A 72,089-nucleotide genomic window follows, 5' to 3' on the forward strand; every position below is an offset into this window, starting at 1 on the left:
AGAACACTTGTGGGCAGGACAAGAAATAATAGATGGGAGAGCATTAAAGAGAGATCCCAGCAAGAACTAAGGAGAAATTTCCTAACAGTGAGAAAATTATTCAGTGGAATGGTGTGCCTCCGGGCGCTCCTTCTCTTTCAAGAAGATATTGGACAGCCATTTGTTTGGAATGGTATAGGGCAGGGGTCGGCAACCTCGGCTCTTTTATGACTCGTGGACTTCAACTCCCAGAATTCCTGAGCCAGCATAGCTGGCTCAGGAATTCTGGGAGTTGAAGTCCACGAGTCATAAAAGAGCCGAGGTTGCCGACCCCTGGTATAGGGTCTCCTGCTGGAGCAAGGAGTTGGACTAGAAGGACCTCCAAGGCCCTTTCCCACCCAGTTGTTCTATGCTCTAACCACCCATTTCTCTTTTTTTACAGGACATGTGCTCAGCATGCCTCATGATGACTCCAAGAGCTGTGAAAGGCTCTTTGGGACATTAGGAAAACATCACATGATGGCTCCATTGTTTATTCATTTAAACAAGACTCTGCCTTGGTCCCCCTGCAGTGCCATGTATATCACAGAATTCCTGGATGGAGGACACGGTACGTATCCTCATTTGTGTAATCATGCTGAGCGATGGCCTGTTTGTCCATGTTTGTGCGATCAGTTTCAATCCTTGCAAACAGGATCAGGTTCATGTTTCAAAGCGCCCTTTTTGGAACCAAATCCTATGCATGGCAAGCTGGACTGTGTTGTTGTTGTTGTTGTTGTTGTTGTAAGTCAGTTTTGTATGAGCAGAGGAGCACAGCACTTTAAGCCACCAATAAATTAAATATTGTTTTTTGGAGAAACGGAGCTTTGATCAAAAATTTAGTCATCTGTTACCTTCATTTTAAAGAACGCTTCACAGATTTCGCTGTATCGAATGCAAATTGATGCCAACTGTCTCTTAATTTTATAGTATTTTCTCTGTTGCAAAGTTTCCTAAAAGTCCGTTTTTAAAACATTCTAAGCTTCGATACAATTTACTTCTCAAAACACGGGTACCGAGGTACAGAACTTTTACAAACTTAATTCATAAACTCTTAAAAATGGGACGGGGGGTTGGATCTTTGTTATGTGTTCTGCTAACTTGATGAAGATATATTACAATAGTTTACATCAGTTTGAAGCTCCTTGAGATAAATGGATGCATGGATGGATGGATGGATGGATGGATGGATGGATGGATGGATCGATGGATGGATCGATGGATGGATTGATGGATGGATCGATGGATGGATGGATGGAGTGGTGGGATTCAGCCAGTTTGCACCAGTTCTGCTGAACTGATAGCTATTTTTTTGTTGCCCAAGCCCAGAATGGACTTCCGGAAGCGGCATCCACACAGAGAACCAGTTGTTCACATATTTGAATCCAACCACTGGATGGATGGATGGATGGATGGATGGATGGATGGATGGATGGATGGATGGATGGAAGGATGGATGGATTTATTCATTGGTTTATTTGTTTGTCTGTTTTATATAGCTAGAGTAGAAGGATCAAGACAATAGCCACGACCAATTTCTGCTTTATGGACTTCTTTAAGGTCCTCATGGAAATTTGGCTGTAGGGTTAATACATGCTTTGAGACAGTCTTTCTGCTCTTTCTCTTTCCCCAGGTAATTGTCTGCTTGATGAACCAGTCCAACCGATTGCCCTCCCGACTGATCTCCCAGGCCAAATATCACTGTACAACTTAGACCAGCAGTGTCAGCAAATATTTGGCAAAGAGTTTCGACACTGCCCAAATGCCACACAGGAAGTCATCTGCTCCCAGCTTTGGTGCAAGTTGGAAACTGGAGAGCAGCTCTGCCACACCAAAAATGGCAGCTTGCCCTGGGCTGATGGGACACCCTGTGGGCCAGGGAAAATGTGTTTGGATAGCCACTGCGTGGCACAGGATGCGGTGATGCCCAAGGTAATCTTACAGTGAGACCACCTGTCTCTGATAAGGTAGAAATAGCACACAAAGAACAGTGATAGTGTTTATTTGGTTGGGACTAAAATCAGATGTGAAGAACCAGCCAAGAGAAGATACCCAAAACTTTCAAAGCTCTGTGCAATAAATGACAGAATATAAAGAGGAGAGGACAGAGGAGAACTATAGCTATTACTCTCTGGCTGATTGGTTAGAATTAGAATGGTCTTTCAGTTGCTACAAAGATCTTTTGCTGTGTTTATTTCCTTTGTTTATATCTGACTTTTATTATTTTTATACTAACTCAAGGAGTACCTAAGACTTCCTCCCCCTCCTATTTTCCCCACAACAGCAACCATGTGAGGTGGGTTGGACTGTCCCAAAGTCACCCAGTTGGCTTTCATGCCTAAGGTGACACTAGAACTCACAGTCTCCTGGTGATTGGCCCAAAATAATCTAATCAGTTTTCATGCCTGGTGAGAACTGAAGTCACCGCCTCCTGGTGATTGGCCCAAAGTCACCTACCCAGCTTTCGTGCCGAAGGACAAGACTAGAACTCACCATCTTTTGGTTTCTAGCCTGACGTCAAACTGGCTCTTCATCCAAAGCAGAGAACAGCATCTCTCGGGGACCTTTTGTCCCCATCAGGTGTGTTCTTCTCTCTCTTTTTCTAACACAACTGCTACAATAGTTGGAGCAAAGCAGAGCATTTTAGTGTTCCTTCAACAGAGGGTAGATGGAATCAGGCTTTAATAGCAACCTGGGAGAGAAGACTAGTCTCTCAGTGACTTCGCAAATAAGCCATAATCCAACAATTTGTGTCTTGCAGCTTGCTGTGGATGGAAACTGGGGTCCCTGGAGCTCATGGGGGCCGTGTTCCAGGACATGTGGTGGAGGGGTGCATTTCTCTTATAGAGACTGCGACAATCCAGTGCCTAAAAATGGGGGAAAATACTGTGAGGGACAAAGAGTCCAATATGAGTCCTGCAACATTGAGGAATGCTCCCCAACCGGTAATTTCCTCTTTTATAGCAACGTTTGCTATCAAGTGTTAGACATTTGTACTGAAATGGCTTGTGCAGAAATGAATCAATAACCCAGTAACTGGATATCTGCTAGAGTTGTCTGAATTTTTACCCCCTTAGTTTGGCACTCAGGGTGAAGATGCCTCCATTAAGGCTGTGTTAACCCAGCAGGTTTTACTGCCATTTAGAAGCATCCCACAGTCATGTGACTGTGTTTTACAATGGCTTTGTGGAAAACAAGAATTTACTACCTATAAATTGCATCCATAGCAAACCATTGATTCGCTTAATGACTGTGATGTTTGCTTAACAACCACGGTGATTCACTGCAAAGAAAGGTTGTAAAATTGGTTCGGTCACAGGACTGACCCACTTCATGACTGCCGTAAGTTACGACCATGAGGGGATGCTACATTACAGTCAAAACATGAGGACTAGCGGCCATATGCCATAGCTGCACTCAGCATAGCCCATGTGGGACTTGAGTTAAGGCACGCTGCATATCTACCCAGTAGAATTATTTGCTTTGGAGATGAAATGTCAAATAGATGTATTCTCAGCTAAATGCAAATTACATTTGGTGGAAGTGAAGTTAGAGTTAGACCCGACAGGAGTTGTAGACTGTTAATCAGGTCCCTGCGTTACTTTCAGATCAGAGAATAGAGATCAAAGGTTTTGCAAATCACTGGCCTGAAAGTGAAATGTTGAAAAGAAGTTTTCATGCTCTCCATGTATCCACCTTCGTGTGGATTCCTTTCCTTCCCATTGTAGACAAGAGCTTTCGAGAGCACCAGTGTGAGAAATATGACAGATACAACTTCACCGACTTGAATGGAAATTTGCTAGAATGGGTCCCCATGTATGCGGGAGTGTCTCCTCGTGATCGTTGCAAGCTGATCTGCCGGGCTAAAAGAGGGAATGAATTCAAAGTCTTTGAGACCAAAGTAAGAATTCTGTTTATGCATCCACCATTTTTACAGATTTCCAAACCTCTTACATGCTAAAAGTTTTCCAAATTTCCCTGTTGTTAGTGTGGGCATGAATACAACTATGTTCTCCTGGCTAGGAAGAAAAACAGTGTTTCCTATAAAATTGGGGGCGTGGGGGGAAATCTATATATTGCTTGAGGCACAGATGAATAACTCCCATCAGAATTATTACATCAGTCTTGGTTGGCCAAACACATCCGTGCCTCCTCTTGTGTAGCTACTTACAAAGTTTATCTAGAGAGGATAATCCCTATTTTGCGAGACAAATACTGTGTTTTCAGTATTAATATTATTAATTATTATAAGGACAAGAGTAAGGGACGCGGTGGCTCAGTGGGTTAGGACACTGAGCTTGTTGATCAGAAGATCGGCAGTTTGGCAGGTCGAATCCTGAGTGCCGCATAGCAGAGTGAGCGCCTGTTACTCGTCCCAGCTTCTGCCAACCTAGCAGTTTGAAAGCACGTAAAAATGCAAGTAGAAAAATAGGGAGCACTCCGGTGGGAAGGTAACAGCGTTCCTAGACGCCTTTGGCGTCTAGTCATGCCGGCCACATGACCACAGAGACGTCCTCGGACAAACGCTGGCTCTTCGGCTTTGAAACGGAGATGAGCACCGGCCCCTAGATTAGGAAATGACTAGCACGCATGTGCGGGGGAACCTTTACCTTTACCTGTAAGGACAAGAAGTAACGGGGGGAGCTCATTAAAGAGAGATCCAGCCTAGAAGTAAGGATAAATTTTCTGATAATGAGAACAATTCATCAATGGAATAGCTTGCCTCCTTAAGTTTTCAAAAATAGACCGGACAACCGTTTGACCAGGATGGTATAAGGTCTTCTGCTTGAGCAAAGGGTTGGACTAGAAGACCTCCAAGGTCCCTTCCAGCCCTACAATTCTATGTTCTATGTCTGCCACATTTGCACACATTTACCAAATGTACAGAAGGATCTGAACATATCCACACATGCCTAAACCCACATGTTTGAGAATTTTGTAGCACAAGATGTACAAAGCTATATACTGTATATAGAGATAGGTCATGCATGCCATGCCTATAATGCAACATTGTTGATGCAATATTAAAACACACTTTCCAAAAGCGTGCAGATGAGGAGCAGTAATAACAAAAGCAATGAATATGTCTGAAATGTAAATGAAAATACCCGTCCATTTACTATTAGTAAAACAAGAATTGACCGCAACAAAAAATCAATAGCTGTGCACATTTGCCTTGTGATATCTGTATGAAATGTATTTAAAGGGATGTCTTTCCAGCCATTCGACATACAGTGAAGAGTGATAGTGGGTAGGTCAACTTCATTTTATTCTTCCTTTCTTTCCCTATCAGGTGATTGACGGGACAACATGTGCCCCTGATACACTCTCTGTCTGTGTGCATGGACAGTGCATCAAGGCCGGTTGTGATCATATTATTGGGTCTTCCAAGAAACTAGACAGATGTGGAGTTTGTGATGGGGACTGCTCAACCTGCAGGAAAATATCCGGCTCACTCAACAAATCCAAGTAAGAGATGTTTTGCAAAGCTTGGTGAAGAATACACAGTGCTCAGTTAGAGCTGAGTACAGAGTTCTGTTTAAGGGACGCGGTGGCTCAGTGGGTTAGGACGCTGAGCTTGTTGATCAGAAGGTCGGCCGTTTGGCGGGTCGAATCCCGAGTGCTGCATAGCAGAGTGAGCGCCTGTTACTCATCCCAGCTTCTGCCAACCTAGCAGTTCGAAAGCACGTAAAAATGCAAGTAGAAAAATAGGGAGCACTCCGGTGGGAAGGTAACAGCGTTCCGTGCGCCTTTGGCGTCTAGTCATGCCGGCCACATGACCACAGAGACGTCCTCGGACAAGCGCTGGCTCTTCGGCTTTGAAACGGAGATGAGCACCGGCCCCTAGAGTCGGAAACGACTAGCACACATGTGTGGGGGAACCTTTACCTTTACCTTACAGAGTTCTGATGAACACACACACACACACACAAATTCAGAAAAATAATCTTTCAGTGACCATTGCAATTAAAATCCAGAAATCCTTTCTAGAGCAGAATGTGACCTTTTCCAAATGGTTTTGCATTTTCAATGCCAATGTGAAAAAGGTGGGAAAAAATAAATAACTAGGATTAATCATCCACAATGGCCTAGAGGTGCAGATGCTTCCCTCACCCTCGGAGGTTGAGAGTTCAATCCTAGGCAGTGACAGATGTTTCTCTATCAGGGCGCTGCAAAATATCTGCTATGAGCTCCACGTAGGGGTCAGGAAGGGTGTCTGGCCAGCAAACGCTCAGTTTCATTCAGTTGCCCTGACTCGTCCCCAATAAAAGGGATTACAGCATCGTAAAAAGAAGAAAAGGAAAAAAAACCCAGAGTATTCATATTTAATTAACTGTATTTTACATGTAATTGACGTCCATTTTGCATTTTGTTTTGGTCCCATTATTTGTATGTCCTGAATATTTCTGAAACTAGTAAGGTAAAGGTAAAGGTTCCCCCGCACGCACATGTGTGCTAGTCGTTTCCGAGTCTAGGGGCCGGTGCTCATCTCCGTTTCAAAGCCGAAGAGCCAGCGCTTGTCCGAGGACGTCTCCGTGGTCATGTGGCCGGCATGACTAGATGCCAAAGGCACACGGAACGCTGTTACCTTCCCACCGTAGTGGTCCCTATTTTTCTACTTGCATTTTTTACATGCTTTTGAACTGCTAGGTTGGCAGGAGCTGGGACGAGTAACAGGCGCTCACTCTGCTACGCGGCACTCGGGATTCGACCCGCCAAACTGCCGACCTTCCGATCGACAAGTTCAGCGTCCTAACCCACTGAGCCACCGCGTCCCTTCCTGAAACTAGTAGCCCCTTTCAAAGGCAAAGAGTCACCCTCAATGCAAAAACAAGCACCTGAATAATGTAGCAGGATATGATGGAAAGGAATGGTTTCATTTTACCCCATTGGGACCCCTGGTATTTAATGGTGTAGTGCAGGCATAGGGCATTTTTGTTAACATTCCTGCACATAATAAGAGTCTTTAGAGATGCCAAGCTCAGTTACAATTTAAAGCATGGGTCCCCAACCCCCGGTCTGTGGACCAGTACCGGTCCGCAGCATGCCAGAAACCAGTCCGCACAAACAAGGAAAGCCCCATCCACAGGATGCAGGCAGCACACAAAACCACGCCCCCTCCGGTCCGCGGGAAAACCTCTCTCCACCAGTCCCTGGTGCCCCAAAGTTTGGGGAACCTCTGATTTAAAGCATTTTAGCCTTTGCAATTGCCAAAAGAAAATAGGGGAGCAGGATGCTTCTGGATATGGAGCGATAGAAGTGGTTCTTCAGCAGACCTTTGTTCACGCTGCTGTTTAGCTGACGTTAACAGCCATTTCTCTCATCTCTGTAGGTTTGGGTACAACGACGTTGTCACTATTCCAGCAGGAGCAACCAACATTGACATCAAGCAGCACAGCCGACGAGGAGTGAGGCATGATGGGAATTACTTAGCTCTGCGGACCCTGGATGGCAAATACCTACTGAATGGAAACTTCACTGTCTCAGCTATGGAACAAGACATTTTTGTGAAGGGGACTGTCCTGAGGTACAGTGGTTCCCTGACCACCCTGGAACGCCTCCAGAGTTACCAGCAGCTCCCCAAATCCATCGTGGTTCAGGTGTTGACCGTTTCCAGTGAGATGTTCCTCCCAAAGACCTTTCCCCCGCCCAAGGTGAAATATAGCTTTTTTATCCCCAAGGACCTCCAATTCAGCAAGCAGAAGATCAAGGAGAAAAGCTTGGCCAACATGATCAAGCCCTTGCTGACCTCACAATGGGTTCTGGGAGATTGGTCGGAGTGCTCCAAATCTTGCAGTTCAGGTTGGCAAAGACGAACCGTAGAATGCCTGGATGTGGAAGGGCAGCCTTCATCCACCTGTGACAAGGCCCTCAAGCCTATGGACATCAAACCGTGCAGTGGTCTTCCTTGCCCAATCTGGCAGATGGGACCCTGGTCCCCCTGTTCCCAAACATGTGGAGAAGGAGTGCGGACACGAAGCGCCTTGTGCATTGACTACGTAGGCAAACCTGTTGCCTTCGAGAAATGCAATTCGTCACAGCCCCCAGCAGCGACTACAGTCTGTCTGCTCCAGGAGTGCTGAAGTGAATGGAGGGCTGACGTGCAATCCAAGAAGCCTCTGTAACCTAGTCTAACTACTAACCTAACTCAAACTAGGCTTGGCATCTCCAAGCAAGGAAGTAGTTTTAAGGCCAATGGGCACTCATTGACTTGAAGAGGCCCTATTTCCTATTACCTGTTTGAAAGATTAGAAGGCATTGATTACCACCACCACTACCCCACCCCCCATTCCTCTCTCTCTCTCTCTTTCTCTTTTGCGCTTTTCCTCCAAATTGACATCTACCTCAGTGGGGGGAAAAATAGAATTTTTGATAAATCATTTGATGTTTTGGAGAAAAAAAAATGTCTGCAGGTCAATACTTGGTAACTAAGGGAAATTCATGCGCTAAGTGGTCCCTGCAGGTGAGGCAAAACTCACCTGCAGTGTCTTTGTGAGTTGGATTTTAGAGACATTATTTAAGATGCTGTTATTCTTGCGATGCAAAGGTAATCCACATGAACACAGTTGTGTGCATCCTTCAGTTAGCAAAACAGCTGCGGTCTTTGGGGAGGGCGGACACACAAGATTCTGTCTTTGATATTGGCAACTGGTAAGTCAGTCCTTGGCTCAGTTGATGCAAATGAAGATCGGGGTTCATACTTTGGACAAATCAGTTCCAGGGAGTTTATTGGGATGATATGCAGGCTTATGCAATGTTTATTCAAATACAGTATAGTCCTTGACAGACGACCACAATTGAGCCCAAAATTTCTGTCGCTACGCGAGACATTTGTTCAATAAGTTTTGTTCCATTTTACAACCTTCCTTGCCACAGTTGTTAAATGAATCACTGCAGTTGTTAATTGTGAATGCGGCCTCCCCATTGACTCTGCTTGTCAGAAAGTCAGAAACTTTTAATTTAATTTAATTTATTAATATTTCTATACCGCCCTTCTCCCGAAGGACTCAGGGCGGTGTACAGGGCAAGAATAAAACAAGAGTTACAAAAATTAAAAGATAATTAAATACATGCCCATGAAAACAGTTGATATATTAATAAAAACCCCAATAAAATGATAATAAAAAACCCCACCGGTGATCACATGACCCAGGGAAACGGTGATCACATGACCCAGGGATACTGCAATCATCATAAATATAAGTCAGTTATATCAAGTGTCTGAATTTTGATTGCGCGATCAAGGGGGATGCTGCAACGGTTGTCGGTGTGAAAAGCAATTCAGTGCCGTTGTAACTTTGAACAGTCACTATGCAAACCGTTGTAAGTTGAGGACTATCTGTATTATTCTAAGAGTTTTGAAACTGCAATGGTCCATCAGCTGGCATTCTCTGCAATTCACCATGAAATCTTTATCAATAGTTATCAATCTTTATTATAGGTCCTCCTGTTAGATGAGATGTTATCCTACAGCAGCACACTCATATTACCATTCATCTTAGCACTGGAGATTCAGAATAACAGATGTAATCCCCGCTTCCCTTTGTGCTCATATATCATTCATCATTTTGGAAGCTTAGGGAGCAATACGGATGCCAGCGCTGGAGGAAAGATAACTAAAAATATATGGGTAGAATATGCCTCCAGATCCATTCTAATATTAGGGTTGAGTGCACAATTAATACTTCTCCTTCCCTCCATTTTTTTGGGGGGAAAGGACACAATCTTAGAATCACTAAAATGCAGTAAAGTAGGGTTTTTATTGTACTTTCCTAAGATTGTTTGGTAACGTCGTTATGAAGTGTCCCTTGTCACTCGCTGGCAAAAATTCACCTTGGAAGCTGCAATTTGTAGATCAAGACATGAGGTCAGCAAACAAATGCTGTGAATACTGACCAAGGCACATTCATCCAAATTACTAGGGCACAGTGATCCACTGCATAATGCAAACAAAGACACTTCAGTGGTCTCTTGACTCTTCGCTTAGGTTAATCTTAGTTTACATTTTCTCAACCAGAGAAACTCTTCATTATTTCTAGTCTTTCATGTGTTTCTTCAGTTTATGCATTTATCCAAAGGGCCATTTCAAAAACAAAACACATATAACCTTTTGATCAGATTCCTTATTATTTGTAAATAGATGTTCCGGTTTTAGTGCAATTCAAATGGATTTGTCAGTATTGACATTTATATCTCCAACCTCCTGGGATTTTTTTTCTTCGGTCTAATTTTTAGACTAAAGTCACTCAAAAGCTCACATACAGTACATGAAATGGGAAACTGGTGCTTAATACATTACCACTATTCTACAATGGGTAGCCAAGTTCTAGCTGCTTTTCAGCACTGTGCTCAAAATGTTAACAAACTTCACACTAACACTGCCGATCTATATACTCTTGAAAGATGATGGTGACCTTATTCTCCTATATTAAGCTAACTTTTGCCATAATGAATTCTGAAAATGCTGAAAAATGAATTTTCTTTTTGTCCTTGCAGAGTTCACTATGTCTCTCCATTTGCTGCACCCTCAATTTTAGTTGTCATTCTGGGATTTTGTTCCCTGCAGGACCTTCTGTGTGACTTATTTAGGAAACAGTGGATTTTCTCTAGACGAACAAGGACTTTTCTGCCTTTTAAAAGCGCGGTTCAAAAAATAGCATCAATAACATAGTTCTATCCACTCTTAAATTATGCTGATCTCATAAGGAATAGTTAAAGGGAAGCCAGATAGTTTGATGTTGAAAGGGAGCAAGTTTCAGTTCTGGAAGAAAAACAAGATCCTGTTCAGAGAACGTGTGTTTACAGTGGGCCTTGTTTCATAACTACAAAGTGGTATATGGTCAGCCCTGGCCTTTAATTTGCATTTGTCCCTTACGGACACAACTGAGTTCTACCTGGTGAAACACAAAGGTACAGAGACTTGCAGCAGGTTTATCTATTTATAAAATTTATTGGCTGCCTGTCTTACGCCATAGGGTAACTCTGGGTGGCTTACAGTAACATATTCAGTTAAAACATAAAAAGTTAAAATCAGACATTAAAACCAAGGCACATGGGGAGGGAAGGGATGGAGTGTGTGTGTGTGGCAGGGGGGAGGTGGGTTCTGTTATTACTGAATCAACCACCTCCGTTGTGCTGTTCCACCACTGGAGCCCCAAGCCGACTGGCAGAGCCAGGTCTTTAGGCCCTTACGAAAGGATAGGTGCGTTGAAGGCAACCTCACATTGGAGGGGGGGGAGATGTTCCAGAGGACAGGAACCACATCAGAGAAGGCCCTCCTCCTGAACCCCGCCAGCTGGAATAATTGGGCTGACCGGAACCCACACCAGGCCTCCTCTGCCAGCAGGACTGGTACAGGCCCATCCCAGTGGGGTGATATGGTCCCTCAAGTAAAGCTCTCCCATTTCTTGCTGCGTGCAAATGGCCAAAATTTTCTTCTCTAAGACCACTGCAGATAGGTAAGATTGTTCATAATTATATATTATTAGAATGTGGGGGTGGGGGGTAGAAAACGTGCAGATTCTGATTCTAATAACTATGTGTAGAGGAAGATGGGTTGGAGACCCACTTAAGATTCTGCTGAAGTTCTGTCTGCATTTGAACTGCAAACTCAGTCTAGGGAGGGACTGTCTGTCTGCCTTTCATTCAGTCCCCGTACATCTCCACTGAGATCATTATCCTGTCATTGTCTTTTATTTGCTATCTGCTGTAGAGCAGGCAGATCTTCTTCCTGGGCTGAACTCCTTCCTTCCCAACTCGGAATCCTGCCAAAATCATGCGGAACTGCCAAGGCATATTTCTGGTCCAGACTGTCTGGCCTTAAAGCAGACACCCAAATCAAGTGAACTTCTCCCTTTTTAAGCAAGCTGTCTTTGATTTGCACTGAGGTCTGAGGCTCCCTGATAGTGTGAAGTATATTCAAAAAAAAAATTCAGAATACTAAGGTTCTCTGCTTTGGGATACAATTGGAGACAGGGGACAATTTATTCAAGAAAGATCTTTCTTCCTTTGCTTTTCTGAGGTTCCTTCACTTTCCATCCAGCATCTGACTGCACTGTGTTTTTGAAACGTAAGATTAATACCATGCATCTTTCTTCCTTTCTTTCTTTCTTTCTTTCTTTCTTTCTTTCTTTCTTTCTTTCTTTCTTTCTTTCTTTCTTTCTTTCTCTTTCTTCCTCCCTCCCTCCCTCCCTCCCTTCCTTCCTTCCTTGAAGATTTTGGAATATATTTGTTCCCATCTCACTGGAAAATTACCATTTGAAGCAGCAGATGTTAGCATTCTCTGCTGAATATATCCACTCTAGGGAAGACGCCCGACTGTCTTTTCAAGCATCGTACTGTGCTTCTGCTGACCTATAATGCCACTTTCCAGTTTTCTGCTTGATCCGTTCAAGATCAAGCAGTAGACACATTGCCTATTAATTGATAGTGGAGGATGGGACTGAAATGGCTTTCATTCAGCTATCTCTAGCAACAGGTTAACCCAGGGTGCTCATCCTTGCCATCAGGTGGATCAGCTGAGGATCTGCTATAATAGGTAGGATGCTCGCTCACAATGCCATCTTTGCTCAGGCAGCATCAGCCATTTTGCAGCAAGAAAAAATATATTGGCTTTTGTGAATTGCAAAGTAGTAAGTGGACCATAAAACAAGCAGTTTGAAGTTTGTTATTTCCTCTATTTAAAAAGATTGCACAGTTAATATCTCCGGATGGCAGAGTGGATTTCACAAAACCTAGCTTTGATGTGCTAGCTTATTACGTACAAAGTTTCTTTACATGGAGGGGAAAGAATATTCAGTTCATCTCAAAGCTGCTTTTCCAAAAGGCAACTGGACTTTCTTCTTGGGTTTTTTTTCCTTGAAAACTTTTTGCTTCTCATCCAAGAAGCTTCTTCAATTCAGAACAGAGGAAGCTTCTTAGATGAGAAGTAAAATGTTTTCAAGGGGGAAAAAACCCCCAAGAAAGTCCAGTTGCTTTTTGGAAAAGCACCTTTGGGACAACCATGATCTGGACCAGGGGTCTTCAAACTTGGCCCTTTTATGACTTGTGGACTTCAACTCCCAGAACTCCTCAGCCAGGGCCAAGTTTGAAGACCCCTCATCTGGATGATTGAGAATGGTGGATCTCAACTGGTAAGACACTGTGACCTTCCTGTAGAAGACATGGGTGACTGTTGGCCAGCCACAGGTTTTTATCAGCTCTAATAGAAAGAAAAGTCTCCTGCCTCTTATCCATATTCATACGCTCATTCATATTTGATCCCACACTGGAGCAGGGGTCTTCAAACCTGGCCCTTTAATGACTTGTGGCACGCTGACTGAGGAATTCTGGGGGTTGAAGTCCACAAGTCATAAAAGGACCAAGTTTGAAGACCCCTGGACTAGGTTATAAATGATATTACAAACTCCTGAGATCCTTCTTCCTACATCTAAAAATCTACCGTGCATCCCTAAAGAATTGTCATATACTACAAAGGACTATCCGTTGTGTTCATTCTCAGGTCACTTGTCATGTGTTGGGATGACCCATCACAAAGCAAGGAGCTTAGAATGTACCCAACACTGTCCTCTTGTGGCTGTGTATCACAATGGAAAGGCAAGAAAGGTAGCCATTTGCAATCTCTCGGCAATGGATTTTTGGAATTCACTCATTTTCATTTGTCAATGAACAGATAAAAGAGAACTTAACAGTAGTAACAGCACTTCACGAAGCCCAGTCTTTTCATGACTAAAGCCTTGATAATCAAAGATATCAATTTCTATATCCCAAATAAGCCTGGGATATTAGATATTAGAAAGCCTAAATAATAGTGGAGTCTGGGTAACGCTGCGTGTACAGTCTCATAAACAGTGATTCTACAGATATCTATCGTTCACCTAAAGGATAGCAACTGGAGAATTTCAGTTAAATTCCCAGTTTAAATGATCAAGGAGCAGTACATGCCTGCATGACTCAATCCCATTTTAAGAACACAAGTAAAGGATTATATCACACAAAGATTGGAATCACACATGACACTAACACGGGGTTCATGACTCGGGTGGCACACAAATACTGTAAAATATGAAAAGTGATTTGCTTTTGAATTAGTGTGTTGTGAGAAACCCCAGCCAATGGGGTCTTATTGCACAAATCATGATTTAATAAAACACGGCTTAGAATAATGTACGCACCAGTTCAGCAGATAGCTTAGTATCAGTCTCCAAATAAATGCAAACATTGCTTTATAAGTTTTGTTGATCCCAATCCATAAGCTTCTAAATGGGAAGATGCAAAAGATGGATCTATACTTCCAACCATTAGCAAGTCAATAAAAGATGTGCTGAGTTTTGGGATTTGGAAAAAGTGCTGGGAATCCTTTAACACAATCTAGTCCTCATAACATTGGGTCTCAAATTCCCAGAGGAAGAGGGGGAAAAAGACTGAGTTGAAGCGAAATCAGAATCTCCTTAGCTGGAAACATCTGGGACTCTTGGATGTGATGACCGTACCACTTTTTTTTTAGGTTTTTCACACACCCCTCCTTCAATAAAGCTATCACATCTGGACTGAAGAACTCCAGTGAACCATGAAAGATACAGAAAAATCTTCGCTCTTAGTCTCCATAATTTTGCAGCGCAGACTGAATATCCCATTCTAAAACCATGTTGTATCTTTCCACAATTCGAATGCTGTACTGACTCCCATCATCCTTCCTGCCTGGGTCTGTATCATACTTACCTTAGCTGCATTTAAAAAAAAAACTTGTCTGACTTAGCTAGTCTTTTCAAAAAGAGATGTAGCATTTATGGTAATGGATGCAAAATAAATTACATATAGGATTGATATGTACATACTTTCCCTTCAGTGAAGGATTCGTAGCACTGTACTGAGCCTCTTTTGAAAGATATTTATTTGTGTACAGTAACTGTTTGGGTAAGTGAGAGTGAAGGGATGGTTATTGCAAAAAAAAAAGGTTTGCCATCTCTCAGGCTTTCCCAGCTGCATTTTGTTTGAGGGGAAAGGAAGATGAAGGAGCCTCACTCCCTTCTCCTAACTGTGTAGTTGTATAACTTATATATCAGCACAATTTGACAAGCAAAACTAAAAACCTCATTTGAGTCAAGCCGACAAAAATAGGTTTCTAATTTTATGTAATCTTTTATAAATAACAAAAGTCCACCTTACTTCCTCTTTCTGTCCTTTCCTTTAATCTTTGGAAACAGATAGCTGGATTGTAATACTAGCCTTCAGCTGTAAATAAAATACTTCCTGGGTTAAAACCTTAGTTTTGTTTCTCTTGCCTTCTTTTTTTTGCAGTTGAGACACGTTCCAAATATCTGTAGCTATAAAAACATTAAACTTACATATACACTTTTTTGATTAAGGTAGAACTTAAGATGATCTGTAGTAGGGTGGCAGCTGGTACATCAAGCTGCAATCAACCTCTCATCTCAAGTAGGACAATCAAGCTATCAAACCTGGCTCCTTGATCCTTCATTTGAGAAGGCAGTAACAAAACACACATGTGACGGAGACTGACATATTCTGCGTCTTTGGTAAGGCTGGCATTTTTCTCGATTTTTTTTCCTTTTTTAAAAACAAAACAAAAAAACAACGTTAGCTTAAGACTAATATTAGGCTTACGTAGCAAGTCGTAAGGCATTTTTGAGAGGTATCCACTCAAAAAACAGGAAAATGCACTTTAAATTTTGGACAATCAAACTATTGAAAAGACTTCAAGAACTTCAAAAAAAGAAAAAGATTTAAGAGCCACTTGCGACCCTGGGATGGAAAACATTGCTCAATATAGCTCCACATCAACGTTGTGCCACTCTCCAATTAGAAGTACGAGAAGTTCATTTCTTTCCTTCCTTTCTAGATTACAGCTAACTATAGCAAGTCCTACCCAGAGACAGAATTTAGGAGGATAAATTTATTTTCAGATTCCAGGAAATATGCCTTATTTTATCACTATGAACATTTCAGTTTATGTAATATGTCTCTGTCTATAAACGATCTTGGAAGCAAATTGGTTTATTTTCAAGATACGACATAATTGCTGATAAAATTCTTCTGTTTATACATAAATCCTGAACAAACTACATTGATTCACCACAATGAATTATCTAGCATTCAACGTGAAGAGGGCAAAAATCTAAGTAAGATATACAATGCAAAAAGAAAAATCATATTTGCTCTTGAAAATTGGCTGTGTGTCTTCTTCAGAGAACTTTTAAATAGCCAAAGAATTGCAACAATTCAAAGGGGAAAAAATCTGTGTAGACACTATTCCAAACCAGAATAAGGCCATCTGAGTACAGGAGATTGATGTGGTGAACTGACTTGCTCATATTTTTTGGACTCCATCTTCCATTGTCTTCAGCTATGTATTCTAACAAAGGATTTGGAATGTATAACCTAAAACAGGGGTCTTTAAACTAGGCAACTTTAAGATTTGTGGACATCAGCTCCCAGAATTCCTCAGCCATCCAGGGCTGGCTGAGGAATTCTGGGAGTTGACACCCACAAGTCTTAAAGTTGCCAAGTTTGAAGACCCCCGACCTAAAACAAAGAAAGACATCAGATGAACCCTTTGTTCTAATTTCTGCTAATAATGAAGTGGTTGATTGCAAAGCCTATGTTCCTATCTCCATAGAGCTACGAAGCAATTGGGGAAGTTGCTTAGTTTAACCTGTCTCACTCTATTGAAAGCAGCACACTGAGGAGCAGAAACATCCCCTCCCTAGAAACTGCTTCCTGAGATATAATTATAATATGTAATATTATAAAAAATACTATAGCACAATTCATGCACACACTGCAAATGGGTAGTCTCCCGTACGATGTAGGTTTTTTTCCCCTCCTCACATCTACAAGGGATTTATTCGCATCTTTAAAATAACCTTGTGCAACATTACAATCTGATAGAACATAGATCTATAATGGCATATCACCCATGAGAAATGAACAATTCATTTCTGCATTTGTCATGATAGAAATACAAACATCAAGCAGGCACAACATTCAGGCCCAAGATGAACCCTCTGAAGAATGATGACAGAGCCTCTTAAGCTTAAATTGCAGAATAATGAAGAGGTATATTTCAACAGAGATCATTAAAAAATGCCATCTTTATATAGCATTCCTGTTAAGGCGGGCTGTTCAGTATAGTAGAGAGGGGCATTAGAAAAAGCTTCATCTGTATATGTAGTAATTATTTTCTTGGCCAAGGATGATGCACAGTTGAAAAGATGCTGAAGCTCTTAGGACAGGTTTTGGCTTTTAAGACTGTTAGATTACAGAAGTAATGCCAAACTTTGAAAGATAATTAAGAAGCATTATCAGAGCAGGCATGGTGCATTCCAATATCACCACATTAGCAATTGTTCCAGAAAGAAGCCATGAATTCCAGGGTCATAGCAGTATATTGCTTTCCCAGCAATGGACTAAGCTCAGAGGATACATGTGTGAATCTATCTTGCAAAGGAACAACAATTTTGTGTAAGACTTTGTTATATAAAGAATTAAAAACATTTATGTTGATGTTTTTGAGCCACTCAGCATTGCAGTCATTTTATTAGATGGCATGTAAAAATAAGCAAATTGTAATTTTCTACAGTTGTTGATCACATCATCACTGTGCGCGATGGGGCTTGGCGGAGGAAAATAAGAGAAGATCCAAATCCCAAGAAACTTAAAATACATTTTTAAAATAAAGTGTATAAATGAAAAAGATTCCTAGATACATAAAAATGTAGAGGTAATTTTGTCCCTTCCCAAGGAGTTGGTATTTATATAAACCATGCACAACAGAATGGGGAAGTTGGAGGAAACAACAATATAAATCAAGGCAAATTAACTTCTCTGTTTCAGTGAAACTGTGACATTCTAGGGATTTTCGTTCTAGTCCTCAAAGCACTTCACATCTGCCACCACAAGCCATGACTACATGTACACCAAATGAAGTTGTAAGAACAGTAGTAAAATACGGTTTCAAACTCCAACTGGAGATTCACACTTTTCACGCCCTCCTATATGTAAGCGCCTCTTATGAAATCAGACCCGGCATGGCATGCAAAAAGTTAGGTGGTCTATATATTTTTGTTCTGAAATATTCATGGAGAGATGTTGCCTAAGGTGTTGTCTAGGTTGTGGGGTTCAATAGAGAATGATCAAAAGTGATATGTCGTATTCATAAGATGAAGTAGTGTGGTCTTTTCCACCTCTGAATTCTTTTGTTTCATCCTTCTGCAGATATTCATGCAAGTCGTCCATATCCATTCTTTCTTGAATCCCATGAATGTTTCTGTTGCTGGTGTTGTCCTTAACTGGCTTAGTCTGCGATGATACGTGTTCGTGTGTGTCTCTCCCACAAACAAAAGAGCAGACAAATGCGCAATCAGAAGGTGCATTCTATGGCATTTTTCAGAAACTTTTGAAACAATAATTTGATATGTGACCTGAAGGACCCTCTGGGTAGAAATGTGGATGTGGAAAGAGTTGTTTTAAGCTGAACTTTTAAGGGGGAAAAAAGGACCCTACACTTTGGAAAATTGGAAGGCCCAACAAAAAGTAAATAGAGGGGGGGGGAAATGCTTTTAGACAAAAGGGATGATTCCTGTTATTGTCCTCCAGAAATCTGCTCTGAAGAAATGAAAGCTCCACATGCCCAAAATAAAAAATACATCCCAGGTTTATAAGCCTTGAGAGCAGGAAGGGCAAAACTTGCCATGAACGGAAACCATGTGGGTGGGGGGAGGACAGAGGAGGATGCCCAGAACCAATCCATCACTGATATAGCTTCTCAGCAGTCATCGTGAAAAAAAATTAGTCATCTCTTTCAGACTACGGTATCAAAAGGCAAGATACATCATGACAGTTTCTGTGGAGCCAAGAGACAGAAATGGGCACCTACCATATGTAGACAGGAAACATGAGCTTTTGCAGCTAAGAATTCCCCAGGCCAGGATGAGTGAGTTACTTTGACAGGAATTGTTTGACTGAATACTCTCTCCCAACACTTTTTTTTTAATTCAAGAGGATATTTCTGGGAGATGTGCTACAAAAAATTTCCTTTGCAGATTGAAGCCCAGATCACTTTCAGGAAGCCATTGCGAAGTGCTACAAGCTGTGAAAAGTGATATAAAAACATTCTGATAAGCCATGGTGGCCTCCAGGCAGTGGTTGCAAAGTGGTTGCCAACAAATGTTCTTGCAAGTCCTTTGAGAGCAACAATTTCTGATAAAGGCTCAGAGAAAGAGAGATAAGAAAGCATTGGCACAGATTCTCCTTAAATAGAGGGAAGTGCAAAATCTGAAAACTACCTGCTGCAGCCACATGGCCAAAGGCAACACTGATATAACTCATCAAATTGAATTAATATATAATGATGCCACAAACATCTGCATATATGAGCATTCACTATGGCCAGGAGCAGCTCAGCATTATACAAGCAGACAGAGGCATTTGACTCAGGCTGGGCATGCTGGTGAAGGAGGCTGTAATTTTCTCAGCTATTTTGATCAAGGGTGACTTGAAGCAATCTCAGCTGCCTGCTTGTCTTACCCTATGTCCTTCCTCCAATATTTCAGAAACACCAAGTCTGAAAGAACACACACAACAATCGGTGCTGACCCACATTCAGCAGACCACTGAATATGTTGCTGAATATTCAACAACTGGGTCCCCTGCCTTAGCATTTGAGGGGCAGCAGGAAGGCACCAAGGAGAATCTTAAGCAAGGAATAGCAAGTGTTTGGTGAAGAGAATATAAGGAATGTGCAACTTGGCCTGCATTGTATCCCGTGAAAATTAATCTACTCCTTCAGGAATATTGAAGATCATTGTCCCATTGCCGGTACTGAAGTAGGGTTTAACTGAAGAGGAAAGTTTGAGGTCCCCAATTTTGGAATCACTGAGGCAGAAAAAAGTTGAGCCTAGGTCTTACCTACCTTCACAACAGGTATAAATGTACTTATAAACATACCCTTACAGATTTTTGCAATAACTAACATTTTATCCCCTATATACACAAATAATCAAGAGAAACATTTCTGGTAACTCTGCACAATGTTCAAGAATCCTCTTCCACTGCTGTGTAGTAACCAGAATGGAACAATTGGGTCTTTGATGAAATGATAAAAAAGATGGCATTGTATCTGAAAAAGCAAGGAATCAAAAACCCAGCTGGCACAGATAGCCGGTGCTCTAAGTCCTGTCAATGGTTATATCAGAGCAGGCCAGCTGCTAGGAAATCTTCATTTGAAGAGTTCAAGGCAATGTTAATTCAAAATGCCACCGTCTGCTGCTGTAGGGAAAAAGACTATGATGCTGTTGTTGTTTTTAAGAGCAAATAAGCAAAGGCTTCCATTGAGAGGCTTTCATAATTAAAAGATCTTGGAGGCAAAGATGATAAGCTTAGCTAAAACATATGTAACACAGCTGCAGTGTTTACTTGCAATGAATAGGCAAAGGTTGCACAACTATTCGTTTCAGCAACTATAGGGTGGTATATAACTCTCTGAGAAAGGAGTGCCACAGGAAATATGACTCTTTAATCATCTACTGTGGGGAGGGGAAAGTGATAGAGTGCAAATCCTGGAATTACATACAAAAAAAAAATTGATAGGTGATTACAGTTTCTCTAAGTATATTTGGATAAGTTATGACTAGGGAGAGATAGGTGAAATTAAAAATGGGCCTAAGGATGAATAAACGTATTTATTCTGCTCTTCAAAAAATGGACTGCTAGTTTGATAAATAAGGAAATGGAGAAAATTAATCAGTCCAGAGATAAAACTAGCAGGCTTTAGTTAGGGCAGGGGTCGGCAACCTCGGCTCTTTTATGACTCGTGGACTTCAACTCCCAGAATTCCTGAGCCAGCATAGCTGGCTCAGGAATTCTGGGAGTTGAAGTCCACGAGTCATAAAAGAGCCGAGGTTGCCGACCCCTGAGTTAGGGTAAAGCTCTGTTCAAGATACCAAAGGTACAAGGATTGGCAATCAACCCAAATGGCCACAATACTGCAGGTAAATGGTAAAAAATAAACAATATGGAGAACCAACACAGGTAAACCTCAACTTACAACAGTTCGTTTAGTGACCATTCAGAGTTACAATGTCACTGAGAAAAGGGACTGACGACTGATTTTCACACTTAAGACCACTGCAACATCCCCAAGATCACATGATCAAAATTCAGAAGCTTGGCAACTGGTTTATATTTATGATGATTGCAGCATCCCGGGGTCATGTGATCCCCTTTTGTGACCTTCTGACAAGCAAAGTCAATGGGGAAAGCCAGATTCACTTAACAGCCGTGTGACTTAACTTAACAACTGCAGGGATTCACTTAACCAATGTGGGCCAAAAGGTCGTAAAATGGGGCAAAGCTCACTTAACAAATGTCTCACTTAGCAACATAAATTTTGGGCTCAAGTTGTGGTTGTAAATCGAGGGCTACCTGTATAAACAACAGTGAGAAAGAAGATAAGAACTTAGTCTGAAGAGTAAGCTATTAGACCAAGATATTATTAGACTTAGAGCAGGGGTCCCCAACCCTAGGTCCGTGGACCAATACCAGTCTGCAGCATGCCAACAAGCGGGCCGCACAAACAAGCAAAGCTCCATCTTTGGGATGCAGGCAGAATTCAAAACCACACCCCCTCTGACCCGCGGAAAAACCTTTCTCCATTTCACTGGTCACGGGTGCCCCAAAGGTTGGGGACTTCTGACTTAGAGGACAGCAATGATTTTGGGGTTAGCTGGCTGAATACTCAGAGAGAAAGAAACAACAAAGGTAGACACACATTTCTTATAAGGGATACATGCAGGAAAAACCCAATACGGTTGCATAAACTCAATCACTGTAAGAAAGGATATGTTAGGTTCTAGTTAAAGTGGCAGCAGTAAGTTTACTCTGTTTTCCACGGTACCCAAGAATTGTTTCACAACAAAGCAGTAAACTTCCTCAAATTTTAACTGCAACATGTTCTCAGACACCATTCTTCTAAATTGGCTCCCACTAAAAGATCATTCAGTACATCTGTCTAAGAGGAAATGGGGCATGTAAATAATTACATAGAACATTCATTGCAGCTACAACTATATCTTTCTCCTGGATCTATATAAAATGGAATCCACACATACTCATTTATTGACTTCACCCTTAAGCAACTGCCAAACTCTGAGGAAATGAAATAGTATTGGATGAGAATACAGAACTAGGAATTCAAGTCCAGAAACGTAGCAGAGATGAGTGGGACAGTTCACAGAACTGGCTGATCCTTCTCAACTGTGCTGAATCAATGAGCCAATGAAACTGACTTGGAAGCATTCAAGCTGTCACAATGGGCTGAGTTAATACAGCTGCAGGCCTAATACACATGTCCATATGCAAACAAAACCAGCTTGTTAATGCTTTTAGTGGATCCTTTGAAACTTCTTTGACGTTAATGCATCCATCTAGAAAGCGGTTTCAAATGCTAGTTTCAACATAAAATCCAGACTTTCAGGACCTGAAAATTGCATAATTTAGACTTCACCTTGCAGTTCTTCTGTCCTGTTTGAATTTTTGAGATGGGGGTAAAGGAAGCTAGAATAACTGCAGCAAAAAGCAGACCCTTTACGGCTTGCAGCTCCAAGGTAACAGAACAGAGATGAGCAAATTAACCATCCTTAGATATTTCTAAAGGAAGTCAGTAACTTCAGACAACCTTGCAAATGATGAGGGATGGTCTGAAATATAGTTCAACATTTAGAAGGCAAAATATTCCCTGCTCTCAGTATAAAAGAGCACTTAGCAGAAAGTTGACAAATAAAACATCATCTTTACCCAGAAAACAAATGCAGGGCATACCAGCTATGCTATGGGGATATTTTACAGGTTTAACAAGTGCTAACTTGTGGGGTCCTTTGTGCTCTTATCAATTGCTAACTTGCCTTTTGATTATTTTACTTGTAGTTTAAAGATACATTCATTAGCTACAAAGTTCCACTATCTTATTCATAACCAAATGGAGAGATGCTGTAAATAACACATGTATTAAAAGCATTTCTACTTGGTTGAACAGAACATATTTTTGCTTAAGTATCATTAGAACTGCATATGAACACTCTGCACTCTTACTGATAAATCGCTTTTACTCCACTTGACTGAGAAAGTTTTAGGAGCCACATTTTGAAGAGTTGTCTCTTTAATCATTTGCTCTCCATCTTAACGAAAGAACAGTGAAAAAGCAACGTACAGCATAAGTAACCTTTCTTTTTCTTTCTATATAAAAGAAAGAACATACACTATTTGTATTTGCTGTGAAGTTCCAGTTATTTTGTTCAAGCTTTTCTTGGGATGACAGTCTCTGTCTCTTATCAAAGAGCAGCTATATTTGGAATAAATACATCTGGGACAGTATGGGTATATTAGTAACCGCAATAATCATAGGGCCTAATTTTAGATTTGCATGTTATGATGATGGGAGAAAAGACAAATAATTAAAACGATCCTTCTAAAATTTGTTTCAGCAGCTATACGCTAAAAGGAGATCATGTCTGGATTTCAAAAGCAAAACAAAAGTCTTTGCATAAAAGATGACAAAATCCCAGGATGGCAAACTAGATTAAGAAATTTAAAAAATCCTAAAACACAGTAGAAGAACATCTTTAACAACGTTGTCAAGAAAAGAACATCATGGATATCAACAGATGAATTCTAATCAAAGAAGACCTTACTTTTAAATACAGAATGAAGGGATACAATAATTCTGAGCCTACTGTCATAATGGGACTGGATTCTGAAGGAATTTAATCAAAAGCAGGACAGTTGGGAAATGTTAAAAGGCAGTAACTGAAAGAGTAGCTGCCTCTTTTGAATGTCTTAGTATGTTACAAAGTCTAGCAAAATAAATTTATAGGTATTAGGAATTATAGAGAAAAAACATAACATTAAAAGACCAGGAACTACCTTGAATCACAAAGGAAAAAAAACTCTCAAATCACAATTTTGGTAAGTCATATACCGATTATCTTTCTACAATAATTATTGTACAATTTTGAAATATCTTCACATTTTTCTGCCGCGGAAGAATATGTGTAACTATCAGGTTAGATGATTTCCAGAAAAATCATGGAAATCTTTCAACAGGGAAGTCAAATAGTCCTATTCAGCAGTAATAGAAGGGACTCACTCTTCCAGAAGCAAACCTTAGTATAATGAGCATGTGATGGAATATATAAATGCATGGTTGTAAATAAAATGAGTATGTGCTACTTTTTAGAGCTGTATGCTGCAAGAAATACTAATAGAAATGCCTAAATTGAAAATCTCCCCTTCAAATATAAAGCAATTCAAATGACTTTTGAGTTGAAAATTGCCTTGTAAAAAGCCTGAATCTATGAGAGTATTCTTTAAATCAATGAATGAAGCCTATTAATAAACAGATTTGAGGTGGAGTACACACATTGCAAAAATTCTGGAGGTTGCTCAATGGCACTAAATAACAACTAGGTTTCAAAATCACCCAAGTTAATCTGATCACCCTCATTCTGCCAGGAACACAGTGGATTAAATAAGGTCAAATGAAACAACAATTATTTCCGTTGTATTTCAGAGGCCTGCCATGGTTCAAACGTTGTCTCCCAAGACTTCATAGGGGAGGTGGGGCTCAAAATAATTGGTGGCTCCCCAGTTAAGGACTCACATCTCTTGTTTATTATTCAAAATGTAGTCTTGTTGCTGGAGTAGCAGGTAATCTGGGTGCGTTTCAATTTCATGGTGGCTTCAATTTCAGTTTGTAAATTTGGAGGAAGGAGTGTCCCAGCCAAGCCCAGAGGAATTGAAGGGAATTCTGGAAAGCATTAAGTGAAAAGCATCTCCAGGGCTGGACTCTGGATGCTTTTCTCTCTGGGACACCTAGCAACAAACATAGAATAAAACACCCTTTATTATCTTTGTAATAGGCCTGTGGAATGTACAGGGTTTTTTTTAAATGTGTGTATATATACACACCCTATATACACTATGTATAGTACACTATATATATACTATACTATATACTAAGGTAAAGGTAAAGTTTCCCCCGCACATGTGCACGGAACGCTGTTACCGTAGTGGTCCCTATTTTTCTACTTGCATTTTTACGTGCTTTCGAACTGCTAGGTTGGCAGAAATACTATATGCTATATATACCTATATAGTATATATAGGTATGTTTGTAGAGTGTATATAGTATGTACACACACACACACAGACACACACACAGACACACACACACACACGGATTTTCCTGGGGCTCCATAAAATATGTATATAAAACACACATACGTGCCCTTATAAATGTACATATCATTTATGTATTTGAATTTATTAGCTGCCCAACTTCAAGAGACTCTGGGCACCAAACCAAACTCGAAGATTGAGTGTGGGTGTGTTTGTGTGTAGTGTTTTGTGTGCGTGAGAGAGAAAAACACCTTCTGGCCTCTGTCCCAGGCCTAGAATTAATATATCGGGTGTGGGGGGGGGGTTTGATCCCGTTTTGGGTTTTAACTGTTTTTAACCATGTTTTGGATTTTAATAGCCACCCAGCTGGAGAGGGCGGCCTTGGCAAATCTGAGGAACTAAAGTAAGTAAATAAATCTGCTCTGCCCCGTATCTCGTGTGTTGTAATACACCCTTAAAAGGAAGGGGAAAACTCCCTTTATTTTTATTTTTTTCTTCCACCCCACCCCCCACCTGCTTCATTTCAAGGGTTTAAAACTCCTCGGGGTGGGGGGCGAAAACAACCCCCTCCTCCCGCCCCTCTTTGAGGCGCAACCCCGCCTCACGGGGCAGCCGAGAGCGCGCGCGCCGCTCCTCGAGTGCAGGGCCAAGCTCCGCCCCTTCGGGCGAACGCGGACGGCCCCTCCTCTTTTTTTCCTCCCCCTCCCCTCTTTTCTCGCCCCGATTCCCTCCCTTTTTCTGTTCAGCCGCCGCCGCCGCCGCCGCCCGCGTTGCATTATGGGACACAAACAAAGTGCTCGGCTCGTCGGCTCGGCGTGATAAGGCGAGGGCGGGGGGGGGAGGAGGAGGAGGAGGAGGAGGAGAGCCCGAGCGCCTGGGCCCCGCGCGCGCAGCCCTCCAGCGGCCCCGCGCTGCCGCCGTCCTTCCCCGCCCTCCCCCTCCCTTCGCCCAGGCCGCCAGAGCGCCTGCGTCGCGCGCGACCCCCTTCTCCTCCTTCGCGGCCCCCCCCTTCCTTTCCTTTCCCTCCCCCCTCCCCTCAGCAGAAAGAAGCCGCGTCGGGGGCGGCCGCCATGGCCCTGCGTGGGCCGAGCTGAGGAGCCGGGACGGGGCCCGGAGAGGGAGAAGCTGGGCCTTGGCGCTTGTTTACCGACCGGCTTAACCCCCCTCGTCTCTCCCGCTCTCGGCCGGAGGGGAAAGGAGGAGCTCGCCAAGAGCAGGTAATGGAGGCTGAGGGGAACGAGGGAGGGGGAGGGAGGGAGAGAGAGAGAGAGGGGAGCCTAGGCCCCGCCCCTTGGCCCCGCCCCTTCTCGGAGCATCCCGGCCGCGGCTCCCCTGTGGCGCTCCGTCCTCACTGATGCCCGAGGTCGTCCCAGGGCACGGCGGGGGGGGCCTGTCTCTTAACACCCCCCCTCCGCCCCCCCTGGGATTGCTCAGGTGCGGCTTTTGCAACATTGGTGCCATTAATTGTTTCATTAACCATTGGGGGGGGGTTTCCTTCTCCTATAGCCTTGGTCAGGGGTAGGCAACCTCGGCTCTTTTATGACTCGTGGACTTCAACTCCCAGAATTCCTGAGCCAGCTTGGCTGGCTCAGGAATTCTGGGAGTTGAAGTCCACGAGTCATAAAAGAGCCGAGGTTGCCTACCCCTGGCCTTGGTGGAGCAGTGGGCTAAGGCCTCCTTAAGTAACCCCGGCTGCCTGCAATTAGTGCAGGTTCGAGTCCCACCAGGCTCAAGGTTGACTCAGCCTTCCATCCTTCCGAGGTAGGTAAAATGAGGACCCAGATTGTTGGGGGTAATGAAGCTGACTTTGTAATAATGCCGCTTGGGGGTGGGTGGGTGTGAAAGCCCTAATAAGCAGGCCTATACATAGAATGAAGGCTACTGCTGAGCTTGTAAGCCGCCCTGAGTCTTCGGAGAAGGGCGGGATATAAATGGAATTAAAATAAAATAAAAATATAGGAAGCCCCCCCCCACCAAAGCGAGGAGAGGGGGGGTTTCAGGAAGTTTCAAGGTTGGGAAAGGCCTCGATGTCGTCTGTGGCTCCCCCTCCCCGCCGCCCTCCCCAAAAGACGGAGGTTAAGCTGCCAAAAGTAGATCTGTCTCCCTGGCCTGGGGAGGTTTTCCCCAATGATGCCTTTCGAGGTATAATAAGGGATACGTTTGTCAGTGGCGCACGATATGGAGAGGGACCGTTGCCTCCTTGATTCTAAGGGACGACAGCCCTTTGGGTCAGGAAGCTGCCCCTTTTAAGGTTTCGTGTCATGGCAGGGTTGTCTTGGTGTTGCGCTGAGTAACAAAGGTGACGATTTTTTTGTGTGTCCTTGGGGAATCTCTTTCCGATTTGCCCCTTTTTCAGGGTTCTCGTCTATTTTTGCAAGGAAAACAATGTACAGGTAGAAGACACCGTTGGTGCCGTTGAAAAGAGTCCGTCCCTACATGTTTTGGCTTAATTTTGATTTCTCCCTTCCCCCAAACCTGTTGTTTTGGTCAGCAGGTATGTCTTGCTCAGCCCTTCATTTTTGGTCTGTTGACTGGTTTGCTTGGTTTTTCTGATGGCACATTTGTGTGGGGGGGATTGTTATGGCCCCCTTGGTTGATTTTCGTTATGTTGACCTGAGTCACCCTTGCTGGTCCAGAATGCAGGCCTTGTTCATTTTCAGTGATGACGGATCTGTAACCTGCTTAAATTTATGGGGCTCTTAGAATTTTTTAAGTTAAAACAAGGAGCTACCATCTTTCTCTTTCAAAGAATGCTTTGTGGTTCAGAATAGTCTGTGCTATTGGAACATTAAAACAGGCAGTCTAATGCTGTGTTTGAAGATGCACTAACCAGTTTAGTTAAAAGTAAAAAATAATGAAATAATTACTTGTCCCTACAAAAGGCAGCAGTTTACCAGTGCACTTCACTCTAGCCAAGAGGTTAGTTCTGTTCTAATAGAGTGGACAGGATATAAACTAATATACTTATTTTCATGCCAGTGAACAAGGAAAAAAATCTGTTGTCTCCTGGCATTTTGTTTTGTGCCATTGATTCAGAATTCACAATCAGATAACCTGGCATGGTAGAGCATCAGCAGGGAGAGTACTGTACACATGATTGCACTAGCTTCCCTCCTGATGAAATTTACCATGGCCAGAAATCACCATGACAGGTGTTTTGTCAATAGAAAAACCACTTTGGCTGATGTCAAAAACTAAGCAGGGTCAGACTTGATCAGTACTTCAGGGAGAGACTCAGGTTCAAGCATTTTCAGCTGGACTGGGAAGTTGCGAAAACATTGCTGGAGAGGAGAACCATTTCTTTATCGTTTCCAAGGAAACTATTTGGGCATATCCATGCAGTATCATGGTTGGCTGTCCTTTGAACTTAAGGAAGTTAATTTGTAAGGGCACTCACAACCGTCTGAGTACACGCATCAGCCAAAAATGATATTTTCCCATGTGTTAAGCTAAAGCAAACAAACTATGCCACAACTTATTGCGTAAAAATCAGGCTCATACCCATCATCAGGGCATATCACTTTTTGCTTAAAATCTGACTGTAAATACTTATTTTTGTTATGATCTCAGAATAATGAGTTGTTTCTACGAAAAGGCAACAGGTTACTTGTGCACTTCATTCTAGCAAAAGGATTTGTCCAGTAGATCTGTTCTAATAGACAGGATATAAATGTACACACTTATTTGCATGCTTGCTGAACAAAACAAGAAAAAAAATGTACTATTCGTGTTTTGTTTTGTAGGCATTGATTCAGTATTCACAGCCATAAGGTGTTTTAAATTATTGTTGATTGAGGCTTATTTATTAGATGTGTATTCTGTTGAATCTGTTGGACTCATAGTGGTTACAACATTCACAGCAGAAGGATAAAAATTGTTAATGCTAAAGAGTCATGGATTTGTTAATCACAGCATATTAATCCCCTGTTGGTGATACTCCAGCATCACTTATTGCTTAACACAATATTATTGTCAAAAAGAATACCCACATTAAAACTGTTCTTTATTTACTTTGTCTTTTTTCAAGGATGCATCAGAGGTGGCCTAAAATATATGTCATGTTTTGAAGCAGAAGACAATTATAGCAAACTGAATATTGTATGAATTGGCTAAAAGGGAGGGAAATTGTTTTCTCTTTAAAAGTATAATCCTTTGTAAATAAAGACACATTTTCAAGTAATAAAATTAGCTAAGACTTAATTCAGTGGGTGATTGATTCTAACTGAAAGACCAAGGGCCGCATGGCTTTAGAAGATGGAATAGTATTAGGCAGGTGAAAGTTTAATTGACTTTAATAGATTCAGAGTTTATATCCCCACTTTTTTGTTCTTGCTCTATGATTTTTAACTTTAGTTTCAAGCTTGCAAAGTTTACTCAGTATTGTATTTGATAAAAGTAGTATGTCAAAATTGACAGGATTTGATTTAGTTTATCACTGTAGATTAGAATAATCTGATATAATGAGTAAATATAGTATGGACTACTTTTGACTATTGGAATAGTTTTCTTTTTATAAATGATTTACTATGTATGGTAATGGATCTTGACAAAACTTTTTTTGAAAGAGTCTCAATTCATGTTTGGTTTACTCTGTAAGCTAAATGCTTTTCTTCTATAGAAGAGAGGAACATTACTCTTATTCCAAGAAAGAAAAATGCTATATTTTTGTCCTCACCACTCCTTCACAGACTAGATTTGACTAAAATATAGTTACAAGACAAAATTATGTCTAATAATCATAATTATTTTAAGGATTTGAATAGTATCTGTCTTCAAGCCAAAATCCTTCTGGTTTAAAAATATGTTAAATGCAGGGAAGAAGAATAAGCAAAGAAATAAATGTACTGGACAGCATACTGGCTAAAGACAGGAAGCTATAAACCAGGAAATCCTTAACTTTTTAAATCTCATTTTTCTTATATTCTCCCTAGGTGGCCTTAAGCAAGCCACACGTTCGACCTCAAATTCTTTCTAGAATAGAGGAGCTATACTGACTGCCTTTAGAGCAGCCTTAGCCTTAAAGGCCTGTTATGAGGATCTGCCATTTCTGTGCATGACTACCCCCGCCCAACACATTAAAATGCAGTTGTTAATGGGCCTCCTTGAGAAGTTTGAGCAGATTTTCTGGCAGCTGCTATGAAAGTACTCTATGGCTGACCATAGAGTTCTTTGAGAATGGTTGCTAAAGCAGAATGTACTGTTAGCCTATTTTGAGATAGATCTATCATGGAATCTTAAGGTTTCGAGCATCTTTTTAGCATTTTAACATCAACAGCAGTAAAGAGGTAAAAGTAGACTGGAACAAATGGTTAAGCTTCTTTCTCTCCACTCACTTGCCTTCACACAAACACATATAGTCCTTTACATCTGATTGTACAAACTTTAGGGTGCATGTAGGCAACTCTTAACACCAGTTGTCCACATTAACTTCAAAGGATTCTTTAAGGGAGACAGTTGTACATCATGCACATTAAGTTATTTGAACACTTGAACTCGTAATACAGAAATATTATTGAAATGCACTTTTATCATACTACAAATGAAGTTTGAATAACAGTTAAATAGTTGAGTTATTCTGAAGATCTGCCTTGTTCATAATATATACTTAAAGTTATTCTAGATGTCCTTAGCAAGAATTCAAGAGATCAATTGTACTCTTCGTTCTTGATGATTAGATTAAATAGGTGGGTAGTTAGATATGCATTAAGTATTTGATTTAATTGCCTTACTGCCTTTTAACTGAAATCTGACTTCTAGTGAAATCCAGTAGTAGGTATTTAGTACTCCAGAGTTTTGCATAGCGACAATAAAACTTTTTATTTGCAGAGAGAGAGAATAAATGACAGAATAACACATTCCTATCCATTTCTGCAAAAGGTTTTTGTGCAGAAGGTAGAAAGGCAACTGAATTAAACTGAAATAAAGAATTACCTCTATCAGATAAGCTTCTTGCTTAGGCCAGGCAATTACTGCAGCAAATAGTTACTTAATAGTGCAGCTACTGATCTCTGCAAGAAAAAAACAGACTTTTCCTGAACATTTTTATTTCTAATTATGATTTAATATACTGAATTTGTAGCAAATTCGTTGTTACCAAGCTTGATATAGCTATGCAGGCTTTCTTGGCCTGATAGGGGGTGGGTTGGGTTTTTTATTGTTCTTAATATTTGTGTTTATTGTTTTTTACCTTGGGCATTATGTTTAATTCCTTTTAACTTTTGTATTTTTTGTATTTTATACATTTGCCCTGTTCACCGCCCTGAGTCCTTCGGGAGAAGGGCGGTATATAAATAAAATTAAATAAAATAAATAAATATGACAATTTTCAGTTATTTCTATTTAGATTACTATTGTTATCTTCAATTAAAAGTAACCCCATTTGACCTTTAAACACCTTGAATATGTCGCATTTAAAGTTTAATTTCTGGTGGTTATCACTTGTACGGTACCTTTTTTCTTTCAATTTGTTTGCCTTCCTAGAGGCCACATACTTAAAGGTAACTAGTTTTTGTTTTTAATCAGGTTACACAGCAATAGCAATAGGGAATTAGAGAATACAGAATTTTTAGTGCTTGTTTCTAGATGCATGTAAAGTAAAACAGGATGATCTCTGAGCATTAATCAAGTAACTTTTGAAAATTCAGGAATGCCTATATATTGTTTTGCACAGCTTTGTGATAAATTCCTTCAGTAAATAGAAGTAGCTTCAGTAAATAAAAATGGTTGATTAGCACTGTGTGTTTTCTATAGGGTAGAGCAAAGAAGAAAAAAGATTGGCTACTGCTGTGGGAACATATAAGCACAGAACCTAGATAAATTTGCTTATGTAATCATTATCTTCGTGTATTGATCTTATTTTTCCCCCAGCAGCAGTTGCATATTGGTTTTGAATTTACAGCATTTTCAAAAGAGTTGAATTTATGCTGGCCTAACCGTGTTAATCCTGAATGGCAAGCAATTTTTTTGTTTGAGATGAACTATCTAAAAACATTTAATATACAGTTCCATTCAGACAATTAACTCATTGTAAAGTTAAATCAGTGTAGAAAGGGTGAGAGCAGTACCAAATGCTTGTCTTGTTTAAACTTGAACAGAATTCCTGAAAGTCAGTTCCTTTTACAGAAGTAACTTATGTCAGTAGAAGTTGATGAATTAGCTAAAACATACATACCTTGAACAATTAAGTTTAGCCAGACTGGGGGATGAGAGATGGATTGGTATGGGAGAAGTATTGTTTGGGTCAAAAATTTAAAAGGGGCAACATTAATGGTTAGAAAATTACTTCATGTAATTGCTAACAAAGTAACCTACTTGATGTGTGCTTTTCCTGAAATTCAGTGTATGTACAAATAAATGCAGAATGTTTCATTATTGTTTAATGTGAGTATTGGATGATAGATGTACAATATTTGGCAAACCTTGTATTTATTGCAGTATGGACTTTTAAAATGAAAATACAGTAATTGTTAATTGGAAATCAACCACTGTGTTCCTGTAAGAAATATGTAGCAAAAATCTGCTTACTGTTACTCTTAATTCTAGTAATCTGACTGGCTGTCTTGGGCCAGTCATGCATGTTCAGTGGAATCTTATCTCATATGTATAATATGAATTTAATATGTCTGTGTATACCCAAATATAGTTAAGATATGGTTGGGATACTCAAAACAGTAAAGAGTAAAGTGTAAAAGGCAGGCTATAATCACATACATTGCACATACCAAATGATACCCATTGAGCTCAGCAAGACTTGCTGAGCTCAATGGGTATCATTTGGTATGTGCTATGTATGTGATTATAGCCTGCCTTTTACACTTTACTCTTTACTGTTTTGAGTATCCCAACCATATCTTAACTATATTTGGGTATACACAGACATATTAAATTCATCTGACTTCAATAGACTGTATACTATGCAGACATGTAACACATATAAGCAATAAACCTCCACCCCAGGACTTATCTAGGATTGTATAGCTTTAAAAACATGATCAGTCATGCCTACTCATTATCTTTCAGATAAGATCATCTTAAGAAAGTGACCTTAAATGCCCACTTTAGTGTAAGGAGAAAGTTCTACTATATTTAGAAATGCATAAGTATTACTGAAAGCAGCAGCAGTATCAGATGGAGCAATTACATTCTTAACACTTGAAAATATTATTGACTCACCTCATGTGCTTTTATTATGTCAAAAAGATGACTGCAAATACTTTTGACATAGTGTCTTCTTCATCTTCTAAAATTACTGAAGAGTAATTTTTTTCAGATTTGCACTGAAGTTTGACCAATTATTTAATAGGCAAGTGAACTCTGACAGGATTAATTATTCTTGAGTCTATGTTAGTTTGTATTCTAATCTATATGATTAATTAAGGATTTGAAGCTGTGGACTTAACAAGGTCTGAGCTTCTTACAATGTATGGTAATAAAAGTCTTTGTTAACCAAAATTGTCCAGAATATTATATATCAGCATTTAACTATTACAACTCAAGTTTCAAATAATTATATGTTATATTTTTCTAAACTTTCGTGCAAGCACAGTTGTACACTATGAATAATGTTTGGATCATAATTACGGTATGTTAAAATTCCTATTGCAGTGGAATAACAAGTAATTACCAAGAATAATTTGACTGCAGGAAATGTAAAATTTTATTTCATCTTCCTGTAAAAATCATACAAGGGGCAAACCATAGGCTGGACTAGATTTGATTACAATATTTGTACTACTTGCAATCTCTTGAAAGTTTACTTAGATTAGTTTTACCATTGTTTAAACCCAGGGGTCTTCATACTTGGCCCTTTTATGACTTGTGGATTTCAACTCCCAGAATTCCTCAGCCAGGCACGCTGACTGAGGAATTCTGGGAATTGAAGTCCACAAGTCATAAAAGGGCCAAGTTTGAAGACCCCTGGTTTAAACTCACTCCAGTTTGACCTAGTTCAGGGAATACATCAAGCAGTGATTCTGACATAGAATCAAAGGAAGATGGGGAAGAAGCATTCACATCTTTAGTTAAGCAGGTTTTTGTTAATAAGGATGATTCATACAGCCTTTATTTTTCATTGACACAAATACAACAATTCAGTCTTTTATGCCTTGTTTGAAATAATTGACAAACAAGCAATATATTTTCACCAAGCTAACAAACACAGAAACATTATTTAAATAAGCACATATTAATGACATGTTATGTGATAAATTCCCATATTTTAGCTTTTTTACATAATTACATAACTGAAAAAACTTTTCCCTTTTTTGTCTTTTCTAGGTCCATTTTGAATATTTGTCGCAGTAAGTATACAAGTAAAATGGGCGTCAAAACATTTACCCACAGTTCCCCAGCTCACAGCCAGGAGATGCTTGGAAAGCTGAACATGCTACGTAATGATGGACATTTCTGTGACATCACCATTCGTGTCCAAGATAAAATCTTCAGAGCACACAAGGTAGTCCTGGCAGCATGCAGTGACTTCTTCCGTTCCAAATTGGTTGGCCAAGCAGAAGATGATGGCCAGAGCGTACTTGACTTGCATCACGTGACAGTGACTGGCTTTTTGCCTCTTCTGGAATACGCCTACACAGCAACATTGTCTATTAACACTGAAAACATTATTGACGTCTTGGCTGCTGCTAGCTATATGCAAATGTTCAGTGTTGCTAGCACCTGTTCTGAGTTTATGAAGTCAAGTATTTTATGGAACACCCCCAGTAGTCAGCAAGAAAAGGTGCTAGATACAGGCCAGGAAAACAGTGCAAACTGCAATTTTACATCACGGGATGGCAGTCTTTCTCCGGTTTCCTCGGAATGCAGTGTGGTAGAAAGAACCATTCCTGTCTGCCGAGAATCGCGTCGGAAGCGTAAAAGCTATATTGTAATGTCCCCGGAAAGTCCACTTAAATGTAACACCCAGACAAACTCCCCACAAGTTTTGACTACTTCAGCTTCCTACGCAGAGAGTAGAAGTCATCCTGTGGACTCTTCCTTAGCTTTTCCTTGGACTTTCCCTTTTGGAATTGACCGAAGACTCCAGTCAGAAAAGGTGAAGCAAGTAGAAAGTTCTCGGACTCTAGAAGTGCCTGGCCCATCTGAAGCATCTAGAAGAATTTCTGAGTATATGACGTGTGAGAGCACAAAAACCAGCTCACCCCTGGTGATTGAAGAAGATGTGCGTGTAAAAGTGGAAAGGTTGAGTGATGAAGAAGTACACGAGGAAGTGTCTCAGCCTGTTAGTGCATCCCAAAGTTCTTTGAGTGATCAGCAGACAGTCCCTGGAAGTGAACAAGTTCAGGAGGACCTTTTGATCAGTCCACAGTCGTCATCTATAGGTAGAATCCCTTAAATCTATGTGTGTTTTCATTGTTTCATTAGAGCTTCCATTTTTATGTTCATTCTGAGTTCACAAGCGGTTCACAAGAAATACCAAGACCGTATCTTGTAAAAGTTGTATAAAGACAGGGCTTTTTTTTCCCTCATAGAACGCTCAGAACGGAGTTCCGGCACCTTTTTTGGATGGAACCTTGTAGGGTAGGCAAGGCGGGTTGTATGACATGTGTGAGTTCCGGCACCTTTTTCTTTTACAAAAAAAGCACTATATAAAGATGACCGTTTTCACTGTATTTCAGACAAAATGATTTGTCAAATTCACCTAGTCCAGAGGTATTGAATCTCCTTTCTTGCAACTTTAAACTTTATGGGCCATGCACAGAAATAATTGCTTTGATTTGTGATATATTAAACATTTTTCACAAGCCATTTTTTTTAGATACTTGCTGTTGAAAAACAGTTAAAAGTAATAAACCATACTAATCTACACCAGAAGTTCTATTAAGTCAGTGGGCCTTATTTCCTGGCAAGTTATTACGCTTTGCACAGCAAGAGGAGAAGTTATTCCTTCTACTCTGAAACTTCCAAGAAGAAAACAGCTAGAACAAAGCAGTTCAGTTTCATTGCTGCTTTGAGGAAGCAGGAAATAGTTGTAGTAGCAATGCCTCAGTATAATTATATTGCTGTTTTTTTACATCATATTTTGAATAGCTGTTATGTTCACAATGGATATTGGTCACATTTCAGTTCAGATTAAATTGTGCCTTTTTTTGAGTGAGCAGTTGTGAGTTTTTGAATAAAAGGAAATATGAATGGTTTTTAAGGTGTATCTAAACTGCCAGAAATGTGGAAGTGCAGTTTTGTCAATTAATAAAGGCAAAATTTGTTTTCCTACAGCCCTTGGAAGAAAGCTAGTTTAGCAGGCTAATGTAATCCAATCCATACTGTTCAGCACATGGAAACGGGAGTTCAGGAAATAAATTTCCAGTGACATGTGGTTAGTCATACAGATTCATTATTGGAGCAGAATAACATAGACTTAATTGTGTGAAATAAGGACAAGGCCCTTTTAATGACTTGTCAAGGAAACAAATGGCTAAAATCAATTGCTAGGAGGGAAAGTGTGGTTTTTAAGTTTAAGAAAACCTCTCGCAGACTCTCCTGGAAAGCTATACAAGTGCCCTAGACACACATCGAGGATAAGGACATCTTGTGACAATGAAACTCGTGCTTGCCCTGCACACATTCCCCATTTTACCCCGCAAGAATTGTATGTGCATGTGTTTTAATCGTGCTTCTTTTTTAATCACTTGTCTTCCTTGGTTGTGGTATTTTTCTTGCTATTATAGCTGAATGAGAAGGAGTCGAATTAAATTATCCTATGAAGAAGAAATCTTCCAATTCTGATTCAGGTTGTCCTATGAATGTTCCAAAGAAATCCCAGTGATCTGGAGCATAATTTAGTATTCAATGCTTTGCTATATTTTTCCTACTCGTTCAGTTTCATGATGGTTTTCTTAGAAACTACCCTGATCGCCAAGCCTATTTTGGAGGTTTTGAACATGAAGTGCTAGAAATTGCCCTGCCTGAGGCAATTTCCCTAGGGCACCAATTATGCCCTCTCGTTGCGCTGCCTGACATTTTGCTTTAAAGGAATATTTTAATTAAAAAAATAGAACACTAAGGGCCAGCCTCGGCTTCATTTTTAATTTCTATAGGTGTCTATGGTCTTGGAATGCACTTCTTAAAACAATTATAGAAAACAAAATGATAGGTATCTGCTCCCCAGTTTTGTGTATGTGCCTGTCTGGAAAGATGACAGATATAAAATGGAGTCTTGACTGGGTAGATCTGTTACCAGAGCATCCACAGCATTTCTCAAAATATCAAATGAACTTACCAGGCCAAAAATGTTGAGGACCATGTCTTGTATAATGATTACATCACTGCATCCTCATTCAGAGGTATATTGCAGTAATTTTTTAAAGTATGATAGTCATTTCTAGAGTAGAAAAGGTGAGAAGATGCAAATAGAAATCCATTAAAGAGCAAATTTCTTTTGTTTCTGATTAAAACACTGATTTCCATCGTTGCTTTGTGATTTACAATAGATCAGAAAATGTTTGTCAAATAATGAAAACAATTTATATAAAATAATGCACAATATTTTAATGCAGCATGTTTATAAAACCAAAACAATTTTGATGATTTCCATTTTGCTTTATTTATACATAATACAGGTAATAAACTTATAAATAATAATCTGATTTATTAAATCATTTAAGTGTTGTCAGTAAGTGATCCTTTAAAAATAGCACTTGGCATCACTTTTTTAAAAAAATAAATGTTGGCATATAAAATAAGTAACACCAGCTGCCTGCAATTAGTGCAGGTTCGCATCCCACCAGGCTCAAGGTTGACTCAGCCTTCCATCCTTCCAAGGTAGGTAAAATGAGGACCCAGATTGTTGGGGGCAATTAAGCTGACTTTGTAATAATGCCGCTTGGGGGTGTGTGAAAGCCCTAATAAGCAGGCATATACATAGAATGAAGGCTACTGCTAAGCTTGTAAGCCGCCCTGAGTCTTCGGAGAAGGGCGGGATATAAATGGAATTAAAAATTAAATTAAATTAAAATTAAAATTAAAATAGAATTTCTTGTTGGGTGATTAAAACATAATAGCCATCTCCTTGAAGTTTTTCTCTCTTAAACCTCAGTGCATTAATAAATATACAAATGAGGAAATGATTGCATAAATGCATCTATGCAGCTCAATGTTCTATCATATCTTTTTAAAAGAAGTTAATTTGTTAAGCAAAAGTTTGGAACTATGTTCTCACAGTAAACAAAAACTTTCCAAAGTGCTATTTATCAACAGAAACATTTTTAATTTCTAAACAGCCAAAGGATTATTTAATACACTGATATTGTTGAATATATAGTTTACATAGTATCTTAAAACTAATATGGTGTCCCAAAGTAAGGAAATCAGGCATATATTTCAAATGTATTTGCCCAAATATCTTTCCTTATCAAAACAGACCATTTCACTAAACATCTCAGACCCATTATGTTTGTTACTATTTTTTAAAAAAATCCTCCATATGGTTAGAGGACCATCGGTATTGATTAAAAATCCAATACACTTGGCATTTTTATGTTACATAGGTAGGGCGGGGAACAAAATGTTACTGTGCATCTTTTCTGATCAGTTTGGCTGAATGTGCACAAAAAGAATGAAGGCTTTGGCCATGCATAGGGATGCCATCTGAATTTTCTCATTTGCGTGAAGTTCAAAGGGAGCAATGGGGTTCCAGCTGCAAAGTTATCAATACAGAGCTGGGACAAACACAATGTTTAATTTTCATGCTCCATTGTTCATAATAACTTTGTATTATTTTGTCTGAAGATGCAGGAATTTAAAAGCGATATGAGTTCCAGTGTTGACAGTTTCCTGGGATATCAAATAGTTTTCGACAAATTGCTGGTTGCATTAAAAAAAGGATCATTGATGAAAAGGACTCCTTTGCCAGCAGTATTTTATAGCTGCAGTAAGAATCTAGCATCCCAAGTTTACTTTTCCTCCACTTCTGATCCGTTTAGGGATGCTCTACCATAGGGGTTGGTTTATTTCTATCTTTTGTAGGACATTTGAGCCCTTTTTTATTTGATGCATACAAATGTTTCAAATACTACACTTATTAGAGAGGAAAAGAGTGATTGGGTTTATTTTGCTCTACTACATAGATGCATGAACAGAAAAAAAATCCCCCATCAGCTTGTCACTCAATGCACTGGGAATTTTAGTCACCACTAGGATGCACTTTATATTCATTATGTTACATGAAATAGAATGCCTTTACCAGTATAACCTCTAGATTGTCATTTGTTCAGATGTTTTCATTTGTCTGCCATCATTTATAGGAGAAGGTTAGACCTGCTGACTTATATAGTGCCTTCCGACTCAGGTTTCATAATTTGAAAGTATATCTCCATCCACATTCTCTTGCAGCATATTGTGCTGGCATCTCATTTACACATAATTAAAAGTCATATGATAATGTCTGCTAAGACTTTATAAATACTGTTTTGAGTGCAACTGGAGATCTACCTATACGGTCTAGTCATTTTCAATCAACTTTGAAAGTAAACTTAATGTTTAAAATATAATACACCAACATATATGCCTTATGCTATAAGGCTTTTGATTCATGTAGCAGCATCTAAGTCAGGGGTAAGCAACCTTGGCTCTTTTATGACTCGTGGACTTCAACTCCCAGAATTCCTGAGTCAGCATAGCTGGGAGTTGAAGTCCACGTGTCATAAAAGAGCCAAGGTTGCCTACCCCTGATCTAAGTGAAGTTCAGAAAAGTCCATGAATTAAACCACCAGAAAATTCAAGATTCAAGGTTAAACAGAGAGGTTAAAAAAATCATGGAGGAGAGCATTGTTGGTAACAGAAATTAAATGGTCTTGACTATGTAGTGATCGGGATACATGTTTGGCTCAAGAAAGCCTTTTTTTAAAAAAAATAAAAATCTAATATGGTCTGCTGTAACCAGCAGTAGCTTCCCAGGGTCTGGCACAAGGATCCTTCCAATTGTGTCTTTTGAGAATCCGTTAAATGAAGCCGCCTGGAACTGGAACCCACAATCATGTTTAGGAGACATTTGTCTCATTACTAAACAATGGGCCTTACTTTCCCTCATTGTTTTTCTAAAGCAGTAAGATATTGATGGAGAACAACAGCATATTACAGTTAAACAGAAGTCAGTGCCTTAAATTGATGCGAGTTTCGTAGATGTCAAACACTAAAAGCAATCTTACCGGCCCTAATGGTTTTTCATATTCAGGTCACAGCAGCTTTCAATTTTTAAACACAAGTTATTTTAGCAATTCCAGACAATATAAGTAGCCTAATACTGATCGTGATCATAGTGACTGAGAAATAAATTCCAGTTAATTAAGTGGGACTTATAGTTCTGTTTGTAGCCATGAGTTAATAACAAATCACTCAAGTCCTGCCTGATTCCTCAGAAATAGCAGTAGAGCTGTCTCTCCCAGACAGGTTTAAGATATCACACACTCAGAATCCAAAATAATAATCTGCTTTGGAATATGGTTTCCAGTAAAGGAAATGAAAGTAAAAGGCTTCCTATGCTGTACTATATTGAGGGAGTCTTGAAGAGCTTGCAGTTTCTCTAATAATCTAACCACATTTAACAAATCTCCCTCCTGCATCTTTTCACCCTTCCTGATGGTACAGTTTTGAAACGGCTTCAGTACAGATGAGTGGAAACACAATACTAATGAATGCTGCAGATCTTAACTCACAGCAGATTTTTGTGTTTTCCATTAATTTTGCTTTAGGCAGACTCTGCTTCAGTTAGGGCTCTTTGGGGTGTACTGAGATATAAGCAACACAAATCTGTCACCAATACTGGGGAAAAGTTACGAGGAAGAATGAGCTTTGCAGCTGTTTGTTTCTGCCTCTGTGCACTGTAGCGTTTAGCCTGTTTTACCTCCTTCCCTGGCCATTGTTTAAACAATAAACTGGCTTTGTAATCACAGTCCTGCCTCCACTTAATGTGTATCTCAGCCTTTTTCCAACTGAAAAGTCTCCTGAATCCAAATAGGCCAAATTTATTATAATTTATGCTGATTGCTTTACATCATTATCCTATTAGGTATTAACAGAATTCTTAACTATGGCAGCAACATGCCTTGTGGTCCGTGAAAGAATTGTGAGGCAGATGTGAAAAAATGTTGCTATGGTTCCAACTAAAGTGTAACTTAATGGGTATGGTTTATTTAACTGCCCCTAGGTTCAATAGATGAAGGTGTCACTGAAGGATTACCATCACTCCAGAGTACCTCTGGTGGGAATATCCATGTGGAAGACGATGACCGGTACGTATAAATATAGTACACAAAACATTCTGCAGAACAACCGTCTTCATTTTGTCCCTATTAGGGGTCCTAGAATTTCCAGCCAGTAGAGTAGTTGGCCATGCTACCATGACATAGGGACAGTGTGTCGGGCTGGAGGAAAGTGATGTATAATACCTGAACTAGATCCTTGTGGATAGATTGCTGCATTGAGTCATCTAAGATGGTGATAAACATGACGGATCTCCTTTGAATTTAACCATCCTTGGAAAAATGCACGGTTTTCTAAACAGGTGGAATTCAGAGCCAGTAGCCAATCATGAGATCAAAGATATGAGGTTCATGAACACACGTTCCAATGTTCACTATCCATACTGCCTGTCATCAGGCTATTTTTTTATTATTTTTTTACATTTTACATCCCTAAGCAGAACAAGGAATTTTCAAGCTGTGGTACTACTTGAGACAGTTTCCTAGGTCCCCTTGAGTCAGTCACTGTTTCTGACAACCTAACTTCCAACAGAGAAGAATATTTGTAGGGTTGAACTGTCGAGTCTTTGATGGTCTCTGATTTTGTTGTTTTCTTGCAGGCATCGAAGAAAACAACTAAGTTCAGAGAGCATCAAGCACCCCACAACCTAAGTTCCTTTTCACGTTCTGTTTTTACGCATACACCATGTGGATACGTTGCAGAGTGGTTAAAGTGGGGATTAGCAGAACAGTAAATCTGGGCCTTTATATAGTCCACATTAGGGAGATGCTTTCAATCAAGTAGATGCATACTTTTTAAAAATAGTGAATACCTACCAAAATGATTCAGAGGTGGAAGAAGTTTAACATATTAAAAACTTTGATGTGGCCAATAAGTGGCTCTTAAAAAACCAAAATTAAAAGCCTAACACACTTATGCAGCACCTGGATTGTTTAAAAAGCATTTCCTGGAATAGGTGTTACTATATAACGTGCCCACAAAAGATTTCTGACCTTTCCAAATGTACACCAGTTTAATATTCAAGTATCAACTGTTGAAATGATTTATTATAGCCAGTATTTTATACCAGGTTCACTGTGATGATATTTTAATTGCAACTCTTTATTTTCATACCCTGGCCCACCTCTTTCCTCAAGACTTCATTTAAAATTACCTTTTTCAATCATTCAGAATTTCAGTCTTTTAATATAGTTTAATAGACTTAGTTTTTGTTGTATTGTTACCACTTCACAACAAGATGTCACAACTGCCAGTTCTTTAATTGATGTTGGCCTTCAAACACATTTAAGTTTTTCCCAAGAACCTAGGATGTCATATGTATAGGTGTAGTGTGTGGGTCCAAGCAGTGTGGCCTTTTGCAACTGATAGATGGAAAATTTGTCAATGCTCAGATTTTCTAAGTGCCATCCAAGATCTCATGGTACGGCATCCAGTGTACCAGTAACCCCTGGAACCACCACTGCCACCCATAATCTTTCAGCTGCATTTTTCAGATCTTGATACTTTGTGATCCCCAATTCTTTGTCTTTGATCCTAACATCATCATCATTGTCTTCTTGAAATGCATTTGTGTTGTATTTTGTACACTTGACCTTTTCCCTCTTGATCTGCTACTAAAAGAGTTGTTATTTGCTTCTTCAGACTGGAGAATGTCCAATACCCTTACCAGCTCTATATTGCTCCTACAACCAGTAGCACAGAGAGACCTAGCCCAAATGGTCCTGACAGACCTTTTCAATGTCCAACTTGTGGGGTTCGATTCACCCGCATTCAGAACTTAAAACAGCACATGCTCATCCACTCAGGTAAGGATATCTGGTGGGTCCACTTCCCAAAGGTTTAATTTGAACAAGAGCCCGTAGAGCAGGCATGTCAAACTCGCAATATCACATGACTTTTTCCCCATTGGCAATGGGGTGGGCGTGGTTTTGGCGTGGCGCATCCGGCCCATGGGCCGGCAGTTTGACATGCCTCCTATAGAAGGAGTCCTCATTTAGCAACTGCCTCATTCAGTGACAGTTCACAGGTATAGCCTCATGGCTCTGCAAAGTCAGATTGTGAGTACAGTTGCACTTTCACTTAGAGATCCCTTTGCTTAAGGACCAGGTTGCTGGTCCCAATTGTAGTTGCTAAATGAGGACGACCTGAATGTTTTGAAGCAATGTATGGCTGTATATGGCTCCTACTGCAAGAATGCAAATCAGCTTTGATTTCTGGAAGCCTGAGAATTTAAACTGGAAAGCAGAATGCTTCACATGAGTTTTTTCTAGAAATAAAAACATGGTAACAAATACATCAGACCTGGTTTTAGTCTTTATGTATCTCTCTTATTCTGTTGAATACTTGAATCTTGGGTTTCCTGCAAATTTCAGAAATTTAATAAGAGAACGGTCTTATTATCTTACTTGATATTCAATTCAGAGATTTAAATACTTAGTTCTGGGGAAATGGCATCCAGTGCTCAAAGGTTTTGACCGAGTTATCCTCTTGTTTTTAGAAGTTTACGCAGCCTCGGTGTAAATAGGCTGACACATTGCCATTAGGAGGGGCTGGAATTTTATTCCCGATGCTGTTCAGTGGTGAAGATTTTCCGCTTATTCTTTCCCCAGGCATTAAACCATTTCAGTGCGACCGCTGTGGGAAAAAGTTCACCCGGGCTTACTCGCTTAAGATGCATCGCCTGAAGCACGAAGGTAAACGCTGTTTCCGGTGCCAGATATGTAGTGCCACTTTCACTTCCTTCGGGGAATATAAACACCACATGCGGGTTTCCCGGCACATTATCCGCAAGCCTCGGATTTACGAGTGCAAAACATGTGGCGCCATGTTCACCAACTCTGGAAATTTAATCGTTCATCTGAGGAGTCTGAACCATGAAGCGTCAGAGCTAGCAAACTACTTCCAGAGCAGGTGAGGTGCACCAAAAGAAACAAGAAACTGTTAGGGAAACTTTGTTTTTTTCCTAACCCCTCTTCTATATGAGTAGTCCTTGGCTTACGATCATTCATTTAGCGACCAGCATTGATAACAGTAACAACTAGTCCTCATACTTTGGACCATTGCACCATCCCCAGGGTTACGTGGTCAAAATTTGGGTGCTTGCCATTCAGCATGTATTTACAAGGGTCTTACAGTCCTGGGGTCAGGTGATCAACATTTGCAACCTTCCCCATTGATGTCTGACAAGCAAAGTCAATGGGGAAAGCCGGATTTGCTTAATGACCGTGTGAATTGCTTAACAGCTGCAATGGTTTGCTTAACAAAGCTGTAAAAGAGTCCTAGAATCTGGCGTGACTTGCTTAGCAAAGGAAATCCTGGTCCCAAATGTGATTGTAAGTCAAGGACTACCTGTACTATCTCACGGCGACCTGTAGTATCTTTTTCTGTCAGGTCGCCAGGTTTATCACGGTCCCAGGCGGTACTCAAGTCTTGTCCAGCATGGCACCTTCAAGATGTGCTGGATTCCATTTTGTACAATCTACAGCCAACTTGGGTTAAGGCCAGTTGGTCGGAAACTTAAGGAGCCCAGCACATTTAGAGAATACCATGTTGCAGTCGTGGCCCTGTGTTGTGTCAGTGTTTTGAAATATAACACTTATCTGTCAGTATAGATACGGATTTCGGGTAATCAAAAAAAATAAGCTGCTTTGCATTAATAACTTATTTTCCTGTCCAAGGTGGAAAAAATATATAGCTTTCCTGGCAATAATCATCTTTCCTTGCTTTTCTTTTCACAATTGCTGTGTAATAACTGCATTCAAAAGCAATGAAGCAGCCAGAGTACGGTTTGAAAAGCCTTACTTATCCTTAAATCCTTCTCGATGGAGGAGAATGAGAGGCAGCTAAGCTGAAACAGGCAGTTAGACCAGTTTTAGAAAGAAAGAGCCCAAGCCACATTGACCTTCGTAGGTGTTGGGTCCTTTGAAAGCAGAACCTCAGAACTGCTTTATTTTACTTGGGCTAGGCTCAGCAGAACTGAAAGACCTGCCAATCGTAGAAAAGTTCCCTGCAGACACTTTTCTTTTGTCTTCTTTAAATTTTATCAGCTTTGTGTTAAGTTGCCACCCAACCTTCAGTTTATTCTTTTGCGACGGAGGCTTTCGGTTGGTTGGCCCAGAAGCTTTAAAGTCGTTCATATATACAGTATATACCATGTAAACCGAACAGGCATCGAATTGCTAAGATTGTGCTTCTGTTTAAATCGAGCAGTTCTCATTTCTTGGCCAAACAGATACCCTTCGCTTAGCTGTAATGCTGCAGTTAGCATCCAGCTGTGTCTTGCTGACCAAATAACCTCTTGCTTCCCAACCTTTCTCCCCCTTTCCAGTGACTTCCTAGTACCAGACTACTTAAACCAAGAACATGAAGAGACTCTTGGCCAGTACGAGCTAGGAGAGCATGGATTTGAAAGCAGCTCTTCGGTCCAAATGCCGGTTATTTCGCAGGTCTCGTCGACCCAGAATTGTGAAAGCACTTTCCCGTTGGGGCCTCTGGGTGGGCTGTTAGAAAAGGAAGAAGACCTGCCGGAGCAACCAAAAACCCTCTCAAGCGCCGAGGCCAGCCAAGAGGAGCTCCCGAAGGCCGCCGGGCTCTCGTCTATCACTATCGAATAAGTCAAAAGTTTGGTTTCGGGGGTCGTTGTTTTTTTTTTTTTGGTTTTTTTTTTTTTGTCTTCTTGGAAAGTGCCTGTGTTTTGGTCTTGTACATTTTAATTTAATTTTCAGGAGGGGTGGAGTGAATGTACCCCTTTCCACTTGATAAGCTAATGCTGTTGAAAGCTCTAAACTGCAACAAGCGTCACACTATTCTTCACACCTTGTACGGGAAGCATTTTAAAATGCAGAGGAAAGGGTTGGTCAGAATAAGACGGTTAAATTCAAAGAGCAGCCAAGCACACACCAAGTCTAAAATGAGGCCTAATAACTTTTGACACTGGTTTGCCATCCTAATTTCGCGGCACCTCTCGTTAAGGAAAACGGTATTGATGGCTGTTGAAGATTTGGTTTGACTACAGTTTCCAGGTCAAGCAGTTAAATAACTAGTGTCGTAGATCAGGGATCCTCAACCTTGGCAACTTTAAGACTTGTGGACTTCAAGTCCCAGAATTCCTCAGCCAGCTGGCTGAGGAATTCTGGGACTTGAAGTCCACAAGTCTTAAAGTTGCCAAGGTGGAGGACCCCTGTTGTAGATGTTTGATTTTTGTTGTTGCTGTTGTTAGAAGGAATCACTTTTAGTCTTTCAGTTCTTTTGCATGCACATTTTTAAAACCGGATGATTCATTGGCTTTGGCAAACAGGTGGGGCGGAGGCTGTGCAGTTATACTCACCTGTGCTGGCCATGCTTTTTTAGAATCTTCTCATGCAAATGGCCTTATCCAAAAACTTCATTTTCAGAAGTCAAAGCCGTCAAGAAATCCTGATTCACATTTACCAAGTTGGGATGCTAGAAAAGTATAGTGAGAAGTGAGTTTAGAAAAGTCAGAAACACCTTTGGTGCATTAATGTGCTCTTTTCAAGTTATGCCTGAATGTGTGCTATTTACTGCAATTTTATTAGCCTGGGGTTTGTTTGTTTTTTTAGTAAAACGAGCCATTTATTTTCCTTTAGAGGCTGAGTTTCAAATCAGTGAGAGTTGTTTACAAAAGACCTGTTTGCAATGATAAAATGTTCCTATTCTAAATTGTTTATATACCCTTGCCAAGCTGGTTTCATAAAAGCCATTACTCTGACTTCAAGCACAGGTCCAGCAAACAATGACCAAATTATTATTTTCCCCTAAAAGGATTCTAAAGGCAACAAAGGGCATTTACAGGCCAGCAATTTTGGCTTTGTTGCCAGCATCTTATTAGTAAGTCTAAAAACTATATGTAATATTTTATTCCCCTCTATTTGGGTTTGTTTAAACCATCTTTATTTTTTTAAGGATAAGATTTAAGAGGGGAACATAAATAATTTGAATTTCATGTTACCAGACTAAGAATATCATAGAACACAATAAAAGGGGGAAATGTTTAAATAACTGTAAAAGCACTGATATTTGCGCAGTGGTGAATGAGGTTTGTGGGAAGCTTTGAAAGTAATAGTTTCAAAGATTTTTTTTTTTAATTAGTAAAGCCACCAAATCCAAGGAGACTACTTCCTGCACTTCTCTGCAACTTCTTAAAGGGCTTGATATAATTATTAATAAAGATTAAATTTAAAGTATTTTATGAGATAGGCATAGATTTTTCTTCCAATGAATTTTAATAAAAAGATTAAGTCACTCTTCCAGATTGGTAAATAAAAAGTTTTTAGTAAGGGATATTTTCAGGATAAAATGTTTCAGAATATTTATTAAGTAAATTAAAACTCATATCAGAAAAGAAGACATTGGCTACACTATACATACCGTGATTTTACTCATCTAGTAATTATTAAACTATTTCTTCCATATATGCAGGATAAATCTATTTAGCCACACATTTCATTGAGAGAGTTGTCTTAACATTTAAATTAAAATACACAACTTTTTGAAGAGTGGGGGAATCACACTGACATATTAACTGGGTTCCAAGCAGAATAGATGAATCTAAAATAAATACAATAAATAATAAGAAAGGCTCTGAGGCTTGCAAATTGGTTACCTCAGATCTAAACGGAATAGGAAACGAATCCCTTTAATATAATAGACTTTACAATCAGTCTAGGAAAAATTGTGAGGTTATCTAACTTTGACCCACAGAGACATTTTGTGACCTACACAGTGCATTTTACCTCCTATAAGATCAGTAATGGAGAGCAATTTGGTAGTGTAGATTGTATATTTGGTATATGCTCAGGCACATGATGTATATTTAAAATACATTTCAAAAATCGACTGCTTTTTGAAAATAACACCAAAGCAAGGTTGGCTTTCTGAAATGTCAAAGGTACATTTTGCCTTACACAAAGGTGTAAACATTTATGTAATTCCTGTCCTACTGTGTTACATTATAGCACAAAAAAAATCCGTATCCTGATATATTTTCGGGATTTTATAAAGCTTCAATCCAACTGGGGATTAGTTCACTTTTCTCTCACCCTCAAAGAGAAACCTTTCCTTACATCAGTATTTCTGATCTGCAGCGCTACCTGTCTGTCGGTAAGCGAAGCCATTTTTCAAGTTTCTCCCGTTTGACTCCACATGTGAAGGTAGCCAAGATGACAGACATACTTTAGTTAGCAGCGGTCAAAGGGAAGCATGCAAGAAGGAAAGTATTCAGAGTCTGAAAGCAGAGGCGTATCAAGTCTTCAGCAGCAACGCACACGTTTAACTTGAACATGTAAACCCTGCTTCTCTGAACAGCCTATTTTAAGTAAGCTGCGTTGCAAACTCTTCCCAACTCACGGGAATGTTGCTTAGGCCCTGAGCATTTGGATCCTGGCCAGCCGTGGCAGCAAATTATGCTCCCCTCCTTAGCAACACACTCGTAATCAATCTGTTATGGGTGATTTTCCCCTTCCTATTCCAATCTGAATTTTCAGGTAGAACGTTTGCATCCCGTCTAGGTATCGCTACTGTCTTCCTTGGAGAGAACATTTCATGTAACAGCTTCCAAATAGCTCAGTAGTGAACTTAAGAAGCTGTCTGGATTTTCATGGAATAGAACTTGTCTTGATTTAAGCTTTTCTATTTTTCAAGACACTAGAGGGTTTTTTTTCCTATTTGTGGACAGTGCCTGTTAGTAACTGATGATTACTAATAAAACAGGATAGTATCCATAATTTAGGTGACATGTTCCTTTAAAGTTGCTAGGATATGTGCTTTGTCTATTCAGGTTATCCATCTATAGTGTGGTGTTCCCAAAGTGAAAATATGCAATTCAAGCTTTTGTACCAATGAATTGGGAGAAAGACTTATATCCCCATGGAAAGCATCTGTTCCCAAATTCAGTTTGGAAAGGGATTTATATTGTTTAGTCCTATTTTCTGACTTCTCTCATGGGACAAAAGGAGAATAGAAAAGAATGTGTTTATGGCAGACAATTCCATATTTTCTTCAAGCTGTTATAAAACATCCATTTTTGGATTGCAAATATGCTATCACCAGCTTCTTATAACTATGGTTGTTTTTTTTTAAAATCAGTTAATCTCTTTCCTCAGAGTGACCAATTTTATGCTCCCGGTTCTAATGCAAATACAACAGTTAATGTCTTTAAGAGTAGTTCTAGTTTGGGCACTTATCATTTGTCTGGAAAGCATAAATGTGAATTTTTTTTTTAAAGTAACCAGTGCCGGTGTAGCAAAATACATAAATATATATATTATATTTTATAAAGCTATAGTCCCTAGGCCCCAGGTCCCCAAAGAGATTAAAATTGTATTTTTTTAATAATGCAAAATTTTGAATAATGGCGTTGGCCTGTTTGTTTGCTTTTCTTTTGTGGGGAGAGGGGGTTACTGATTTTTTTTCTCACCAGCCTGAAGATGGCAGAGGGCTAAATCTGGCATCTTAAAGTCTACAGAACATGGCAACCAGGAGTATTTGAATGGCATTAAATGCAAACAAGCTTTTTCCTTTCTTGCTTGCTGCTTTTCTGCTGACGACAAGCCTTACTTTTCAGATTCTAATAAAGGCAAAATGAAATATTGTTCAGTCACTGATCTCAGACCATGTTTTTTTTTTAAAAAAAAATAGTGCTTAGGTCCTACCATACTTTGCAAGTTATCATTGGCTGGCAAGTAGGCAGGCTGATCAAAGAATACAATTGGTATGTTAAAAGATGCAATTATTTTTAAAAATGCAAAATGCGCCCTTTTTAAAAGTTGGTTCTTTTTCTTTAAATTCTCCATATTGTATCAGTGTATTCCAGCTGCTTTTTCTGGAGTGTTTGGGGACCTCGGAAATGGTTGGCACTGTTGTTTAATTTGCTCTGTAATGCTGCATGTTGCTGGTTTTTCTGACTACAGCCCTAGAGAGTGTATTTCCTGGCCCAACATCTGCAGGCCTCTCTTGTCTCTGGGCTGTTACAAAAACCATAAAGGGGAGGAGATGAAACTGTCGTTAGAAGACTGAATCATTTCCTAAAGGGCCGTTCTAGCATGAGACTTTGCCTACTTTCCCCTTTAACCGTGCCAGTCCTTGGTCACCAGCCACATCTCATTCAAAACATTTCTCCCCCCACCCCGTCTGTGCTGACCACGGCTAAGCTTCTTAGCATGTTGATTGACTTAATGGGAAGACAAATGTTTTGGGTTTTTTTTTAAATGTTGAAATACACTTTACATTTTATATACTATATCTGGCTATTAGTATTTTTAAGGAACCCATAGTTCTTGGTGGCTATATATATATATATATATATTTTTGTGACTTTTTGTAAACTAAAGTGCCGTTTCACTGTTACAATCATTTTTAGAGTTCTTGTAATCAATGTGAATATCATGGTTTTTTCAAGATTTGTTCTGAGCCTGTAGTGTTTGCTTTTGTGATTCTCTGTGTAATGTATATATTATGTATAGTTACCTTGTACTGAAATATTAGCTTGTTTGATATAAGATGAATACGTATTGGGTACCTTTTTTTGCTAGCCTGGTTGTTTAAACTTTAAAAAAAAGCCTTCAAAAATTTTAAAAAACGATTGATCCCATTATAAGACAAAATTGAGCAGGAAGAAAAACTAGTTTTGAGTGTCTTTGGATAGAAACACAATGCTAAGATTTTTCATTAAAACATTAATGTTTTACGGAGTAAGCATTTCTGTCCTGCAGTATTATTTCTTTGTCATGTCACAGCTGATTTTCAGGAACAAAAAGGAGTACTTAGGCTTCCCATAAGGGTGGAAAATTCTTGTATTTGCAAGGAGATTTATGGCATTGCCAGCCTGTCATTGTGCTAAGTCATGTTTCTCAACCTTGGCAACTTTAAGATGTGTGGATTTCATCTCCCAGAATTCCCCAGCCAGCATGTTGTTGCTAAGGTTGAGAAACACTGAACTCCTGGCTGGGCAAGTTTTCAGGGTGAATAAGAAGTGAAATTACATATCTAAGATAGGCCTAAAAAAGCAAATATGTATTCTGCTTCCTCTACAGATGGCTTGAAAACCTTCAATAGAGTTCTTGACTCAAGGGCTCCATTTGGATTGTCAGATTATCCAAATTAGCATCTCTTTGTGGTACTTAGTCCCCAAAGAGCCATTTTGATGTAGTGGCTGAAGCATCAGAGGCTAGAAACACAGACCTCGACTTTAGCCCCAGTTTTGTCATGAAGCCACCTGGGTGACCTTTGGCCAGTCACTTTTTCTTAGCCCCGGGAAGGAAGCAATGACAACCATTTCTGAAAAACCTTGCTCAGAAATATACAGGGACTGGTCCAGGCTGTAGCCAGGATTCAACATTGATTCAAAGGAACCAGGAAACAACTTGCTTGCTTCTGAGTAAACATACACAGAATTGGACTATGCAGCAACAGTTTTGTGCAGTCTCCTTTTACTCTTTTGGAGTAAACATATCTCAGAATTTACTCCCACTTTAGGCATGAAAGCCTATTGGGTGACTTTGGGCCAATCACCAGGAGACAGTGAGTTCTAGTCCCACCTTGGGTATGAAAGCTGGCTGGGTGACTTTGGGCCAGTCACCAGGAGAAAGTGAGTTCTAGTCCCACCTTGGGTATGAAAGCTGGCTGGGTGACTTTGGGCCAGTCACCAGGAGAAAGTGAGTTCTAGTCCCACCTTGGGTATGAAAGCTGGCTGGGTGACTTTGGGCCAGTCACCAGGAGACAGTGAGTTCTAGTCCCACCTTGGGTATGAAAGCTGGCTGGGTGACTTTGGGCCAATCACACTCTGTCAGCCCAACCTATCTCACAGGTGGTGTTTATTGTGAGGAAAATAGGAGGAGAAAGGCATATTAGGCATGTTTGTCACCTTGAGTTATTTCTAAACAGTAATAAAAGATGGGATGAAAGTCAAACAAACAAATCTACATTTAGCCTTTCTAAGTGACCCCATCATGGCAATACTGTCAAAATGGGGGCTTTCACCCGGTCCCAAGGGCCAGCTTTTAAGTGTGTGAGCTCCAATCAGTGACCCTTGGTCTCATTTAATTAGTCCAGATTTTAAACAGCCAGAAAGCTCTGAAGAGATGAGCTTGTTCTGTCCTGAGATTCCAGAGCTGCCCGTAAATCATCCCCGGGGATACCTTTCTCCCCCTGGGCCTCTCTCCCACCACCCCAAGATTTAATAACGGTCCAGTATTCTCTGAGCCCATCGAAAGCACATGTCCTCCACATGCAGCCAAGATGCTTGAAAGCTTGTCAGCAAGAACAATCATCAGACTTAAGCAGCTGATTTAGACAAGCACAAAAGCACAGCCCGGCCACGAAGTGCTTTTAATGTCGCGCGCGCACACACCCACACACACACCTTCCAATAAGTTGGCAAACCTTCAGCAGCATCACCTTCATCTAAACGTTTGCCTTTTATAGTCTTGGAAGAGTCTCTCTCTCTCTCTCTCTCTCTCTCTCTCTCTCTCTCTCTCTCTCTCTCTCTCTCTCTCTCTCTCTCTCTCTCTCTCTCTCTCTCTCTCTCTCTCTCTCTCTCTCTCTCTCCTCTCTCTCTCTCTCTCTCTCTCTCTCTCTCTCTCTCTCCCCACTCCCCACTCCCTCCTCACTTTCTCCTCCTATCCCAAAATGCAGGAACTGATTGCCATCCAACTGATTCCTTGTCCTTATCTCAGCTATTCGCAGTTGAGAAGAGTCAACCTGGAAAACGTGCCTGTCTCCTCAGATGGCGAGGAGAACAGCGGATGCCGCACACACACAAACCCGCACACACACACACATTCCTGGTTCATGATTAGACTTGGAAAGAGAAACCTTGGCAAATTCAGGAAGTTAGATGCTGCCACCTGGATATTTATAAATATTTTTACAGGCCTTCGCCTTAGGTAAAGAGGTGAAAGAATTGGTTGAGCTAGAAGTCTTCCTGAAAGTCAAGGATCTTGTCAAGAAGTCTTTGGCTGTAACCCACGTGCCATGCTGTGCCTTCTCTTTCCATTCATTTCCCCCGTGGCGGATGCCAAGAGTCGGTCAACGTGGCCTTTTTTGGAGACCAGATATTGGGAAAGTTGTTTTGATTATGAGACCTTGCAATTCTGCTTCGGTCATTGAGGTCCTAATATCCGCAGTTTGGGGCATTGATCAGAGCACTACAGAACAGGGATCTTGCTCATCTCCAACCCTGCTTGGAAAGACCAAGCCCCAATGGAGAAACAGCCAGCGGGGGGGGGGGGGGACCTGGGATAAGATGTTTACCTCATCTGGGTAATTTGCATTATACCCCAGGAGCTAATTTTGAGACTGTTCGCTCACCGCAGGATCACTGAAAATGGCAAGTATTCTACATTTCTGATCGGGTGCCAAACGGAGAGCTGATCTCTTCTTCTTTGCAAGGCCACTTCACCTTATGCCAAGGGTTTGAGCTGGATGAATAACAGTTTATAAAGCAGCAATCACGCTAATGGGCGATGCCAAAGGAGTGCAGAATTGTGCACAGTTGCAAAGAGAGGCTCATGGCTGAACATCCCCACACCGGCACGCGCACGCACAGCTTTCTGACTTGCACACATTCCCCGACACGCTCTCTCACACACAAGCTTCTCAATTTATTATTGCTGTCCAAGTGGAAAAAACCAGCTGTTCTGGTTTACTCCTATACAGCAGAAGATTTAAAAGAGAAAACCTGGAAGACACTTTTTGGCTGCAACTAGACAGGAGGGAAAGTCTTTTCAACATAATGATGGTCCTAAAGCTCCGAGCCAGATCTGCTCTTGGCCACGATAAAGACGATAAACATCAGTACAGGAGATGCTGAGCAGAGCATTCAGCCCTCCAGCCTGTTCTGGGTTAAAAAAAGATGCACTTCATTCCAGAAGTGTTGACATGTCACAAACATACACACTGACCTCAGAGCTGCGGCTATGTCAGCCAAGGTCTATTAGCTTTTTTATTTCATTTAGCAACTAAATTATGGTGCTACTCAAATCCCCACTTCCATGTTACTGCAACAGGCTGAGCTGCTGTCTGATTCCTGTGCACAGCCAGCTCTGCCACTTGGAAAAATGGGGCATTTCCCGCAAGGTGATGCTCCCTGAACTTCAGGTAGTCTGCCTTGCATCTTTAAAAAGAAGATGCTGAGAAGGATTAAAGTAAGATTAAAGTAACGAGGAGAAGGACCAGGGGTGCCATGTTAGCAGTCTTCCACTATTTGAGAGTCTCTCCCAAGGGCGCTTTCTCAAAAGGCAACTGGACCTTGTTTTTCCTTGAAGACATTTTGCTTCTCATCAAAGAAGCTTCTTCAGTTCTGAACTGTCAGAACTGAAGAGGCTTCTTGGGTGAGAAGCAAAATATCTTCAAGAAAAAACAAAGCCCACTTGCCTTTTGAGAAAGCGCCCTTGGGACAACTATGACCTGGATGACTGAGAATCTCCATAGACCAGGGGTAGGCAACCTTGGCTCTTTTATGACTCATGGACCTCAACTCCCAGAAATCCTGAGTCAGCTGTGCTGACTCAGGAATTCTGGGAGTTGAAGTCCATGAGTCATAAAAGAGACAAGGTTGCCTACCCCTGCCATAGACATTTGAGACTCTGTCCCAAAGAAAAAGGGACAGCCTGTTCTCCAAAGCACCTGAGGGCAAGGCAAGAAGAAATGGATGGAAGCTAATCAAAGAGAGAACCAACCTAGAACTAAGAACTGATGATGAGAACAATTAATCAGCAGAATGGCTGGCTTCAGAAGTTAAGAAGAGATTGGGCTGTCATTTGTCTGGAATGGTATAAGGTCCCCTGCTTAGGAACGGGGGTTGGACTAGAAGACCTCAAAGGTACGTTCCAACTGTTGTTATTTTGTATTTCCTTACCTCCGGCAGCACAATCCAAATGACCATCTTTTGAATTGTCTCATTTGGCAACTTCCATACCTGCAGAGTCCCTGCAGAATCCTGGGCTTGGTTATTTTCTTGCAGACGTTTCATTATCCAACTAGGTAACATCATCAGTGTGCAGCACAGGCGATATTACCTAGCTGGGAAATGAAATATCTGCAAGAAAACAACCAAGCCCAGAGAGAACCAGGGACCCCCCAATTCAACCCTGAGCTACAAATCTTCTCTGCTGTTGGACCTCCTATATCAAAGAACCCAAGTGGACTTCTTGTCAGTGAGAGCCCCTCTGCCCATCCAAAGGTAAATCCCACAGATAAATAGATATTTAAAAAGAAGACAGAAAAAGAACAGCTCATGCAGCAGTGTACCTTCTTCTAAGGCAAGTGTCTTTAGGACACGGAGCCCTCTGAGCCAATATTTCTCTTGGTTGCATACCATTTTGTGTTCCTTTTGGAGGGGCAGCCAAAGAATCACGAGACGTTTCCTTCTCCAGTTCCAAGTGGAGATTGGCTAAATAATGGCTGAAAATTCTGAGAGTTCTGGTTCTTAGGTCTTCTAGCCCAACCCACTGCTCATGCAGGAGACCCTATACCAGACATGTCAAACACAAGGCCCGGGGGCCGGATTCGGCCCACAAAGTGGTTTCATGTGGCCCGCGAAGCCATCCTGGAAACAGTGAGGGAACGGCCCCCACTGCCTTGGCCCTGGCCCAGAGACCCTCCTTCCACCAGAGACCCCCAGATCTGTCTCACTCCTGCCCAGGCCCCCACAGACACCCTTGATGCGAACGATGTAGAGCTGGCCATGCCCACCCAGTAGGCCATACGCACTCTAGCCACGCCCACCCAGTAGGCCACGCCCACCCTGGCCACACCCACCCGGCCCCCTGAGGGCAACCGCAATGCTGATGCGGCCCTCAATGAAATTGAGTTTGACACCTCTGCCCTATACCATTTCAGGCAAATGGCTGTCCAGTCTTTTTTTTAAAAGCCTCCATCAAAGTCTGGTCCTTGCCGTGGTGATGGTAAATCAGAACACCTGACCTGGATGAGACGGGTCCTAATTAAAACCAACTGTAAATTTCAGATCTAGGTCTAACATTTGGCTTATTAGGACTCTTTTTCAATGCACTGCATCCACCTGCATGCATCTTAAACAAACAAAAAAAAGTGTTGACTGTATTTTTTGAAGGAAGCTTCTCCTAGAACAGGGGTAGGCAACCTTGGCTCTTTTATGACTCGTGGACTTCAACTCCCAGCCATGCTGGCTCAGGAATTCTGGGAGTTGAAGTCCACAAGTCATAAAAGAGCCAAGGTTGCCTACCCCTGGCCTAGGCCTAGGCCACTTTATGCCTTGTGGACTTCAACTCCCAGAATTCCTGAGCCAACATGGCTCAGCATGGAAAGCTCTCTCTTTCCCCTCAGCAAGGCTGGCTCAGGAATTCTGGGAGTTGAAGTCCATGAGTCATAAAAGAGCCAAGGTTGCCTACCCCTGCCCTAGAACCTCTGTACATGTTATGGGGGGTGGAGGGACTGGTGTGGGGAGAGGGTAATAGAAATCTCAATGCAAGGTGAATGAATGAATGAGGCACTTAAAGAAAAATGTTCTAGGTTTGTTACCTCGACCGAACACACAGACACACACATAGAAATTGGACCCCCACCTCCCCTTGTTATTATGTTCTCTCCCTGGGTTTCACCCACCACCACTCCCTTCTCTCAAATTACAGGGTGGGCTGCTTTGTCTGTGATTTTTGAGTTCTTCCTTGTCAGCAGATGCTTACTGGCAGACGGGTGCCAAAACACCCTCCCCGTGGCTATTAAAACCATCTGCTCCTTCCAGATGTTCTCTCCTCTCACAGTTTGTTAAAATCTCCAGAAAGCAGTCTCTGTTCTGGATGGGTTGGATACTTGTTGATTGAAGGCACAGCCTGGGAAAAAGAGAAATGGAGGACGAAAGGGTCTGATCCATAACTCAAAGTTGAAAAATGGCTCTAGCAAGGACTAGAGAAAAATGGAGAGCCTATACATGAAGCAAAGTTCTCCCTTCCTATTTATCTCTGCAGCTTTGCTTCTAACAAGTATTTTGGCAGAAGCCCATCAGCGTTCCTGAATGTCTTGGCTTGAATGCAAGACTCAATAGGTGAGGTGCCCAACAACTCAATCCTGGATGCTAACTAGAAGAAACTAAAGAAACCCCATCTAGATTAAGATCCTTAATCTAAGATCCATGGTATAGATCCATAGATAAATTTCAGGGAGTCCATGAATTTGGACAGGAAAAATTATGATTATGTTTACCCTCATCTCTACCTGAAATTTAGCTTTTCATTCACTTATGAAGGTATGCAACCAAGTAATTTATGATGTCTAGATTCCAAAAATGTTAAATTCAGTAAGTCCTGCTGATAACACTCTCTAAAACAGAAAAACCAGAATATATTTGGTTTTTGTGAAAGACTTTTTTCCCCCCAAACACATAATCAACAATGGTCCACCCAGTTTCCATTTCAAAGGTGTTTTTTTTTTGTACCTAAGTATCCATGCGTGCTGCTAACCTTACAATTCTAAAAATGTTAATGGATAAAATATAATGGATATTATATTACATTTTGGTTATGTTTAATGTTTTAATAACTGTATTAGAACCTAAATGGTTTCTTTTGTAACACAGTCTGCATCTCTGTGTTTTATTTGATGCATTTAAATACATTTTTCTATGAAGGGGAGGAGAAGCTTGTAAGCTGCCCTGAGTCTTCGGAGAAGGGCGGGATATAAATGGAATTAAAATAAAAATAAATAAATAAATAAATAAATGACATTAAAAGGTTAAAAACCTGCTGTGGAGCATGGAAGTACAATTGTAATATTGCTCATAAGCATACTTATTCCACTGTAGGGATCCAAGTCCAGGGTCAGCTCTTGTATCATAGATTGTCCTCTTATATAAGTCACGTTCACTGAAATTGCTAAATTGCTAAAAATATGTGTTATCTCCTAATAATTAGTCCAGATTACCCTTTTGCAGAGGATAACTCCTGTAGAAGAGAAAGCTTTAGCATGGATGCTGAATAATCTGGGAAAAGAGAGAGGGGATAGAAAAGCAAACAGAAATTACTAAATTTATGACCATTCAAAAAAAATACAGAATATTGAGTGAGAATGGAAAGCCTGAACAATTAAGGGATGGGAGACAGCAGAAAATGTAATCTTATCTAGGATAATCACTTCTTGGTCCAACTGAGAAGACAGTTCTAAAGAGCTGCAGAAGCAGAAGTCATATCAGCCTATACTGTAGTTAAGAACTCAATTGTTTCACTGGAAATGGGATTGCCTTCAAGCGTCTCCACATTTACGCCCCCGAATCACTCAAACTAGAAAGACTTGACTAAAAACCAATGAGTGAAGAATATGCTATTGGACGCAGCGTCGTAACTTGTTTTGGGTGGTCTTTGAGAGGAGGAGAGAGTATTTAGCAAGAGGGAGGAAAGGAATGAAATGAATGTGTCTCTTTGCTTTTGCAGAGCTTAGAACAACCAGGCTTGCAAACTGATTCCCCTTTAGCTTTGCTGGCTAGGGACCACATGAGACAATGTCCCGGACATCTGAAAGACACCCCCCCAGGCGAAGAGAAGGTTGGAGTCCATCACCAAGCTGTCCACAGTCTCACATCCAACTTCCAGCCCAGCAGCCGTTCCCACCGTCCTTCAAAATGTGATTATGAGGATCATTTAGGCTTTACACAGCTTGGTTCAGATTTGCCACAGCATTCCTATGAACAAATGTCCAGGGAGAGCATCTGACCATTGGCTGCCATTTGGTGGTTTATTCCTGCTGGAAGTCAGCTGCCCAACAGCCGGATTGGCCGTGAGGTGCCAAGTCCCAAGGAGCACACAAGAATCTCTCCTTTCCCACACACCCCATCTCTGAACTGGTCCTTGGTCAAAGCCACTAAATTAAACTAGACTGAGAAGAGGCTGAGGCATTTTCAGCGTAAGCGTGTGAATGTCATCGTCTGTTATGAGGTTGTGATTCTGCTTTGAAGGCCTTTCCTCACAAAAAAACAACCAGCAGATAGAGTGGGAAATGTGACCTGGAATCTTAGCTATATGCATGTCCCACACTGAATGAAACTTCTTTTATTAGGGGGGAAAACAACAACAACAACAACACAAGAATAAGGTCTATGGAGATTCTCAATCAACCAGGTCATGGTTGTCCCAGAGGTGTTGTTTTCAAAAGGCAACTGGACCTCTTTGGTTTCCCTGCTCATCTAAGTTCTGAACTGAAGAAGCTTCTTGAATGAGGAACGAAATGTTTGCAAAGGAAACAAAACCAGAAAATCCAGTTGCCTTTTGGAAAAAGCACCTTTGCCACAACAATGTCATCAAGGCTTTCAAGAGTTCTGCAAGGCACCGTGCCAAGCCAGGAAAACCATGATCTGAAGCAAACCGCGGCAGTCTGTAAGTTCACATGCCCAGAAAATGCCCCCCTCACTTAGATAGTTCAATTACAATACTGTTGAGTCTCAACAAGCTAAGGGGATTAAAATATTACTTCCCCCTTTTCTTTTCTCTTTCAGCAAAGAGAGAGAAAGCTGTAATGCAAATCTCTCTCACACTGCAATCCATCAATTTAGTCTCTTTCCCACATTTTAACCATTACATCACAACCCCAGGAGCTTTTGGTTTCAAGCTGAGAGTACTGCAGAGAGACCATCTGGGAAACCTCACAGTCAGTAACAATGGCTAATTTCTAAGCAGGTCTTCCTGACCTTTTTGGATGTCTGGCCCCCTTTGGGATCTTGAGAACCTGCTGCAAAATGGAGGCTGAAGTGGAGTGCCCTTTCAGCAAATGGCTGCCCTTGGGAAGAGAGGCAGTTGGGATAATGGATGGTTTCCTGTTGTGGGGTCTTTGGTGCTCTCCGAGCTGAGTGGGGTTTTTTGCAGACCTTTCATTACCCAAATGAGGTAACATCATCTGTTAGCACTGATCAGTCAGCAACTAGCACTAGGTAGGGAATTCTGGGAGTTGAAGTCCACAGGTATTAAAGTTGCAAAGGTTGGACACCGCTACTTTATACCCACACACTAGCCCAGGGGTAGGCGACCTTGGCTCTTTTATGACTCGTGGACTTCAACTCCCAGAATTCCTGAGACCAGCATGGCTGGGAGTTGAAGTCCACGAGTCAGCCACGCTGAGGGGAAAGGGAGAGGTTTCCAAGCTGAGCCATGCTGCCTCAGGAATTCTGGGAGTTGAAGTCCACGAGTCATAAAAGAGCCAAGATTGCCTAGCCCTGCACTAGCCCAATCCAGATGCTTTCCAGACATGATCATTTTAGGCCATCCTAGCTGGGAATGATGGGAAGTTTTATCCCAATTCTGGAGTGCTCCTTTCCCCAAGTCAAGCCATTCTTTCAGCACTCCTCCAACTCAATCTGTTGCCTACACACTCCCAAAACACCAGACATCTTCCACTTTTCTGTTACTGCATGTTTAGCTTTTCCTTAAGTGTGAGCAACTGATCACCTCTTTCAGGGTCAAGTTCATGAAAGGGAGGGACTGGTTTTGTTCCCCCAACCCACCAGCATCATTTTTAATCAACTAAAATTGATTAAAAATGTGCAAAATGAAACAGCCCACCATCAGTTTCCTGAGAGGCACAAAGCCAGAAAAATTTGCCAGAGTCCACATGGGTTTGAAAATTAATGTCTTCTTCATACTAGACCCAAAACCTCTTTCTTTCTTTCTTTCTTTCTTTCTTTCTTTCTTTCTTTCTTTCTTTCTTTCTTTCTTTCTTTCTTTCTTTCTTTCTTTCTTCTTTCTTTCTTTCTTTCTTTCCTTCTGGCAGGACAAATGCCAACTTCATGATTTCATTGCCAGGGCAGGCTATGTCAAACTGGTGGGATTAAAACATACAAGAAATCAACCTTGGAATTAAGTCAAAGAAAGAGAGAGAGAGAGAATGTAGCAGAAAAAAAACCAAGAATCAAGTGCAATGGTGAAAGGCAGACCTTTAGAACTTCAGGGGTTAGATGACCACCTTTGAAACAATCACATTTGCCTATGTCTCAGGTAACACCCTTTCAATCCTTAGTGTTCAGTGTGATACTGAAAGCAATTTAATCCTTGTTTTTCTGGATCCGTTCCAGTGAAAATTATTTGCTTGCAACTGGACATACTTCTTGTCTTTATTTCTCTTGGCAAGATGATGCCTCCATGCTCAAAGCCAACAGAACATCTGACTTATAACTTGCAGTATGTATGCCACTCCTTCCTACTCCAAAAGGATCCTTGAAAACATACAACTTTGATGGATTCTTTCTACGTGAAAAAGAAAACACCCTTTTTTGTTTCTTTCAATACAGTACAAGCAATAATTCCATTCCTGGCAAACATCTCTAAAGCATCTAATTCAGCTTTTTCCAAGTTGGTGCCAACCCCAATGTATCAGATACAAAGTTCCAGAATTCCCAACCAGAAAGGAAATTAATTTCCAGCCCAGGTTGGGAAGAATTAATCTAAAGAAGAATTAATCTCAAGGTTGACTCAGCCTTCCATCCTTCCGAGGTAGGTAAAATGAGGACCCAGATTGTTGGGGGCAATAAGCTGACTTTGTAATAATGCCGCTTGGGGTGTGTGTGAAAGCCCTAATAAGCAGGCATATACATAGAATGAAGGCTACTGCTAAGCTTGTAAGCCGCCCTGAGTCTTCGGAGAAGGGCGGGATATAAATGGAATTAAAATAAAAAAATAAATAAAAATAAAAATAAATTCACCTGCACTACTCAATTTACCTTCTGTAAAGCTATTAACTTTGCTGTCTAAATTTACCTAACTGAACGAATTCATGTAAATAAACACTCAAAAGCAAGGAGTCTTCACACAGATAAATAACCCCTCCCCAGATTCACCTGCTAGAATGAAAGTAATAAGGCAACTTGGTAAATCAAGACCTTTTTAATAAAAGCATTTGGAAGAATTATTTCTCCTTTTTTGTTTCCTTCCTTGTAAATCGCTCCCAGCTATTCTGGAAGGAAAAGTACTGTATAGCCATTGTTGTTGTTGTTAGCTGCGAAGTCGTGTCCGACCCATCGCGACCCTATGGACAACGTTCCTCCAGGCCTTCCTGTCCTCTACCATCTTCTGGAGTCCATTTAGGCTCACACCTACAGCTTCAGTGACTCCATCCAGCCACCTCATTCTCTGTCGTCCCCTTCTTCTATTATATAAACCAGTATAAACTAAATTGATATATACAGTATTTTGGAATTATATTAAGGTCCCTGATTTAATTTATTAAATTTCCTGCTAAAAGGATTGCCTATCTCCGTGGTGGTGAACCTATGGCACACGTGCCACAGGAGGCACGCAGAGCACTCTCTGTTCGCACGCGTGCCGTCACCCCAGTCCTAGGACTTCAGCTGGTTTTTATAAAAAAATTTCGCTTTAGGCCTCCATCACTGTGTGCAAAAAAAAATAAATCATGATGTCCATTTTACTCTCTGAGTTCATGGTGACCTAACCCTAACCCTAAGTGGAATTTTCCTCCAATGGGATTTTGCCATGTATTTTACCAGGAAACATACATAGGGCAGCCTAGAAAAGTAAGTTCCCTCCTAACCATACCCAAGCACTCCGAGTTTGTTGGCGATGTCCATTTTGCTCTATGAGTTCATGGTGACCTAACCCCAACCCTAAGTGGAATTTTCCTCCAATGGGATTTTCACATGTATTTTACCAGGAAACATAGATAGGGCAGCCTAGAAAAGTCAGTGCCCTCCTAACCATACCCAAGCACTTCGAGTTTGTTGGCGATGTCCATTTTGCTCTATGAGTTCATGGTGACCTAACCCTAAGTCTATGGTGGGGAACCTATGGGACGCGTGCCCCAGGTGGCACACTAAGCCCTCCCTGTCGGCACGCGCGCCATCACCCCAATCCTAGGCCTTCAGCTGGCTTTTATAAAACCTTTCCGCTTTAGGGCTCCACTGCCGTGTGCAAAAAAAAAGGTTCAATCAATCAATTTCAAAAAAGGTCTTCAAAGTTTGAATTAATTGATTGACCTTTTTAGTCCCACCCAGTCTGCTATTACCACCGCAGCCACGCCCACCCAATTGGCCACACCCACCCAATGGGCCACCCCTGCCTAGTTCCCGATGATAGATAAGTGGGTTTTGGGTCGCAGTTTGTGCACTCGGTCTCGAAAAGGTTCGCCATCATTGACCTATCTGATGGATAGGAAGGGCCCTGAAAATGGGTATTTTTTTCAAAATTTTCCCCAAACCTAGTGTTAATCACAATATGGACAAACTAGATAAATTAGGCAAATAGATTGAGAAAGATTAAAGCGAATTCTGTCACTTTCTAAGCCATTTTTTACTTTGCAGGTCTTAAAGTTTGACTTTACCTGGATATATCAGCTATGTTTTATTTGATAATTCCAGAAAAGAGGTATATTTTTAAAAAAGTTTTCCTCCCAGACAAAACCAGTTGGCTAATTCATATACGTACAAACCAAGATCTTCCATGCTCTTTTATTTATGGTATAAAAATGTGGAATAACGATTCACATGAGGACATCTTGAAAAATCAAACTGAAAGCCTAAGGGCAAGTAATTCTACCAGAAACAATTAAGTGGAGGAGACAAAATAAAGCTGAAAAAGGTTCTGCAAAATTAGAATCATATGAAATGATGTACCTAGTCCAACAAAAATTCAGAGCTCTTCCAAGCTGCTAAAATATTGCTTTAAAGCCTTAAAAGAAGTTATTTTAAATTATCACGGTACATAAGTTCAATTCAGGCTCCATCAAAAGAAGACTGGTCTGAATGGAGATTAAAAATTATTCTCACAACCCCCTTGAGCAGGGGTCTTCAAACCTGGCCCTTTTATGACTTGTGGACTTCAACTCCCAGAATTCCTCACCCAACTTTGCTTTGTGGAGATGGCACAGAACTGAAACAACTTGGGTCCCTCCAGAACTACAAGTCCTTTCATTTTGACTCCTCTCCAACCACTGCTGGCTTTCTTTTTTGACTGTAATTGTTAAGGAGATGTCCATTTGGAAGCGCCTTTGGAAAATTATTACTCTTTCAATAATGTTTTACTAGTTGCCTCCTGTTCATCCCCAAATGGTAATATACTCAAGATGCTGGGATTTTTTATTATTTATTTAGTTCAAATCATAGGGCTGTCTGTCTCAGATTCATGATTCTGGGCAGCTTAACAGCAGTTAAAAATGCCTACAACAACACAAACCATAAAAATCAATCAATGAAACGGCTTGCCTCCAGACGTGGTGGGTGCTCTGACACTGGAAGTTTTTAAGAAGAGATTGGACAACCATCTGTCTGAAATGGTATACGGTTTCCTGCTTGAGCAGGGACCTTGGAGGTCTTCTGGTCAAGCAGGAGACCCTATACCATTCCAGACAAATGGCTGTCCAGTCTTTTCTTTAAAACCTTCAGGGTTGGAACACCCACAACTTCTGAAGGCAAGTCGTTTCACTAATTAATTATTCTCACTGTCAGGAAATTTCTCCTTAGTTCCAGGTTGCTTCTCTCCTTGATTAGTTTCTATCCATTGTTTCTTGTCCTGCCTTCAGGTGCTTTGGAAAATAGGTTGACCCCCTATAAATACATATATTTACACATATACATACATACATACATACATACATACATATTCTTCTTCGAGAAACCCTAATTGGAGACATCTAAAAATGAATCAAGGGAACAGCCCCAGAGACAGAGCTGGCATGAGTTCTCAACTTAACTAGTACAATGTGAATTTTGACATCCACATATTTGCAGCAAATTCTTTAGTTACATCATTAAAAGCTCTGCAACATGCATCCAAAAGTTTGGTGATAATAGCAGCTGCGAAGAACTGCCAAACAATAGGCAGAACCAGCTGTTTTTGCTTCCCAGACATTGGGTCAGAAGTTAGGGCCATGAATTAAGAAAATGTTGCCAATAGTACAACAAAAACTCCGAAGTCTTCAGTAGTCTCAAGCTACTTCCAAGATTATGAAGAAGAAGAAGAAGAAGGGGGGGGGGGAAAAGCAGGATATAGGACACCAGGAAGCCAGTGCATATTTCAGTGATGAGGAAGCAGCTCAGAGAGGGAGCTAGGCCCAAGAGTTAGCCTTAAAGTTTGTGGAATTGCATAAAAAGAGCTTGTCCAGATCAGATTTGTTCACTGGTAAAGGTGAAAACTAAGGTCTCCATCAGAAGATAGTTAGAGATGACAAGCAAGGATGCATGAAGACAAATGGAAAGCAAATCAGATAATCAAGGTCCAAACTAGGTTTGACCTGACTTGACAGCATGAATGAGTGAAAGGAAATCTGTGGGCTGAGGGAAGGGAGGTTTTACAGAAGCTATATTGCCATATTTAGAACAGATTGGAAATAACTTTGGAGGTCTTCTAGGCCAACTCCCTGATAAAGCAGGAGACCCTATACCATTTCAGACAAACGGTTGTCCAGTCTCTTCTTAGAAACCGCCAGGGATGGAGCATTCACAGCTTCTGAAGGCAAGCTGTTCCACGGGTTAGTTGTTGTTAATGCCAGGAATTTTCTCCTTAGTTCTACGTTGCTTCTCTCCCTGATTATTTCATCCATTGCTTCTTGTCCTGCCTTCAGGTGCTTTGGAGAATAGCTTGACTCCCTCTTCTTTGGGGCAGCCCCTCAAATATTGGAACACTGCTATCATGTCACCGCCTAGTCCTTCTTTTTGTTGAACCTACATATCCAATTCTTGCAACTTCATGTTTTCACCTCCTGCCCCCTTAATCATCTTTGTTGCTCTTCTCTGCATTTTTTCTAGAGTCTCACACATCATTTTTATATCATGGTGACCAAAACTGGACGCAGTGTGGTCTCAGAAAGGTCTTATAAAGAGGTACTAACACTTCTCATGAACTTGATTCTACCCCTCTGTTAAATAGAGCCTAGGATTGCATTTATCCAAATTGTTCAACAACAGATGCCAGCATGCAGACACACATAACTCCAATAACAGGTGAAGAGTAACTCCAGAATGAACGATGGAAATGGAGAGAAATCGGGATTTAAACATAAGAAAACTTTGACAAAGAAAATCGAATGTGTGATTTTGTGACAAGAGGAGTGAGTCGAGAAGAACTTGTTTAGAGATTCTAGCACAGACATGTCAAACACAAGGCCTGGGGGCCAGATCCGGCCCGTGAAGTGATTTCATGCGGCCTGCGAAGCCATCCTGGAAACAGTGAGGGAATGGCCCCCACTGCCTTGGCCCTGGCCCAGAGACCCTCCTCCTGCCAGAGACCCTCAGATCTGTCCCACTCCTGCCCAGGCCCCCATAGGCACCCTTGATGCGAACAATGTAGAGCTGGCCATGACCACCCAGTAGGCCATATGCACTTTAGCCACGCCCACCCAGTAGGCCATGCCCACCCAGTAGGCCACACCCACCCGGCCCCCTGAGGGCAACCGCAATGCTGATGCGGCCCTCAATGAAATTGAGTTTGACACCCCTGTTCTAGCAGGAGTGCACAACTATTGTGTACTCTTGACCAAAAACAGTACACACGTCTTATTGGAATGGTTGTCCTCTTCTTCCAAGCACAGCTTTCAGAATAACAGAATAATGGAGTTGGAAGGGACATCAGAGGTCTTCTAGGTCACCTCCCTGCTCAAGAAGGAGACCCTACACAATTCCAGACAAGTGTCTGTCCAGTCTCTTCTTAAAAGAATCCTTCTTCTTAGAAGGATGTGCATGGAATGATGAGGCAGCAAGGGAGATCATCTAACCAGCCACATCAGCCCAATCAATCTTGACAGTGACAGATGTGACAGTTTGCACCCCCAACTAGTCATACCCCACAAAGAAGTACAATTTCCAGTCTAGTATTGACTGCAGCCATGCTAGATGACCCTTAAGAAATGACTTATTGTTTATTAATGAAAGATGGTGGGAGAAAGAAGAAGGCACGCAAAGAATTTAAGAAGCTCTGGCTAAGCACATTTGCTAAAAGCCAAGAGTGATGTTATTTCATGGGTATCCATCCACTTTACAACAGGATAGTCTCCCCGGGAGGACTGCAAATGTTTGGTCGAGGTTTTAAGCCAACAAAGCCCTCATCTGCTTGTTCCCTCTATTTTATTCCTACAGCAAAACAGATGCATATCTATTCCAAAAAGAGGCACAAGCGTGTAGAAATAAATATTAATGTATGAAAGCATTAACTATTCACCTGAGGCTCAATCAGTTGTCTTTGATTAAATTCATAACATTGCCTTTTTATTTATTATATGGCACCAGTGATGGTCTAGAGGAGGATTTAGCAGGTGGAAAGTGGCAACTTTCCCATGTCAATCCCAGCAATGTCTTTGATTAAACCATTCCTGAGGTTGTCCCCAAGGGACTCTTTCAAAAGGCAACTTGAAGACTTTTCGCTTCTTGTCCAAGAAGCTTCTTCAGTTTTGCTTCTTGGATGAGCTTCTTGGATGAGAAGCGAAACATCTTCAAGGAAAACCAAAGTCCCGTCGCCTTTTGAAAAAGCACCTTTGGGACAACCATGACCTGGATGACTGAGAATCTCCATAGGCATTCCCGAGGCTCGTTCCTTTGTTTATGCTTCTTGTTTGATCACCTTCTCAATGTACCTGATTATTAGTCAGTCTCACTGGGTTTGCTGGGAGCTAGTGGTCATAGGTCCTTCTTCTTTGCCTAATTCTTCCATCTCAGTCTTTAATCTATTCCCATTGTCTGCATACAGTTAAATAATAATAATAATAATAATAATAATAATAATAATAATAATAATAATAATAATAAGAAGAAGAAGAAGAAGAAGAAGAAGAAGAAGAAGAAGAAGAAGAAGAAGAAGAAGAAGAAGAAGAAGAAGAAGAAGAAGAAGAAGAAGAAGATGAAGTTGGAAGGGACCTTGGAGGTCATCTAGTCCAACCCCCTGCTCAGGCAGGAAACCCTATAACATTTCATACAAATGGCTGTCTAGTTTCTTCTTAAAAACGTTCAGTGTTGGAGCATTCACCACTTCTGGAGGCAGGTTGTTCCATTGGTTAATTGTCCTAACTGTCAGGAAGTTTCTCCTTAGTTCTAGGTTGCTTCTCTCCTTGACTAGTTTCCATCTGTTGCTTCTTGTCCTGCTTTCAGGTGCTTTGGAGAATAGCTGAGTGAGTGAGCCCCCCCCCTTTCCATGTCACAAAGCAAACATGAAGCATAGAGACCAGCTGGCTAATTTTACATCTCAAGGCACTCCTGATATTTTACTAGAACGTCCAACAACTTAGCATCCCTTTTAACAGTCAAGGAGGAAGCTCAAGACTGCCAAGTTATTACCAGGAGACACGTAATCTTGAAACTTGCAGTTCTCACTTACTAAGGGAAATAAACCTCATGAAATGAAGCAAATTCCTTCTGGTAGTTTTTTGTAGCTTGGAAACTAGCATATGTATCTTTTTTGCAGGAGAAATCTTCCAGGACCATCTAGGGATAGCAATCAGTTACAGGAGAAGGTAGGGCGGGAATTTTTTTAATGGTTCTTTATTTGTAGGAGTTCACATTGAAACAAAAAACTCAGCCAGGGTGTGCGGTTAGCCTTCCAAGGGTTTAGCCAGCCAAAGGAGGAGAAATAAATATGTTTTGCTACTAAACATTTGTAATGTGATCCTCAGATGAAGAAGACATATGCAACTCAACAGCTGAATTTTGGTATCATCATCATCATCATCATCATTATTATTATTATTATTATTATTATTATTATTATTATTATTATTTCTCAGGATGTGTGAACTCATTACTTGGGCCCCTCCCTAAATTTCAGAACAGGTGAGGTTTGGAGCTGTTGTCCAGCTCATCCCTCCATCAACCTTGCTGTATTGATCAGGACGATGAGATTGCATTTAAAAGATTCTTTATATTCCTGATTTTTGCAGCTGCCTCTTATCCATCCCAAAGCATCTGCTATTTATCATTTATAAGCCCTGTTATTGATCCTCTGGCTTGCATGGAGCAAGTCCTAATGTCATGGAAAGTCAAGTTGGAAAAGAATATGGAGATGGAAAAGGCCAAGGTTGTGTGTTGTTAAAAGTGTGCGCCCTCCTCCTACGCTACAGATTTGTTCCTTCCTTTTAGATTTTCCTGTACCTCATCCAAGATTAATTTAATTATGCCCCAAAGCTTTTACCTTTTCCTTCAAAAGGCAATTTCCACACACAGTCAGAATTTCCCTGTGGGATAGCCAACTCCACAGCAACTAACGTTTTTAAAGTATCTCTATAGCGTGAAGATATACGGGGACAATTATAGCTTGTACCTCCCATTTTTGTTTAAAAAGTGATCCAGAAAAACAATACAGCACCTCAAGTGCAGCCAAAAAATAAAAAGCAGAAACTTCAACGTATCTCACATTGCCACCTTAACATGTTCAAATAAGCAAAGAGCCGGTTCCTCAGAGATGAAGTTACGAAGCTTCATAATTCTCTTTCACAGCTTCCTTAAACCTACAATCCGGGGTTGAAAGAGCCCCCTCCCCAACAAAACATTCCTAAGAGATGATTGGGTTCTACTGGAACCCCTTCAGCAAAAGAAACTTCACAACACTCAATGTTAAATTCTGCTCCATTCCCAAATGGCTGATATGGTTAAGATGTGAGCATCGTTGTAGAAACCCTGTTACTTCCTAGCTCTTGACTTACAACCCAGAGTTGAAGTCACAGTGGACCTTCCCAGGCATGACCCGGATTTGAGGTTCTGATGGATGCCCAACCCAACTGAATATTGGGCTCTTGGCAACCAGTCCACATTTATGGCTCTGCACAGTGCCCAAGCCACATGGTCATAAGTTATGATGGGTTGTTGTTGTTTTGCCAGAAAGCAGCATTCACTTCCTGTTTCTGGCCAAAAAACACCCTTAGAGGGCAATGGATTCACTTACAGCAGGGGTGGGCAACCTTGGCTCTTTTATGACTCGTGGACTTCAACTCCCAGAATTCCTGAGGCAGCATGGCTCAGCTTGGAAACCTCTCCCTTTCCCCTCAGCATGGCTGGGTCAGGAATTCTGGGAGTTGAAGTCCACGAGCCAAGATTGCCTACCCCTGACTTAGAGACTGCAGCTTCACTTATCAATTGTGGCATTTGCTTTACAACTGTAATGATTTAATGACCACTGCAAAAAAAAAAGTTGTAATATTGGGCATGGCCACCCAGTGACTTGCTTAACAACTGGCATAATTCTGGGCTCAGTTACAGCCTAAGACTGCCTATACACACCCCAGTATCCCTTCTCATTAGCTGCAATAAGTAGGAACTACATCGAATAATCCCAAAGGTGTTCTTTTTTTCCAAAAGGCAGCTGGACTTCCTTTGTTTCTCCCTGAAGATGTTTCGCTTGTCATCCAAGAAGCTTCATCAGTTCTGTCACCTTTGGGACAAGCATGACCTGCATGACTGAGAATCTCCGTAGACATTTACATCGAAGAGTGAAGTCTATTTACGTTCAGGTGAATCAGCTTTTAACTCAGGTCAAAGACAGAGATGAAGAACTGAGGTGATTCTAAGTTGTGGCTTTTTCTCCCCAAGGATACAATAATCCTGGCAGAAAGAAACATTGGGGCTGTTGAACCTTTCCCGCCCCTGTTGATCTGTGCCAGGAAAGAGTGTAAAGGCAAATCATTTGAGATCTTTTAATATACTAGGTCAGGGGTAAGCAACCTTGGCTCTTTTATGACCCATGGACTTCAAGTCCCAGAATTCCTGAGCCAGCTGTGCTGGCTCAGGAATTCTGGGAGTTGAAGTCCACAAGTCATAAAAGAGCCAAGGTTGCCTACCCCTGTACTAGGTTGTTTCACTGAGAGAGAAAAAGAACAATGGCGTAGCCAACATGCAGGAACAAAGGGTCTCCTTCCATCATTTTATCAGGAATGGAGAAAGAGAATAAAACTTTTCCTTCTGGTCTACGCTCCCTCCCATAGAAAGCCAAACCTAATGCGGACGGATCAACTGCTCCTTAAAATAAGTGCCTCCATTTCCACCAAACCAAATGAGTCCAGTTCTCAAGCTCCCCTTCAGGAATGTTTGATAGCATAATTTTCACAGCTGTAATCACAAATTTGGCAGAAGCCCCTTGCACTTGGGGACTGTGTCATCTGCCAGAGCTTTACACACACTGACGTCTTTTGAGTATATCGTGATGCGCCTGATAGCTTCCCTTCTCCAGAGGGAGAAATGCTATGCTTATAATGAAATATTCCTCTTCCTTACTAACGGCACGTATTTTAGCTCTGCTGACTTTGGTCTAGTGCAAACTACTCACTGGTTCCTAAGAAGAAGCCTGTAGAAATATTGCGACGTTCTCTGGAAATTCTCCGTTGAATTTTGGCTCTGCCACATGTCCAAAGTTATACTTAAGAGTGAGACTTACCAGGAAATATCTAGTCAAGATCAAACGGAAGGAGAGAAAATTTAGACTACTAAAGTCTTGTAAAGTCAAACTTTTCCTTTCCTGGTTATTCCGATCTATCTTTCCTTGATGCCCTCCAGATCTATTGGAGCAACTCTGCAACTCTTTGTCAGCATGGACAATAACCATACGTTACTTGTATGTGTGTGTTTGTATGTTTGTGCATGCACGCACCCACCCATGTCTGCACGCACACTCATATGCACAGCCCATCTTCAAGATTATTAATTGATTTGATTTAATGGATTTAAATCCTGCTTTTTTGCTTGGAACGTTGAGTTAAAAAAGATGTATCTG

At 40.9% G+C, this 72,089-nt stretch overlaps 2 protein-coding genes across 4 annotated transcripts in view; both read left to right on the plus strand.

Annotated features, from left to right (window-relative positions):
• The window catches only part of ADAMTS8 (ADAM metallopeptidase with thrombospondin type 1 motif 8), a 22,786-nt gene extending 14,678 nt beyond the window's left edge, over positions 1 to 8,108 (plus strand). Inside the window, exons 4-9 of the mRNA XM_081333542.1 lie at positions 422 to 589; positions 1,652 to 1,950; positions 2,780 to 2,963; positions 3,747 to 3,919; positions 5,312 to 5,487; positions 7,352 to 8,108. Of these exons, the coding sequence (XP_081189668.1) occupies positions 422 to 589; positions 1,652 to 1,950; positions 2,780 to 2,963; positions 3,747 to 3,919; positions 5,312 to 5,487; positions 7,352 to 8,102 (1,751 nt within the window). The 3' untranslated portion in view covers positions 8,103 to 8,108. The remainder of the gene's footprint in view (positions 1 to 421; positions 590 to 1,651; positions 1,951 to 2,779; positions 2,964 to 3,746; positions 3,920 to 5,311; positions 5,488 to 7,351) is intronic.
• A 17,992-nt stretch (positions 8,109 to 26,100) lies between these two features.
• On the plus strand, positions 26,101 to 51,135 carry ZBTB44 (zinc finger and BTB domain containing 44). Of its 3 annotated transcripts, XR_014027264.1 has the most exons (7): positions 26,101 to 26,429; positions 34,489 to 35,546; positions 41,369 to 41,453; positions 43,066 to 43,229; positions 44,034 to 44,334; positions 45,752 to 46,465; positions 46,585 to 51,135. XR_014027264.1 is itself a non-coding variant. In XM_081334028.1 (6 exons), the coding sequence occupies exons 2-6, from the start codon at positions 34,529 to 34,531 to the stop codon at positions 46,035 to 46,037; spliced, it is 1,854 nt and encodes a 617-aa protein (XP_081190154.1). In that variant the 5' UTR covers positions 26,101 to 26,429; positions 34,489 to 34,528; the 3' UTR covers positions 46,038 to 51,135. The 3 variants fall into 3 exon arrangements, 2 of the variants coding, with proteins under 2 accessions (XP_081190154.1, XP_081190155.1); XM_081334028.1 differs by having other exon boundaries at positions 45,752 to 51,135; XM_081334029.1 differs by lacking the exon at positions 46,585 to 51,135 and having other exon boundaries at positions 44,034 to 44,117; positions 45,752 to 45,949.
• The last annotated feature ends 20,954 nt before the right edge of the window (positions 51,136 to 72,089 follow it).

The sequence above is a fragment of the Vipera berus genome (genome assembly GCF_964194415.1).
Source record: "Vipera berus genome assembly, chromosome: 8".
In the NCBI taxonomy this organism is placed as follows: Eukaryota; Metazoa; Chordata; class Lepidosauria; order Squamata; family Viperidae; genus Vipera; species Vipera berus.

Bases quoted from the DNA above. Each gene is read 5' to 3' on its own strand.
- ZBTB44 (XM_081334028.1), top strand. From the start codon at position 34,529: ATGGGCGTCAAAACATTTACCCACAGTTCCCCAGCTCACAGCCAGGAG. The intron at 35,547-41,368 runs GTAGAATCCCTT...AACTGCCCCTAG, and splicing joins TCCACAGTCGTCATCTATAG to GTTCAATAGATGAAGGTGTC. The intron at 43,230-44,033 runs GTAAGGATATCT...TTCTTTCCCCAG, and splicing joins GCACATGCTCATCCACTCAG to GCATTAAACCATTTCAGTGC.